Source organism: Fundulus heteroclitus, unplaced genomic scaffold (assembly GCF_011125445.2).
Source record: "Fundulus heteroclitus isolate FHET01 unplaced genomic scaffold, MU-UCD_Fhet_4.1 scaffold_590, whole genome shotgun sequence".
Lineage (NCBI taxonomy): Eukaryota > Metazoa > Chordata > Actinopteri > Cyprinodontiformes > Fundulidae > Fundulus > Fundulus heteroclitus.
The window spans coordinates 2,214-74,302 of NW_023397023.1; the positions used below are offsets into that span (position 1 = coordinate 2,214).

Consider the following 72,089-nt stretch of genomic DNA (forward strand, 5'->3'; position numbering starts at 1 on the left):
TAATTTTTTCTGCATTTATTTTGTAACGGGTAGGGGAAGAAGACAGGCTATCGGATTTTGCTAGAAATATTTTAATAAAGGCACAAAAATTATGATATAAAGGGGAGTTTTAATGGAAATGCAAAAATCCTCTAAAAAAGGGTCCCAAACAAATCGCTCTAGCTGAAAAAGTGTAAGAGATATCGAAATAATTCTTTCACCATGAATATCAGAAGGCCTTTGAGGACTATGGTACTTATTTTCATGTTTGTACAAAAATCGGTGTAGGCACAGCGACGATGTAAAAAAGTGGATCATGTGGAAGTATGCAGGTCCAAAGCGTTTTCAGGATTTTCCAAATTCGCTACTCTCGAACAAATTGTTTCTGCGGCAAAACCGTAACAGTTATCCACAAAATTCCTTTTTTGTGAGTGCCAGAAGGTTTGGGACATTCATGTGTGAAAGTATCATGCCTGTGCATGAAAAGGTTTAGGAGTAGAGATGATGTGAAAACATGTGTTGTACGGGATTTTCAGATGTAATTTTTCGCAACGGCTCCATAGGAAATGAATGAGGGGGGTTTTGAGTTTGTGGTGGTCTGAAGGGATTTGTGAAAGATCTATAAATCCTACACCAATGAGGGTTACATTTCCTGAATCCAGACAAAAATACCTACGTTTTGATTTATAATTAGTCAACGTAGAGTGAAAATTGGGCGAGAAGGCTGAAGTTGTGCGGAGTTGTCAAATCCATGAAAATGCCAGAGTGGGCCACTCTGGCAGTTGAAGAATTCCGTCATTGACTTTCATTATAAACAATTATTCCGCTGATTTTTGGACATGAGCTTTGAGGAGTAACTGTAAGAAAACCATAAAAGATATCCACATCCCGTTTTCACTTCTGAGATATTTCTACAAACTGGAAGTTAAACGGTGTTCGTAGGTGAAAGCATGACGATACAGTACAGCATTGAAAATGGTAATTTGAGGCTTTTTTGAGGCTTTCTCTGTACCTGACGCCATACATTTCCTATGGAAGTGGGTTTTTTTTCGCTAATTGCGTTGCCTTGGTAACTCGAAACCCCAATAAAAGTAATAGCACACCATTCCCGACCAAGCCGGACGTTTTGATACCTATATTGTTTGGGTGGACGCTACGGTTTGGCCTGGAGTGGTCGTGTCTGGGCATCCTGGCAGGTCCTTTTGGAGTCAGAGGCCCAATAGGAAAGCATGTGAAATCCAAAAAGGAACAGAAAAGTGACACATGCCTGATAATCACTGAAAATTTTAAAATGTTAAGAGGAAGTGACTGTGCGAATTTCAGATTCCTACATTCATCACAGCCACTGCAGTGGGCGTCGAAATTTGCCATGCAATGTCAATGATTAATTTCCGAAAACGTTTTGAGGTGCATAGTAATAGGTTCCTCCATGCAAATGCATGGGAGGCAGTGCACTTTCTCCCATGCATTTGCATGGAGGCAGTGCAGCAAAGCACTGCCTCCATGCAAATGCATTGGAGGCAGTGCATTTGCATGGAGGCAGTGCTTTGCTGCACTGCCTCCCCCTGCATTTGCTATGGCAGGCGCCTAATTATCTTATTTTAGGGATCAAAAATACTCATTCCATTGGCAGATAATCTGATTTAGCTGTTCAAATCAAGGACAAATACATTAATTTCAAGAAAGTTTTACTTCCTTTTAGTTCTCTTTTGCAGCTTGTAACTCTTCTTTTGGACCACCCTGCAGGTCATTCTCCAGAAGAACAGCAGAGGTGGATTTATCTGATTGAAGATTTTACCATGATGAGCTCAATCAGAACCAAGATGTTCCTCTGAAAAAGATTTTATTTAGGAAGAACATCTTGGTGTTTCAGCTCCTTTATGACCAAAGTTATATTCAGGTGACCTGAAGGTTTTCTCTATTTATTTATTTGGCTGTAGAATCCAAACTGTGCAGGAAGTGTCCTTCTGCCGTTTTGTCCAAGACTTCTTCAACTTTCAGTATCTGACAGTTATTCAGTGTTTCTGACTGAGCAATAATTGTTTAAAGGGCAAAGCAACAAACTTCAGGCAAGTCCTGTCTGCTGAATAAACGGCAATGAGAGGGTTAAAAGTGACGCTGTTACAAACTAGTCTGCATGAACTGCTGAACAACATTTCTGGGTCGTTTTTATTTCATAGAAACTTTGATATTTGTCAATTAGGGCAGCAATTTAAAAAATATTAATAAACTATATGAAGCCTAGGCGGAAATTCAACTGAAAAAACTGAATTACTTACATTCATCCAATCAGAGGCTCATCCGCCTCCAACGTAAGCCAATCAGCTTTGAACCAGACCTCCACGAAGCCTAATCAGCATCCAGAGTTCATCTTAAAGGTCTTCAAATCACGTCTCAGTCTGCGACCCAGCCAAAGCTCAAGCAGTGGTTGCCTAATGTCTGATTTGGACTCAGATGACCCTGATTCAACCCACCTCCATTCCTTCTCCACCATGGTAGCCAAGCTCCATCTGGGTTTCCCATGGTGCTCCTTCAACCTCTTCCCTATCAGAGTGTAATTCCTCCTAGACTCTTACTGCATTCCCTGTCACATCTCAATGGGTCCGGCAGAAGACCGCTACTCCATTCTGTTAGAACGCCTGGAGAACTGGGTCGGCCTCTCTGGTACAGCTCTCCACTGGTTTAAATCCTACTTAAAGGACAGGGAATTTTTTGTATCAGTAGGTAACTTTACATCAGAGATGACAAAAATCCCATTTGGGGTTCCCCAAGGGTCCATTCTGGGTCCCCTCCTTTTCAATATCTACATGCTCCCTCTAGCTCAGATCATAAAAAACAACAACATCAGCTACCATAACTATGCAGACGACACACAGCTCTACATCACTATGTCACCAGGTGACTATGAACCAGTTCAGGCACTGAGTAAATGCCTAGAAGAAATCAATACGTGGATGTGCCAAAATTTTCTTCAATTGAATAAAAACAAAACAGAAGTAATAATATTTGGACCAATAGAGGAGAGATCAAAAGTTAACACACAGCTTCAGTCGCTTCAGCTAAAAACCACTAATCAGGCCCGAAATCTGGGAGTAGTGATGGACTCAGACCTGAACCTCCAAAAGCATCTAAAGACAGTTACAAGGTCGGCTTTCTATCACCTGAAGAACATTTCTAGGATTAAAGGACTGATGTCTCAGCAGGATCTAGAAAAACTAATCCATGCGTTTATTTTTAGTCGAATTGATTACTGCAACGGTGTCTTCACAGGTCTGCCTAAAAAGTGGATCAGACAGCTGCAGCTGATCCAGAACGCTGCTGCCCGCGTCCTCACTAATACTAAGAAAGTAGAGCACATCACACCAGTTCTAAAGTCCTTACACTGGCTCCCTGTATCTCAGAGAATAGACTTTAAAATACTTCTATTAGTCTATAAATCCTTAAATGGCTTAGCTCCTAAATACATCACAGACTTGTTATCAGTGTATCAACCCTCCAGACCACTAAGGTCTTCTGGCTCCAGCCTACTCTGCATACCTAGAACCAGAACCAAACATGGAGAAGCAGCATTTAGTTCCTATGCTCCAATTATCTGGAACAAACTTCCAGAAAACTGTAAAGATGTGGAAAACCTTAGTTCCTTTAAATCAAGATTAAAAACACATTTGTTTAAAATTGCTTTCAACTGTCCTAGTTAACTGAATCACCACTTTTTTGTTCTATTTTCTATCTATATTTTATTCCTACTTGCTTTTATTCTGTTTCATTTTGCTATATTTTAATCATGTAAAGCACTTTGCATTGTCTTTGTACTGAATTGTGCTATATAAATAAATTTGCCTTGCCTTGCCTTGCCATGTTGAGCCTGGTTCTGCCAGGGGTTTCTTCCCAAAGGGGAGTTTTTCCTCTCCACTGTCGCTTTGTGCTTGCTCATCATGGACAGGTTCATGCAAACCTGTGTTTATCCAAGCTGGACATCTATCTTTCTGGGTCCCTGAGTGAAGCACTAGTATCAGCTCTCCCAGTCTACTGGATCTCACCAATATAGCTCAACCAGATCGTCTCACCAACCAGCGTCTATGGACTGAACCGACTTCGTCTATCTCCACTCCACCACCAGTTTCAGGCCTGGGAAAACCACTCTGTTCCCTCAACAAGCCCCGAGTACTGGGTCAGCTGAGGCACCAAAGCCCCAGAAAGTGAATTTAGTCGGTAAATGTGAATGGAAAAGCTACCAGGGATCTGAAAGCTCCAGGCTTTTCAGTGGCAATAGAAAAGAGGCTATACATGTATACAAACATACACATGCACATACACAGCAAAACAAGCAGCGCTCTCATTTATTTCAATCTGAAAAACTCACACAGAAAGAAAAGGCAATTAAATTTTTTTATTGATACAATATTTTGAGAGTTTGGCGCTCAGACCTCGGCAGGAAAAATTTACGCTGAGTTATACTTCAATATGCATAAGCAGGCATATGAGTATAGGAATGTTTCCCCCCAGGCCTGAAACTGGTGGTGGAGTGGAGATAAACCAAGTTTGTTCAGTCCATATGATGATCTGTTTGAACTAGATGTCCAACTTGATAAACACAGGTTTGCCTGAACTCTCCATGATGAGCAAGCATGAAGCAACTGTGGAGAGGAAAAACTCCCCTTTGGGAAGAAACCTCTGGCAGAACCAGGCTCAACATGAATTACACTCCGATAGGGACGAGGTTGAAGCAGCACCACAGGAAAGCCAGGTGGAGCTTGCTACGATGGTGGAGAAGGGGATGGAGGTGGGTTGAATCCAGTCATCAGAGTCCAAACCAGACACGGCGCAGACACTGCTTGCTCGCTGAGCAGAAGGCCGAGACGAGGATGTGGAGTTCTTTTAAGATGAACCCAGGAAGCTGATTGGCTTCGAGAAAGAGCAGTTCAAAACTGATTGGCTTGCGTCGGAGGCGGATGAGTCTCTGATTGATGGAGGTAGGCAATAGAGTTTCTTCGGTTTGAATTTTCGCTTAATGTCCATTATATACAACAGACTGAAACACATGAGCCATAAATTAGTCAGGGCCTCCTTAATTAAACACAGTTTTAGCTAAATATAGAAATACTGGACATTAATACACTGAGTCTCATCCACAGTTTCACTCCACAGATGGAAACAAAAAGTTTCCAGAGTTCTTCTAACACTAAGAATCTTTGAATTTTCATATGAGATCAGAGTCTCCATCTCTATCTAAAAACCTCTTTATATCAGTTCCTCCACATTTTCTGCTGACAACCCTTTGCTTAAAATTTTATTTACCAGACAAGGTCCAACTCTGACAAAAACAGAAATGACCCAGTTCAATCCCCAGCGCCTGCACTCTGGGTCCCTGAGCAAGACCCTTAACCCCAGATTGCTACCCTGGCGCCGCACATGGAAGCCCACTGATCCCCAAGGGTGATGGGTTAAAAGCAGAGAACAAATTTCGTTGTAATGTATGTTTCGATGACAATAAAGATGATATTAATATTACTATCTGTGTTGTCCTATAGTCAGTTCTGCACATATGCAGTCCTACCCACAGAGACAGTCAGAGTTTTTCCTAAACAGAAACCATGTGTGGACGATGCAGGCTGAAGGCAGGAAGCGCGGTTCCTGTATCCACAGAGCATGACCTGCAGTGTGGATGCAGATCAGGAGACAGACTGGCCTACAGCAGGGCTAGAAGTGAACTGAAGAAATGCACCTTAAGAGTCAAAGGAGGGAGAAATTTTCTTTTTCTTTTGGTATAAGACATAAACCATATTAGTATAATAGCTCAGCGCTCAGGAAGCATCACTAAAAAGTCTGTTCCTGTTCTCTGGAACTCTGATAAACAGTTTTATGGTTGGCTGCTGGAACCAGATTTAGGACAGAAATCAGCACAAGAACCTTTGTTTCTGCAGAGATCTGAGTGTCCTTGTTCCTCCACAGCCAGAAAACATCACTCTAAACACATTTATAGCTGCTGACACCAAACACTGAACACAGCTGCTGACCAGTGTTGTATAGTAACGAAGTAAAAATACTTCACTACTGTACTTAGGTATATTTTGGAGTACTTTATACTTTCCTCAAGTAAATTTTTTTGATAGATTTATCTTTTACTTCACTATATTTCCAAACTTAATGTGAGTGAGTGAGTGAGTGAGTGAGTGAGTGAGTGAGTGAGTGAGTGAGTGAGTGAGTGAGTGAGTGAGATTGACTGACCCCACCTACTGATAACGTTATAGGTGTATCTGTTAGTAGGTTTACCACTTCCTGTAGGTTAACTAAGCCTGGTTTATTACTTAACCATGTTCTTGGTAAACACTCCCTAGTCTAAATCTTACCTGCACTTGGTTGTGTACAGTTTTACACAAAGGCTGTATTTTCTGTCTAAACTTGGTCTAAATTTCTCCTGCACTTGGTTGTTTATATTATTTTAAGTGAATTTGACCTTCAAAGTTTACCAAAATCTAAAAAATGTCACTCAAACTGCATCTACCTTGTTTTACTTCTTACTTATACTTTTCATCACATTACATGAGTACATCTATTTTACAGTAATTTTCATAATTAAGTACAAGACATTTCATACACTTTAAGACTTTAACTCAAGTAACATTTCAGTCAGTGACTTGGACTTTTACCAAAGTCACATTTTGGAGAGGTACTTATACTTTTACTCGACTCTGAGATTTCAGTACTTTATACAACAGAGCTGCTGACACAGGTAGAAAGTACTCTCTGTAACAAAGACCTGGGTGTCAACAGAGGAGCAAACTGAACTCTGACTTCCCAAAGAAAAACTCAGTGAGCAGAAGAAAAGTTAGAATAAAATGATTTTACCTTTAATTCTGACACCGACGTGTTTCTTCTGTTTGTTCTTCAGAGACAAAATGGAGCCTGAGCTTCTGACCTTTGATCTCTACCTACTGCAGGTAAACATGAGAACCAGGAAGGGCTCAGCCTGCCCTCCTGGACTCATTTACAGGAAATCAGGTGTCTGCAGTCAGACATGATGTGTTTAAAGACATCCAGTAATATTCATGACATTTAGAAGTCAAGTTTAGCTTCAGGGAGACATGAAGCCTTTTAAGAAGACAAGGGGATAATATCCCAGTTAGTTTAAATCATATCTGTTTTATTTGACACAAAGGCATAGTGCACTACGATCACCGTCTGTACCTGGCTTTATAACTAGTGAGGTGAATCATTTCATTTTGTCCTTTAATTAAAGTCTGCTCCATTCTTCTAATAAGTCTTGATATTTCTAGTTAAAGTATTTGTTCATTTTAACAGAGAAAACCTCTTTCTTTTACATTATTGTAAATATGAACAATTCAGTCTTAAATTATGGCTGTAATGACACCCGGTTTGTTATCAGATAAATAGACACATGCACCTGAAACGCTGGAACATGCACATAGCACTTTGACATTATTACTAATTAGCTCATCATCGAGGCTCCAGCCTGTAGAAATAAGAATTATACATGTGATTTTAGTTTTATCTTTTAAGTGTTAGTGTGTAGTGTATGTGGTATGTTTCAGAGGGTTTTAGCATGGTGTGATGTGTTGATTGTTTTTACTAACCTTCTTCTTGAGTCCAGGTAAGAATGATGACAAGAGGAAAGCCAGATAAAGGAACCGTGGCTTCATCTCAACACCATGGGGCAGCGTCGACCCAGTTCTCCCAAAGACAAGATGGAGGAGCTGACGGAGCTGGTAAAGTTGATGCAGCGTCAGCAAGAGGCCCGCCATAAGAAGATGGAAAAGGTCGGGTCGATTCAAGAGCAGCGATGGAGAATGATGCCAGCAACGTGTTACTTAGTAGGGCGTTACTCTATTGTGTTTACTTTTTTAATGAAGATCAAACACACACTTTACTTTTTACAAACTAGTAATCAGATTAAAACTCCTTATCCAATTCACTAACGTTACTTTTTTGTGATTTTACTTTGGGGGAAAAAAACTGGTTTGCTTCTCTGAGAGAGACGTTCCGTCACCTACACACACAAGGAAAGACACAACCGGTGAGTATTAATTAAACTTCACAGTAACACTATAACAAGATAGATTTGGTCAGCTGGCATGAACCTGAGTCTCTGTGTTTATGTCACACGTGACTCTACTAGCTCCAAAATCCTTTTACACAAACCACTAGGAAAAAATTATATTATTATACTATTTAAACGTTATTGAACAGTTCTCCACATCCATAATGTAGCAGTGTGATGTTATTACACTAGATTGTCCAGCAGGGGCGATTCTAGGATCTGACCTTTAGGGGTGCTCAGCCCTCAGTGTTGACTGATTCCTGGCATGAACAACAGGCTTTCTATTTTTAGTCCAGATGTAAGATTCTTAGAGTTGACTCATTTTTGAGCTAAAGCTCGTAAACAAGCTACATCCAAAATCAGTGACAAACAGATTGAAATGTTATCACGCAATAAAACCTTGTATATTTGTAAAACCTGCATTATGGCAATAGTTAAACTAGCTATGTTGATAAAAGTGAGGAATAATTTCCCTAAAGACAAAAAAATAACTTAGCTTTCTTGAAATTTAATTTTCTCTGGCTTAACAAAACAAAACATGGTAGCCCACAAAAACCTTTTGCTGCACAGTGTTTGTCAGCTGGCTGAAAAAAGGGCTACTATTACTACACTTTCCTTATTGTCGTATTGCTTTGCTTACAAATGAGACAAATCTATCAGTATGGATACATACCCAGTTGTGGAGAAGCATATATATGTGCCATTAGATATACAGTCTCATATAAGACATAAGCCTATGGGCATATATTATAAATGGTAAATGGACTGAACTTATATAGCGCTTTTCCAGTCATGCTGACCACCCAAAGCGCTGTACGGTCTCATGACTAGTCCATGTCTTCTTTCAAGCAAATTGTAAATTAGGTTTCTTGGAAAATTAGGTTTCGCCTACAAAATGGCGGCGGTGATCCTACATTTTTGATTTTCTATTTTATTTAATTTTTTGGCATCAATCCTAGTTTATTGTACCTGCTATTGGTTTACTCCCGCTCCCGTCTGCTCCCGTTGATATTTCATCCTGTACCGTCCCAATCACGTGATATTTACCAATGTTGACTCCCACCCCACGGGATTCCCACGGGAATCACGTGACCCGCGGGACTCCCGAAAAAATGTCAGCCTCTAGTTTGAACCTGACAATTGGCCCAGTAAACTCTTCTGACCTGCGGCCCATAGAACGTCTCTGGGTTGTTGTCAGGAGGAAGATGAGAGACACCAGAACCAACAAGACAGATGACCTGAAGGCAGCAGTTAAAGCCATCTGGGGTTCCAGAAACGCTCAGCAGAACCACAGAGAGATGGCCTCTAAGTGACGATGCACTGATGCAGGAATTCATGCAAGAGAAGTCCAACCATGGATTGAGTGCAGAGAAAAAAATCATCCTTTTTAATGTCTATTATTCTGAGACATTGAATTTTGGGTTTTCTTTACCTGTCAGCCATAATCACCAACAGTAAAATAAATAGTAACTTGAAAATTTCACTCTGTGTAATGAAGCTCTATAAAATAACTGTTTGACTTTCTGAAATCCCTTACCAAAAAGTAGTGTGGTAGAAGTAAATTTTATTAAGTATACTTAGCTTAAGTCTTAGTATTCATGTACTAATGTATAATTCTGTTTATACTTTGTCATGTTTTTGAGATGCTTAGCCCACATGCAGATAAGAACGGATGACCAGAACACAGTTAAAAGGCGTTTATTAAGGAAAATGCAGCAAACAACACACGACTACTAGTCGCCTGGACGAGGCCTGAACGTCAGGGTGGGATTGACTGTAAAGAGAGGGGAGAAAAATGAATCGGAGGCAAGAACCAGGAACGTGCCGAATCGTATGCTGCTTACTAGTGATGGGTCTGGCAACACCGATGCGTCGGCGCATGTGTCGAGCTCACAGAGCGAAACCTGTGTCGATGTGTGTCGAAGCGCGTATCGCAATGGAAAAGTCACGTGACCGATACAGGAACTGTTTCGAACTGACTAACGCGCCAAAGTGTGTTTATAAGCAGTGGTCCCTCTAAGCTGCGCACCTCTGCATTCGCGCACAGCATCTGGATTCAGCGTGTACAACAAAGCTATGCTGCGCAGTAAATAAAATCCAAGCTGAACTGTAAACAAAATAATAATAAACCAAGTTATTTTTTTTTTACCATTTTGCAACTCTGGTGAGATTGTATACCACGGCCCGGCTCTGTGAGCGCCAGGTTCTGATCGGAGCGCATCACTGATTGATGGGTTGGGCAGACGCCTTTATGGGTGCGCAGGTTGCGCTGTGCGTCTTTGTTCTGGCCCTCGTTTTATAAAAAACGGCTGATCTACCCTGAGTAGAAAGCTGCTACTCTGAGTAGTTCTACACCACTCTGTCATACTCACCGTTTCTGGTTTCAGAACAGATGCATGAGCATGAAAAAAGTCTGATCAATGGAACGCTAATAACATGATTCACCATGGCAACGGCAGGAAATAAGCTTGGAAGTGTGCATGTCCTGCGAGTAGAATTAGAAATCTTTAAAGAAGGCATATGGACAATATTAAACCATAAGAAACAACACTGTTGCTGCTGAAAAACGCAAGAGAGAATTGTTGAAAAAGTCAATGCATGCGCAATATGAAAGTTATGTGATGGAGAATTAAAGGTGTTTTCTCACACTTCACTCGTTCAACACAAAAGGGGGAGTGTGTGTGTGTGTGTGGGGGGGGGGGGGGGGGGGGCATTGATTACTAAAAGCATTGAAAGGACATGGCAGCAAATCATGATGAAGTGCATAACCAGGTAAAGTTAAGTTAAAAATGTTATGTTTAACAGTACTCAACTAAAGTATTAATTGGCTATACTGTATTCAACACATGCAATTAATGATGGGATGGTGTGTGTTGTTGAAATAACTGATATGTTCATCTTTTTGCCATTATTCACCAATCCTTCTAAAAAATTAGCTGACACTGATTGTCTTGTAGGTGTTTAATTTGTGCCAACCTCACTTTATATTAACCACTTAGGCTATATAGAATGGAAAATTAGAGCTGGATGTGCCAAAATTTGATACAGGATAAATTATTGCTTTCATTCTGGAACACCTTTAAACTATAACTGAGTAACATTTCTGACAGCACAACATACAGTTGCCTCTGAAAGATTTTCTGCGTCTCCTACGTTATTAAAAAGCTGCCGTGTGCATAAAAATGAAGAGCAGCACAAAAAAATTGTTTAGAACTGAGAGCGTTTCTTCGTTGTCTTAGAAAAGCGATGGGCAGCTGAGGATACTGAAATAAATCATTTGACGAACAAATTCTATCTTTGAATAAAAATTTGTATAAACAAAAAAAAAAAAATGCCTGTCCACAATCATCCTCATTCACAACAGGTTTACTTAGAGGTTATTGCGTTATGATACAAGTTCACATTATTTATTGGCTGTATTTTGAAAAAAACAAAACAAAAATTCAAGTGAAAATATAAAATACATGCAACATACAATGACTTAAATTGTATTATTGTGTATAGTGGGTCATCAAATCAGTGTCAGCGAAGTCTGTCAACTAGGTTGCCTGTAGTGATTTTTAAGGTCCAGCAGGTGTCAGTATTTAGTGACACAGTATTGGCACAGTATCAATACAGTTAGGCAACGTGTCGCAACGCTTCATGACGCCTCATCACTACTGCTTACGATGTAGCAGGGGAGACCTAACCGGGGAAGAGTAGCGCCGAGGGAACTGTGTCTACTCTAGATGGTGGGTAGTGGCTGGAGGGCGGCAGATGGAGCTGGCGAGAGACCCAAAGCAAACATCAGCAGGCGGGAGCGACAGACGGATTGACCAGAGTTCAGGAGTCTTGGAAGTGCCTGTGGAATCCGGGAAGGGAACCTCAAGCCCGTCTTGGTAACACAAAGGAAGTATGAGGGGGAGCGCCAGAGCAGAATCTGAGCAGATGATTCCACAGGTTCAAAACTTCTTCGGAACTTCGAGACAGGTGAGTGCATCCATGCACACAAAAACTGTGACAATAAACAGGAGATCCAAATTAGTCCAAAGCAGATAGACGAAAAACTTACTAGCAGGTTTCTAAGGCTTGGTCAGGGCCACGTCGTACCACGACTGGTTTAGGGCTCTGGCATCTTCCGTCTGTCTGCGCTCTGCTTAAGAAGTCAGAGGAAGCTGCCTCTGATGAGCTGCAGGTGTAAGGCACGCCCCCTCAGCCACTACCTGTGGAGGCAATCAGAGCAGGAACACATACAGAACCTGACAGTTCTATGGTATAGAATGTTTTTAGGTCCACATTAAACCCAGATTTAGTTCGATTGAGTATTAAACAAGTGGCAAAATAAGTTTGAGATCCAACTCCACACAGTCTAATTTGATCCAAATTAAAATGTAATACATGTATTTGACCAGCCAATTGACCAGCCAATGGCGTTTTTAAGGTTTTATCCCTTAGGAATCCGGATTGTTGTGATTCATTCTCTCTGCAGCAATCCCTCCTTCTGAGGAGGATTAGGGCTTTAGACAAAAACAATGAATCCAGGAAGAGAGCTCCAGCAGAACCTAAGCAACCACCTGGCCAGGGGTTAAGAGATGGCAGTGGCAAAAAACAAACAAACACTGAAGCATCGATTAAGGAGCACAAAATTCATTGGATTTGTCCAGCAAGGGGAGATAGAAAAATGTAAAGGCACTGAAATAAGATGAGGAATATTACTTTGGGAAAGGACAATGAAGAGTACACAGATTCATTGGCATCAGTGGGTCCTTCCACACATCTAACCACAAAATAAATGATGTATAGCCTATATTTGTGCCCTTATACTAACCATAATCACAGTTTGATATGAATTAAGATACCATGAAACATTAAAACTGACTTTATTTTGAAAAACCATCACTGCCTGCTCCTTCCTGTCTGCTCTCAGGAGGGAAGGAAAACTAGAGATGACTGTCCAGTGTTGCCAATTTAGCGTCCTTGTTGCTGTACTTGACGACTTTTCAGACCCATCTAGCGACAGTCTTTCAAAAAGCAACTAGAAACAACGCTATCATTGACAAAGAATCACTTTTTCTGTGCTAATGGCAACTTCACTAACAGCACCAGTTGTTGTGGAGTTGCTGTATTGAGGCAGCAGTGGAAAGTGCTGAGCTCGTTATTACTTCCCTCAGCGCTGTCTCACAGGCACCACAGCTGCTGCTGCCTTGTCCTGAAAGGCCCGCATGCCGTCAGGGCGCAGACGGCAGATAGGAGACACACGGCAAAATGAATCATGCATGCACAAATGTGCTGTTGATGCCGCCCTGGATTACAAAGCGGGAAATAAATATGACATAAATATAGTTTTTAAAGTCTCCGAAAGTGTTGCACTAAAATAATTCCCTGAATCACCCAGCTTCAATCACTTTCTCACCTGGTTCACTTTGCGTGCCTCTGATAACTGTCTTTCTTGGACAGTTTGTTTTATGTGTTATAAGTCATTTCATAAAGGTCATTTGTAGTTCCAAACACATTTAATCAGTTTACAATCACTTTTTGTCTTTGAAAAAGCTTCTCATTCCTACAGCCTGGGTCACAAATATGAACAAAAAGGCAAATGAGGAGATGACGTCTTTGGCCGGTTGCCGTTACGAGAACCAACGGGTGTAACGGAGGGTTACTTTGGAGGGCAATTTATTATAATTTTTTAAACACTTCTTATATTTGCTAAGTATTGAAAACGGTTTGGGGTGTCAGCGGGAGATCGACAGGCGGATTGGTGCAGCGTCTGCTGTGAAGCGGGCGCTGTACCGATCCGTTGTGGTGAAGAGAGAGCTGAGCCAAAAGGCGAAGCTCTCGATTTACCGGTCGATCTACGTTCCTACCCTCATCTATGGTCACGAGCTTTGGGTCGTGACCGAAAGAACAAGATCCCGGATACAAGCGGCTGAAATGGGTTTTCTCCGTAGTGTGTCTGGGCTGTCCCTTAGAGATAGGGTGAGGAGCTCAGTCATCCGGGGAGGACTCAGAGTAGAGCCGCTGCTCCTCCACGTCGAGAGGAGCCAGTTGAGGTGGCTCGGGCATCTGGTCAGGATGCCTCCTGGACGCCTCCCTGGTGAGGTGTTCCGGGCACGTCCCACCGGGAGGAGGCCCAGGGGAAGACCCAGGACACGCTGGAGGGACTATGTCTCTCTGCTGGCCTGGGAACGCCTTGGGGTTCCTCCTGAGGAGCTGGCCCAAGTGGCTGGGGAGAGGGACGTCTGGGCCTCCCTACTGAAGCTGCTGCCCCCGCGACTCGACCCCAGATAAGCGGCAAAAGATGGATAGAAGATGTGACACAGAAGTCCGCTACTCTTAGCCTCTTGTCAAAATGGGAAAGACAAGCTAATACTTTATGGCATTAAGGTAAAAAAATACATGTTTTTTTTTATTATAGGTGAGAAAATGGTTACCTCAAAATATCCCCTGGAATGGCCTTGGAGAAGCTTTCTGCATTGACAGCTGCATGGGTAAATGTGTTGAGTTTGCTAAATGCTGCCTGGGACTTCAACTGGAATCATTCGCTTTGGTCAGAGACAAAAAGATTTTTGCTCCCCAGCTGGGAAATCTTCAGGTGTGGCTGGCAGGAAACAAAGCATAAACAAGTGGAAAATAACTTCATGCCCACTATTTGGTGAAGTATCTGTGTAGCTGTGGGCCTTTTTGTTATCTATAAAAATCCCTGGAAGCCTGTTAAGGTGAATGACATTTGCTTTGACAGCAGATTCCTTTTAGTCACAGACCTTTAACAAAAATCTAATTTGTCGTTTTTTATTTTTCCCATCTGCAGCCATTTTAGGGTATTAAAATATTAAGTCACAGAGGAAAGCATTTTTGGGGGTCTCTTAAAATCTTTAGGGAAAAGCATTTGACCAGCAACCTTGTTTTTTTTTCTCTCTATATATGAAAGCTTCTGACGTCGGTCTGAGGAACGTTTGTCCTCCTCCTAATGTCCAGCTGTGAGATAATTGAGGCGTTTATTCCTGTCCCCCTCAACGTCTCAAAAAGATAAGGGCTTTGATTCAGCTCATTACTTTTTGTTTCTTTATTCTCAGCCAGTCCTCGGTGGATTTACTGGCATGTATCGGGTTCCTGTCAGTACAGTCGGTCCCGTTCTGCTTCAGCTTAGTTTTCCTAGATGGTCTCACATTTCTCTCAGCTGCCCTCCAACACACAGAAGAATTCATGGCGGAGGTCCTTTTGCAGCAACTGATCCCCAAACCATGACGTTTCCACCTCCGTGCTTCACAGCTGGTTTAAGGCCCTTTCCTGGTTAATGCAAAACATGAACTCAGTTCTGGTGTCCAAAAATGACAGAATCTGTCAAAAGAACATTGTTCCAGATATCCAGGGCTTTGTCTAGATTTTTTTTTTCTGACAGGCTTCAGTCTGGCCTTAATGTTTTCTCTAAAAAGTGCAGCGTATGTATTAAATCTCTTTACTCTGCTACCCTAAAACAAGAGGCCGTGCAACCAGACGATGTTAGAAGGCCAACAGAGTTGGATCCACTGTGTTGTCAGGAAAAATGCTAGCTGTACCTCGCTCAAATCTCTTTATGAAAAATCAGGAAGAAAAAAATAATTTTAAAACGACAAACAATGAAAAAGGTGGTTGGAAAAGAAGAAAATGACACTTTTTGGGTGCATGCAAATAGGTATGAAGAGAAAACTGCACAGCACCCTGGGCACACCCAGCCCACAGTGAAAGTGGTCACTCCAGCATCAGGCTGTGGGGGGGCTTTTCTTCAGCAGGGACAGAGATGCTGGGCACACTGGATAGGAAGGTGGACTTTAGAAAGACTTGCAGCTGTAATTGCAGTGAAACTGTGTTTTACAAAGCGTGAAGTCACGACATGCGGACTAGAAATGCTCACCACACTGTTCAGATTTTCTTTTCGTTGCACGTTTAAGCTTTCCTTTGTGTTGGACTATCACACCACACCCTGACAAAAACACATTTAAGTTTGTGAGTTGAATACAATGGAATGCATATCATTGGCTTTGAGGGGTTTTGTCAAGGCAAGTTTAAATCTATCACAAGCAACAAAGCAATGGGTCTGCAGCAAAAATAGCAAAGGATAAATTAGAAATTCTAAGCTGATGTCATTTAACATTTGAGTGACTAATGGAAACAGGAGCGCAAAACTTAATACACCAGTTCATCCTGAGTGCCTCTTGGCCTTTCTTCAGTGAATCACAGGGACTGTTACAGATGGTTAAAGTGTGACTTTTCTTCTTCTCAAAAAGATTAAAGTGGTGCTGAGTCAAAATCCCATTTAAGGGCCCATCTGGATTGAAAGCATTTCAATAATAAAAGTAATTAGATTTTTTTTAGAACAGGTTATTCAAAGAGAACTCTCCCATCACGACAGAAATGCTTGATAAAATTTTATCATCTTCATTTCTGCAATCTTTCCTTAAAGTTGCCTAATGCATAGAAGAAAGCTACATATTCCTGAAACCATCAATGGCGCCACTGGATAAATATGTTGTTGTAAAGGTTTCAGGTTTCCTCTTTGGGATCTGCCACCCATCTGCACAATAAACAACAATTTCTTCTTCAAAAAACAACAGAAAAACAACTAAGCAACTTATAAACTGTACCATAAATAATACTTTTATTGAGAACCAACCTAGTCTCTCTAGAAATAATATCAATCTGAGCAACAAAAGCATGTGTTACCAGTCGTCTTTCTCGTTATTACTCAGAAATTAGACTTGCTAAATATCAGTAGACTGTCAGATGAGTATTAAGTCATCTATCGTATGTTAAAGAAAGGTCAGAAATCTAGATGCAAGTTCTCAAAAAGAAAAAGCCCTGATTATTATGCAGTCTTTAAAAGAACCTGAAATAGGCCCAAGCGGCTGTTGTTCTTCCTGACACGGTCGATAAATTGGATTATCATAAAGTGATTAAATAAAAACACTGAACTAATGCAGATTCAATACACACAGAGCGATATACCTCGCATGTTTGATGAACACGGCTTGCTGCTAATAAAAAGCCAAAACATTAAACAGGCCCAAAGAATTAAATGAGACGTATGTAAAGAAAGTTCGATATAGAAGAAGTTCTGGTCATGTTATTGCCTACACTATCAGTGAGAGCCGTCCAGCTGACACTCATTGATGCCCCCAACAAAGCGAACAAGACAGATAAAGTCACTGCTAAAGAAGCATGCTGCTTCCACTGCTATCCAATCATAATAATATAAAGTTTGGTGGAAGGAAAAACTGGCAGAAAAAGTGTCCAGACTCTGTCTACGGGGAAACGGTAAAGCCCTTCAGCCTTCTCTCTGCTGACAGGCTTTATCGGGATGCTCATTTCATTTTGCAGCAAGGCGTGGCCCGTTGTCCACACACCCAGAACCACCAACATCTGGTTGAAGGACCATGTCAACGCTGTGCTTGACTGACCTGGCCAGAAGCCCATAGATGATCTATAGAATGCTGTCTAGAAGAAGATGAGACACCAGACTCTACCAAGCAGACGAGCTGAAGGTAACTGGGGTTCCTTAACATCTCAGCCACAGGTAGATCGCCTCTATTTCACACAACATTGATTTGGTCATTTGTACAAAAGAAAGCATGACCAAGTTTTGAATACATTAACTGTACAGTACATGGATATGCTTTTAAGTGTTTGTTTTTTTAAATAGGTGTAATATTCACATTTTCTGAGAAACTGATTTTTATTATCTGGAAGTCATAATCATCAAAATTAATCTGTGTGTAAATAATCTATTTCTACTTTTGGAGTGATTTACTGAACTAAATTTACCTTCTGATTGTAACTTGGCAACGCAAGGCCTCAGTGAATCGTTCCCCCCAAAATGTTTGTTTGTTAAGTGTATGTGATGGACGGTTGTACTGGAACTGACTTTTCGATTGCAATGCAAATAGTAATTGACAAATAAAATTTGATTGATTGATTGATATTCTAGTTGGCTGAGATGAACCTGCAATCACGTACACTTAAAAAACAGCCTTTTAAAGCCCAGAAAAGAAAATAATATCTCATCTGTAGGTTGCTTCTGCTGCCCATTAAAGTTTGAGAAAAAAAAAACACTTTGGTACATACAGTAACTGCATGGGTTATTCACTGAGTTAGGCCTAAAAAAATGTTGAGTTGCAGTCCTGTGTAGCAGTTTATGTGCGCCTGGCTTAAATGGGTATTTTCAGTCCAAATGTAAACACTAATACATTTCAGCCACAGTATTATCAGCTCTATGCAGTATTTTCATGCTAGCAATAAAGTGCAGAGTCAGCATGAAGTGAAATGAGTCTATGCAGGTTGAACAGAAGCAAATTAACGCTTGAAGCAAATGAGAGCTCACTCTTTGGTGCTTTGCAGAGTCTTTCTTTGTTACCATCTCTAAATAGCTGCTGCTGCAGCAGAAAACCACAGAAGTTACTGCAGCTGGGGCTCGTTCAGGATGAAACGGCATCTCGCTCAGGGACCATTTCTGGACTTTTAGATTCCAGATGAAGCACAAATTCATTCTCAGTTTCTATGGCCAGCTGTTGTTTCAGTGTCTCAGCACTCCTCCTGCTGCTCCGTCTATTTACAGTGAAATTCCTTCCCAGTCTTTAATAAACCCTGACATTCTTGCTGCTCTGCTGCCTGCCACTGCATGCCATGCAGAGGTCTTCCCGGCCAGTGTTTGGACTTCCCCCACTCCCAAAGCTGCTGTCATCCCGTAGCAGCAGGTGATGGCAAACGGCAGATTTCCAAAGTGAAAGCACCCGGACGTCTTACTTGACTTGAGAAGAGCTGTTTTCTCTCCGATAATCCCCAGCCGGCTCTCTCTGTGCGATGAGCACGAGGCGCCCTTCTCTGCAGAGCGCTGCTCTGAGCTGTCGCCCTCGTCTGCGTCCACCAAGGCCTCTCTGCTCTGGGCTTTGATGAACTGCACGCTCAGTCTCAGCCACCCTGGTGGTTTGGTTTGTGGCGGCAGTGGGAGAGGGTGGAGACGCAGCTCTTCTTGAAGTTCTCGTTCATGAAGCCATAAACGATGGGATTGTTGAAGCTGTTGAAGAACCCAATGGCCTGCACAATGGCGACAATCATGTTCAGGGTGATGCCGTCGTACTTCTCCAGGTCATCTAGACTATTACAGATAAACAAGTTAGTGCAGATCAGACTTTGGATGCTGAAGGGATACTTTTCATTTTAATTTGAGGTTCTGTGGTGTAGATTTCAGCAATCAGTATCTTAGCTGAGCTTCCACAGCAAAGACTCATTTTGCAAAAACACTTGAAGGAAGTTGATGCTGCCAAGGATGACACAATCAGTTATTAGGCTCAGTGGCTAGTTGCCTTTTTCAAAAAGAACGAGGTTTTGTAAAATATATTTTCCCCTTAATAAATATCATTGCACTTGAGAACTGCTTTTTGTGTTTACTGAGGTTAAATTTGCTCGTAATTAAAACCTTAAAACATTTAAGTGCCACAGAGGAGAGAAACAAACGAAGGAAGGTGCGACATCAGACGCTTTTATCACTGGACAGTCGTCTGCAGGCTGACGTCACTTCCTGTTTGCGGTAAGGCGTATTGTATCACTTCCTGTTTTCACTGCGTGAGCAACGGTTTGTTGCTCCAGATTCTCTCACTTTTATCTTTAATCTCTTTGCTGTAACATCTGTTTCTAACACATAAGCACTTTTAAAACATTTTCTGTTACTGCACATCACGCTTGGGAACTCCTCGTGTTTCACAGTTTGCTCTCTTGGCGTGGTAGAAGGGCGCTAGCCTAGCTTTAGCTCCACAATGGCTTCCTCTCCTACTATTTCTTCAGCTTCTCCGTCTCTGACTAAGTCTCCCCTTATCTCCTGCTCTCTGTGTCAGATGTTTAGCTTTTCCTCTGCCTCCTTTAGTGATAATGGTACTTGTAATAAATGTAGTGTTTTTGTAGCTTTGGAGGCGAGGGTGTCAGAATTAGAGTCCCGGCTCCGTGCTATGGAAAGACCAGCTGATAGCCGCCCCTCTGCTAGCGCGGAGCCACATAGACCTAGCGTTAGTTCACTTAGTGGTCCTCCAGAAGCACCCGAGCAGCCGGGTAAGCAGGCCAGCTGGGTGACAGTTCGTAGGAAGCATAGCTCTAGATTTCAGCCCCCAGTTCACCACCAACCCGTCTGCGTTTCTAACAAATTTTCCCCACTCAGCGACACACCCGCTGAGAAGCCGACCCTGATTATTGGCAGCTCCATAGTCAGAAACGTGGCACTAGAGACACCAGGGACCATAGTTAAATGCCTGCCAGGGGCCAGAACGGGCGACATAGAATCTTACCTAAAACTGCTGGCTAAGGATAAGCGTAAATACAGTAAGATTGGTATTCACGCTGGCGGTAATGACACCCGGTCACACCGATCGGAGGTCACTAAAGTTGGTGTTGCTTCGGTGTGTGAGTTTGCTAAAACAATGTCGGACTCCGTCATTTTCTCTGGTCCCCTGCCTGATCTGACCAGTGATGACATGTTTAGCCGCATGTCATCATTCAACCGCTGGTTGTCTAGGTGGTGTCCTGAAAACGACGTGGGCTACATTGATAACTGGAGAACTTTCTGGGGAAAACCTGGTCTGATCCGGAGAGACGGCATCCATCCTACTTTGGATGGTGCTGCTCTTCTTTCTAGAAATCTGGCCGGATTTATTAGTTCTCCTAAATGCTGACAACCCAGGGTCCAGACCAGGAAGCAGAGCCGTAGTTTAACACACCTCTCTGCAGCTTCTGTACTGTTACCCACCCATCATCCAATTGAGACGGTGTCTTTCCCACGGCCAAAACTTAACAGATCAAAAACTTATCTAAAAGGAACAAATCATAAAAACCTAATAAAAATCAATACGGTTCACCTTGAACCTAAAAATAAAACAATTAAATGTGGTCTATTAAATATAAGGTCTCTCCCTCCAAAGACTTTGTTAGTTAACGGATTGATTTCTGATAAACAGATTGATTTGTTTTGTCTCACAGAAACCTGGCTACAAGAGGACTACGTTAGTATAAATGAGTCAACTCCCTCCAATTATTCAAATTTCCACATTCCCAGATCTGTGGGAAGAGGAGGGGGAGTGGCAACCATCTTTCAGTCTGATTTATTAATTAGTCCCAGGCCAATTAATAACTACAGTTCTTTTGAACATTTAACCCTCAGTTTCCCTCATCCAAACTGCAAAGCGATAAAACCTCTTCTGTTTGTTGTTTTGTATCGTCCACCAGGCCCTTATACTCAGTTTTTGGATGAGTTGTCAGATTTCTTATCTGATTTGGTGTTAAATACTGATAAGGTTATTATAGTGGGTGATTTTAACATCCATGTTGACACAGAATGTAATAACCTTAGTGTAGCCTTTAAAACTATCCTAGATTCAATTGGTTTTGCTCAAAATGTGCATAAACCGACGCACTCTTGGCTCCATACTTTAGACCTTGTGCTGACATATGGCATTGATTGTGAAGAATTAACAGTATTTCCTCACAACCCTGTCCTATCTGATCATTTTTTAATAACATTTGAGTTTAATCTAACGGAGTTCTCCACCCCCAAAAGAGGGTTCCATTATAGTAGATCTTTATCGGATAATGCTGTATCAAAACTTAAAGAGTCTGTCCCCTTTTTAATATCCTCCGTGTTGCAGAAATGCCCTGTAGATGGCAGCAATGTTGTTTCTTCCAATTCACAAATAGATGTCTTTGTAAACGGTATGACTTCGTCATTGCGTTCTGCATTAGACAATGTAGCTCCCTTGAAAAAGAAGGTGATTATTCACAGGAAGCTGGCTCCTTGGTTTAGGCAAGGCAAGGCAAATTTATTTATATAGCACAATTCAGTACAAAGACAATGCAAAGTGCTTTACATGATTAAAATATAGCAAATAAAACAGAATAAAAGCAAGTAGGAATAAAATATAGATAGAAAATAGAACAAAAAAGTGATGATTCAGTTAACTAGGACAGTTGAAGGCAATTTTAAACAAATGTGTAATTCAGAGCTGCATTCCTTGAAGCACAATGTTAGGAAATTGGAGAGAAAATGGCGCTCTACACACCAAGAGGAATCCTACCTAATCTGGAGGGACAGTCTATTGTTGTATAACAAGACCCTTCGCAGAGTTAGAGCAGCATATTTTTCATCATTAATTGAGGAGAATAAGAATAATCCTAGATTTCTCTTCAGTACAGTTGCCAAACTTACCCAGAGCCACAGCTCTGTTGATCCATCCATTCCCTTAGCTCTTAGCAGTAATGACTTTATGGGATTCGTCATAAATAAAATTGATTCCATTAAAAATAATTGGCATCCTCCCAAACATGATTATCTCGTCCTCAGTAAGTGAGGCAACATTGGAGGAATCCTTAGAACCTGCACAGTGTCTGAACTGTTTAAAAGCAGTAGAGCTTTCTGAGCTATCTAAAATTTTAGCTTCATCTAAACCTTCTACCTGTATGTTAGACCCAATCCCAACCAAGTTGTTTAAGGAGGTATTCCCTCTGATCAGTGGTCCTATTTTAGACATGATTAATCTATCCTTGGTAAATGGATATGTACCACAGGCTTTTAAAGTAGCTGTTATTAAACCTTTACTTGAGAAACCATCTCTTGATCAAGATGAGTTAGTAAATTACAGACCTATATCTAATCTTCTTTTCTTATCTAAAATTCTTGAGAAAGTAGTTGCTAATCAACTATGTGAACATTTACAAAGTAATGACCTACTTGAGGAGTTTCAGTCAGGCTTTAGAGCTCATCATAGCACTGAAACAGCTCTGGTGAAGGTCACCAATGATATTCTCATGGCCTCAGATAATGGACTTGTGTCTATACTTGTCCTGTTAGATCTCAGTGCTGCATTTGATACAGTTGATCACAATATTCTCCTACAAAGACTTGAGCATACTGTAGGTGTTGTGGCCATTTATGATATATTTTTTGGATTGTATTTTCTAACAATTTAGTTTTCTTCTTTTGGGTAGTTGGAATATATTTAAGTTAGTTTAGAACCAAAATTTGTAATTAATTTTTTGGATTTGAAATGTTTAGATTACGTTGTTAATTGTTAGACCCTCCCATTAATTTAAGTAATTAAGAACACACCGGGTGCTTGGTGGAGATGTATCGTTTGGTAAATGTCTGGTGTGGACGGGAGGTTTTGTAAATGATTTTTTGACCACTTTTAGAACTTCTAACGGCAAATTTAGATTATTTTTCGTTTTCAACAAGTTGTAAGACATTTTTTAGTCTTTATTTTGTTTATATTTTTTCAAGAAATAAATCCCATATTTTTGCAAACCAATGAAGTAAGAAGTGCGTACAAATCAAACCACCTGTTACCACCCACGGCCTATATTGGAATTTTGGTTTTTTGGAACATGGAAGGCCGCGACATTTAAGTCAAAAAATCATTTTTTGGACAAGCTTGGAAGATTGGATGATCGCACTTATGAGGCTGAAACTTCACGGAATGGACTTGGAGAAGACGCACAAAGTTCGTGAGTAAATGCGATACTTTGATGGAAAGAGCAGAGACGCTAAACTGTAAAGAAAAAAGTTTGTTTTGGACAATTTTCTTTTGGATTTGGAGTAACGAAATTTGTGTTGAAAATGGATGAACAAGATGAAGGATTTCAAAAGGAAAGAGAACTCTTTAATTTAATTAAAAGGCGCAGAGCCAAACTCGGCGTGCTGACAAGAAAAAGAAATGACATTCATGCTTTAATTGATGCTGGAGAATCAAAATCCTCCATAGACGAGCATATGAAAACTTTTAATAATTATTTAGCGGAGTTTATGGACTTGCAATCTTCAGTTCAAAGACTGCTGAGCGATGAGGAAAAAGAAACCGATCATGGTGATTGGTACGAACCAAAGCTGATCAGTTTTAAAGAGTTCTTGGATGACATTGAAACTTGGATGGATGGAGATCCTGATGCACAGAAGAGCCAAGTGTGTTCAGCGTTTGATGTTGAAACCAAGGCGGCATCTCATGACCATAACGTTGATCCAGATGACAGCGTCTCACAGATTTCGCAACAAATCGACAAAGATTCTGAAAGGCTATCTGGGTCCGCAGCTAAACCAGTCAGCAAAGCGCCCAGTATAGTGAGTAAAGCTTCAAGTGCGCGCAGTAAGAGTTCCCATGCAGCGTCAATGGCGCTGATGGAAGCCGAGGTGGAAAGAGCCGCTCTGAAAGCGGAGGTGGATGCGCTGCAAGAAAAACATGCGCTCGAGTTGGAAGAACTTCAGTTAAAAGCAAGAAAAGAAGCATTGGCTTTGAGAACCAAACTGGCGAAGGCGGATGCAAAGAGGAAAATCTACAACTCTACGCAAGATCAGAAAAGTCATGTTTCCAGCGCTGGTGTCGCAAACCAGGATGCATCAGTTTCTGCCACATCTACTGAGTTCATACCCGCTGCTACAGCTCAAAAGGCTCCAAGAACACAGAAACGATTGTCTACTCTTGCACCTTTGCCAATGCCCCAAGAGACACCTAATAATAAAACATTAAAAGTGAAATCAGAAAGGGGAAGCCTAAGACAAATATCTTCTCAGGTTGATGTTCATAGTAGTGCTTTAACAGAGATTATGAAGAAGCAGAATGAAATCACTGAGATGCTTGTGAAACAGCAAAGAATGTCACTCCTGCCATCTGTAGAAATCCCTGTTTTTAGTGGAGATCCTTTGCATTTTAGGTCCTTTCTTAAGGCATTTGAGCAAGGAATAGAAGCTAAGACGGATAACATGCAGGACAGGCTTTATTACTTAGAACAGTTTACCACTGGTCAGCCTAAAGCTTTAGTGAGAAGTTGTATGCATATGAGTCCACAAACTGCTTATTTGGAAGCAAAAGGACAGCTTGAGTGGAACTTTGGTAACAGAGCAAAAATAACATCTGCATTTATAGACAAAGCTGTAAGTTGGTCAGTTTTAAAGTCTGATGATGCTGCAGCTTTAAGAGCTTATACATTCTTTTTAAGAAGTTGTTTCAACACCATGGATGAAGCTGGGTTTATCGATGAGCTTGAAAACTCAACCAACATGAGAATTCTTGTTTCAAAGTTGCCTTTTAGACTTCGTGACAATTGGCGACTGATTGTGGTTGACGTAGCAGAAAAGTATAACCGTAGAGCAAAGTTTAAAGATCTTCTTGATTTTCTGGAAAAACAAACAAAAGCTGCATTAGATCCTGTTTTTGGAGAAGGTCAAACTGCAAAAGAAAAGATGGCTTTAAAACCATCAAAGGTTTCTTTTAAAACTAAAAGTAGCAGTTTTGCCACTTCTGTTGCTGTAGTTTCTAAACAGAACAATGACAAACAGGTCCAGTGTAACCATGAGGTTACAAAGGTAGTTCAAGCTCAATGCTTATTTTGTGATAGAAATCATTGCATAGAAAAATGTGACTCATTTAAGCAGAAAGCCAACAAAGAAAAGGTGACATTCCTTAAAAGTAGAGGTTTATGCTTTGGTTGCTTACAGAAGGGGCATATGAGTAAGAACTGTCCACAACGTCTAACATGCCTCACCTGTAATAAAAGTCACCCTACTGTTCTGCATATTGAAATAACAAAGCAGCAGTACCAAGCAGTTAAGGCTGTGGATAAAGAGTCACTAGTCTCAAATGCTCTTGTATCTTTAAATGATGGTAGTTACACTGGGGCCGGGTCTAATGAGTGTGTTCTGTCAGTCGTCCCAGTAAAAGTAAAGTTGGAAAAGGGAACAAAGATTGTGGAGACTTATGCCTTTCTAGATCCAGGCAGCTCTGCAACATTTTGTACAGAGGCTTTGATGATGCAGTTAAATGCATCTGGAAAAAAAGTGGAAATCATGCTAAAAACCATGGGTCAGGAAAAGCCTGTAAGTAGCTATAGAATATCTGGTTTGGAAGTAGCTGCTTTAAAAGAAAATGAATACTTGAAGTTGCCTGATGTTTATACTCAACAATCCATTCCGGTCACTAAAGAAAACATCCCTAAAGAGGAAGACTTAAGAAAATGGTCTTACCTAAAAGTTGTTGAGTTGACACCAATAGATGCTGGTATTGGGCTGCTCATTGGTGTAAATTCTCCCAAAGCATTGGAACCTTGGAAAATAGTTAACAGTGAAGGTAGTGGGCCTTATGCTGTGCTAACACGCCTTGGTTGGGTTGTTAATGGTCCACTCAGTCAGGGTAGTGAAGAAAATGGACATGTTGTTGGTTCTATTCAGGTGAACCGTATCTCTATAAGAAGTTTGGAAGAAATGCTGGTCAGTCAATATAACCAGGATTTTGTAGAGCACAAGTGCAATGAGCATACTGAAATGTCTGTAGAAGACAAACAGTTCATGGACATCATGTCAAAGTCAGCGGTGCTTAAAGATGGTCATTATTACCTAAAGTTACCCTTTCGTAATCCTGAAGTAAAAATGCCCAACAACAAACAGGTTGCCCAGCAGAGGGCGCAATATCTGTTAAAACGATTTCAGAAAGATAAGCTATTCTTTGAAGAGTACAAAGAATTTATGCATAATGTTGATGTGGAAGGGCATTCAGAAATCATACCACAAGATCAAATGGAACATGAAGAAGGAAAGGTGTGGTACATACCTCATCATGGGGTCTACCACCCCCGTAAGAAAACACTGCGTGTTGTCTATGATTGTGCTGCAATGTATGCTGGAATATCATTGAACAAAGAGCTGTTACAGGGACCAGACTTGACTAGCACCTTATTAGGAGTGCTCCTTCGTTTTCGGCAAGGTCCAATTGCCCTTATGACAGACATTAAAGGCATGTTCCACCAAGTCAGAGTTGCTCAGGAACATGTAAATTACCTACGTTTTCTCTGGTGGCCCCATGGTGACATCACAAAAGAGCTTGTTGAGCATAGAATGTTGGTCCATATTTTTGGTGCAGTCTCTTCCCCTAGTTGTGCCACATATGCACTTTTAAAGACTGCTGATGACAACCAACATCTGTACCCAGAAGAGGTTATTAATACAATCAGACACAGCTTCTATGTAGATGACTGTCTCAGGTCTGTCCAGACTGTTGATCAGGCCATTTCTCTTTATCAACAACTCACTGAGGTGTGTGCCAAGGGGGGATTTAGGCTCAATAAATGGGTGTGTAGTGAGCGCTCTGTCCTCTCTCAGATCCCTGAGGAAAACAGAGCAACAGGTGTAAGGATGCTAGATCTTAGCCGGGAACAGCTTCCCACTGAAAGAGCCCTGGGGGTGCAATGGGACGTTGAACAGGATGTTTTCACCTTTAGCATTGTAAACAAGCACAAACCACTAACAAGACGTGGTATTTTGTCCATCGTCAGCTCTATTTACGACCCTTTGGGTTTCTTAGCTCCAGTTATTCTCACTGCTAAACAGATTCTTCAACATTTATGTAAACTGAAGTTTGGCTGGGATGAGACAATTCCACTAGAAATAGCACAAGTTTGGGACAAGTGGGTCAAAGATTTAGTTCTTCTTGACAACTTAAGTATCAGAAGATGCATCACACCCAAAGGATTTGGGGAAATAAGAAGTGCACAACTGCATCACTTTAGTGATGCCAGTGAAACTGGGTTTGGTGCTGTGTCTTATCTTAGGCTATCTAATAGTAAACAGGAAGTGTGTGTTTCCTTTGTTATTGGTAAAGCAAGGGTAGCACCAGTAAAACAAATTACTATACCACGACTTGAACTTGCTGCTGCAGTTTTAGCTGTGCGACTGGACAAGATGCTGTCAGTTCAACTTGGACTCAATATGAGTGAATCAGTATTTTGGTCTGACAGTACAACCGTCCTGCAGTACATTGCAAACACAACGACACGGTTCAAAACATATGTAGCTAATAGAGTGTCCATTATTCGTGATCTTACAAAGGTCACTCAGTGGAGATACATCAGCTCAAAGTTGAATCCAGCTGACCCAGCCTCTCGAGGCATGAAGATTGGTTCTTTTTTAAAGTCTTCCACCTGGATCAGTGGGCCGGAATTTCTCACAAAACCTGAGATCCAATGGCCAGCAGTGGTTAAACAAATACCTGTTCATTTGGAAGCTGATCCAGAGGTTAAAGAGCAGGTCTTGACATGTGCAGCTGTGCTGGAAGAAGTGTGTCCCACCACCAAGCTGCTAATGTACTTTTCCAGTTGGACAAAGCTAAAAAGATGTGTAGCATGGATCCTGAAACTAAAAGAAATGCTACGAACAAAGAAATTGCTAACTGCACACTGTGGAAATCAAATGTGTGACAAACAGGACAATAAAACAGATGCTCAGCTCACAACTGATGATCTGTTCAAGGCTGAGGAAGCCATAGTGAGCTTTGTGCAGAGAAAACATTTTGGTACTGAAATGGCTGCCCTGAGCTCTGGTGCAGTGAAGAAGTCAAGTCATCTGTACAAGCTTGATCCTGTTGTTACTGATGGTGTGTTGAGAGTGGGCGGCAGACTGAGCAAAGCAGCATTACCTGAAAAAACAAAACATCCTGCAATATTGCCCAAAGAAAGCCATGTTTCAAAGCTCATTCTTCAACACATCCATGAAAAAGTTGGACACAGAGGAAGAAATCACATGCTTTCTACCCTTCGGCGACAGTACTGGATCCCTCAAGCTAATTCAGCAGCCAGAAAGATCATCAGAAACTGTATGGTGTGTCAAAAACAACGACAAAAGCCAGGTGAGCAAAAAATGTCAGATCTTCCTATTGACAGAATCTCAACTGATCTTCCACCATTTACGTATGTTGGTGCTGATTACTTTGGACCAATAGAAGTGAAGAGAGGGAGAACTATTGTTAAAAGATATGGAGTTCTCTTCACATGCCTAACCTGTCGTGCAGTTCACCTTGAGGTGGCACATTCTCTCGACACAGATTCCTGCATAAACGCCATCAGGAGATTCATCTGCCGCAGAGGACAAGTCAAGGAAATCCGGTCGGACAACGGAACCAACTTTGTCAGCTCAAATCGTGAGTTGAAGCAAGCCATGTTGGAGCTAAAGCAAAGCAACATCCAAAAATGCTTAGCACAAGATGGCATAAAGTGGACTTTCAACCCTCCTTATGGAGCCCATCATGGTGGTGTATGGGAGCGCCTGGTGCTGGAAATAAAGAGAGTACTGTGCTCCATCACAAACCAGCAAGTACTAGACGATGAAGGCTTGCACACAGTTTTATGTGAGGTGGAGGCTATATTAAACGATCGCCCGATTACACCTTCTTCTGAAGATCCCAATGATTTAGAGGCTCTTACTCCAAATCATTTGCTCCAGTTAAAAGGTAAGCCTGTGCTGCCGCCAGGTTTGTTCAAAAAGGAGGACCTGTACATACGGAGACGTTGGAAACAAGCCCAATACATTGTGGATCTGTTCTGGAAACGGTGGGTGAAAGAATATCTCCCCATGTTGCAAGAACGACGGAAATGGAACAAGACTCGCAGGAACTTTGCCATTGATGATGTGGTGCTAATTGTTGACGAGGCTGCTCCAAGAAATTCTTGGCCTATTGGACGCATCACAGAAACCATGGCAGATGCATGTGGATTGGTACGACGTGTTCGGGTCAAGACGAGAACAAATGAGCTGGAAAAGCCGATTAACAAGATATGTCTCCTGCTGGAGGCTGTGTAGAGACAACAGCAAACGTTTGTCTCCAACTGAGCTAAGTTCTAGAACCTCTGGCTCTACATTTACACTGATACTCATTTACTGACATGCTGAACATCTCATTCTGCTACATACACTTTTTTTATACACACACAGACCATACACATGGACAAGAGAAGAACATGGAAGTCATGGAACACTGACTGTTTTTGCTTTATTTATTTTTTCACTAAGAAGACATATGGACTGCAAAAATTGCTTTATTTTTTATTAAGAAGACATATGGACTGCAAAAAAAAAAAAAAAAATGTGTGTCATGGACTGTTGCATAAGTTTGTTTAAATAATTTTTGTAAATAGAAAGATATTGAAGAGCTAATTCTGCTAATGTTGATATAAATTTTGCATTGGTTATTGGCCACTTATGTAGATATTAGACATAATTCTTGTACATGAATTAGGGGCCGGGATGTTGTGGCCATTTATGATATATTTTTTGGATTGTATTTTCTAACAATTTAGTTTTCTTCTTTTGGGTAGTTGGAATATATTTAAGTTAGTTTAGAACCAAAATTTGTAATTAATTTTTTGGATTTGAAATGTTTAGATTACGTTGTTAATTGTTAGACCCTCCCATTAATTTAAGTAATTAAGAACACACCGGGTGCTTGGTGGAGATGTATCGTTTGGTAAATGTCTGGTGTGGACGGGAGGTTTTGTAAATGATTTTTTGACCACTTTTAGAACTTCTAACGGCAAATTTAGATTATTTTTCGTTTTCAACAAGTTGTAAGACATTTTTTAGTCTTTATTTTGTTTATATTTTTTCAAGAAATAAATCCCATATTTTTGCAAACCAATGAAGTAAGAAGTGCGTACAAATCAAACCACCTGTTACCACCCACGGCCTATATTGGAATTTTGGTTTTTTGGAACATGGAAGGCCGCGACAGTAGGGATTAAGGGAAAAGCATTAGGCTGGTTTAAATCTTATCTGTCGGACAGATTCCAGTTTGTTCATGTTAACAATAAATCTTCTTCAAACTCTAGGGTCACCTGTGGAGTACCACAGGGTTCAGTCCTTGGACCAATTCTATTTACTATATATATGCTTCCGATTGGCAAAATTATCAGAAAGCATGGGATTAATTTCCACTGTTATGCTGATGAAACTCAGCTATATTTATCCATAAATCCTGATGAATCCAATCAGTTACTTCAACTGCAGTCATGTCTTGATGACATCAAAAGCTGGATGACTTTAAATTTCCTGCATTTAAATTCTGACAAAACAGAAGTTGTAATCTTTGGGCCAGAGTCTTCAAAAAATAAAGTTCTTAATCAATCACTTAATCTGGATGGCATTAACTTGGCCTCTGGTAATAAAGTAAAAAATCTTGGTGTTGTTTTCGACCAAGACATGTCATTTAAATCCCATATTAAACAGGTTTCCAGAGTTTCCTTTTTTCACCTCAGGAATATCACCAAAATTAGAAACATTCTGTCCAGGGGTGATGCTGAAAAACTAGTCCATGCATTCGTTACTTCAAGGCTGGACTATTGTAATTCTTTACTATCAGGAAGTCCACAAAATGCAGTTTGAAGTCTTCAGCTGATCCAAAATGCTGCGGCAAGAGTTCTGATGAAAATCAACAAGAGGGATCATATTTCTCCAATTTTAGCTTCCCTTCATTGGCTTCCTGTTAAATCAAGAATAGAATTTAAAATTCTCCTTCTAACGTATAAAGCCCTTAATAATCAAGCTCCATCATATATCAGAGCTCTGATTACCCCGTATGTTCCTAACAGAGCACTTCGCTCTCAGACTGCAGGTCTGCTGGTGGTTCCTAGAGTCTCTAAAAGTAGAATGGGAGGCAGATCCTTTAGCTATCAGGCTCCTCTCCTGTGGAACCAACTCCCAGTTTTGGTCCGTGAGGCAGACACCCTATCTATTTTTAAGACTAATCTTAAAACTTTCCTTTTTGACAAAGCTTATAGTCAGAGTGGCTCATGTTACCCTGAGCTATCTCTATAGTTGTGCTGTGATAGGCCTAGGCTGCTGGAGGACATCAGGGTCTAATTTTCTCACTCTACTGATTTCTACTGTTCTTCATTCTACGGTTCTCCAGTTTTGCATTGTATTACATTGAAATGACTGTCGTAATTTCAGCTTTTAACTTTTTGCTCTCTCTCTTTTTCTTCATAGTAGGTACAGCTACAGACTGTGGCGTTCTGTTAACTGTGACATCATCCAGAGAAGACGGCTCACCCGCTATTACCATCTAATGTAGAACAGATTACTAGATCAATGTGTGCTTCTGTGTTTTTTTGTCTCTCTTGTTGTGTCTCTGCTCTGTCTTCTGTAACCCCAGTCGGTCGAGGCAGATGACCGTTCATACTGAGCCCGGTTCTGCCGGAGGTTTTTCTTTCCCGTTAATGGGTGGTTTTTCTTCCCACTGTCGCTTCATGCTTGCTCAGTATGAGGGATTGCAGCAAAGCCATGTACAATGCAGACGACTCTCTCTGTGGCTCTACGGTTCCCCAGGAGTGAATACTGCTTGTCGGGACTTTGATGCAATCAACTGGTTTCCTTATATAGGACATTTTGACCAATCTGTATAATCTGACCCAATCTGTATAATATGATTGAACTTGATTTTGTAAAGTGCCTTGAGATGACATGTTTCATGATTTGGCGCTATATAAATAAAATTGAATTGAATTGAAATTGAATTGTTAGAAGCGCATTAAGCTACACTTACTGAACTCAAACATCATGTGGACTGTGTGGAATGGCGCCCAGCAAATGGTGAATAGCAGGACCATTGTGTCTATCATTTTAACAGCTCTTTTCTTTTTCCTGGAAAAGGACACATTATCTGCCTTATCACTCTGTTTACTCTCATATGATAAAGGACATCTCAAACATTGCTATTCTTGCTTTTGAATAAAAGTGGCCAACAGCCACAGGCACACTGTATGTAACCCCAGCTCTGGCAAAAGAAGAACTCATAGACCTCGTGATTTAGAGGTCCCAAGTGTTTGTCAAGCGTACTGATCACTTTCAAACTCATGTCGATAAAGTGTTCAACAATACAATATTATGGCAGTGTGTTCCTCGTGAGTGGTGGAAGGCTAGTGAAGGTTTGTTCACAGAGAAAATGGAGGACACCTGTTGTTCATTAAAAAGAAGCAAAGGAGGTCAAAGTCTGAGGATTATTTTGTTGAAGAAAACTATTAGCAGTCCAAACGCCTAGCTGCACCTTTAACCCATCAGGCTGCTGAAACTAATTAACCAGCCTCCAGTGGAGGAGCTAGGCTTTTTGGATTGGGGGCAACAGAACATCTTGGATGGGGGGGGGGGGGGTGTCTTTTTTCTTGTCTCTCAAAAACGTCCCATTACCACCACGCTATAAGGGTGAGGACCCTATAAAATGTTTCCAGAGAACAAAACTACTGAATGCAATAAAATGTTGACTGGAAATGAGCTGAAGACTGAGAAGAAACCTGAAAAACAGTCAAGTTACAACCTGACCTCAGAGTTTTACAGCTCAGTTCACTGCTGATAAAAAGAGAAGAACTGAAAGAAATGCAGGCATGTAAAGGCATGAAAGGAAAGGTGTTTAAACTCAGGTAAACTCACCTCGACAGGGGGCGGAGCCTCAGGTGAGTCAGTTACAGTCAGGTATCAGATCAGGACAAACAGGTTCTGACTCCATTTAGCAGCAGAACAGAACAAAGAGAAGACTCTGGATCAGGGTGAGTGTGAACTTGTTCTGGTTTTCTCTCTGTGGAGTGTGAACAGAACCAGGAACAGAACTCAGTCTGGTTCTCCCTCAGAACCAAGCTGCTGCTTCATGTAACCGTGTTGCTGGTCAGGCTCTGATTTCCTGCTTATCAGCACCAACAAACGCTCTGTTTCCTTCGTTTGTCTCTTTTCTTCAGACAAAAACTGAATGTGAGGAAATGGGAGATTATGTAAAAGCGCTTTTAGCATTGTTTGCTTTCTGAGTGGAAAGTCTAGTCAGACTCATATTTGTGGGAAAACCATCCCACAGGTTGGTTCCTTTGACAGAAAAAAACATTTTTACCAAAAGATGTTTTACTAAATGGAACTTTCCATTCTCCACATGTAGCAGCTCCAGTTGTTCAGTAGAACCGGTACCGGTTCTTTGCTGCTTCTTCCTCATGATCTTAGCTAATGCTGACGTCAGAGACTCAGATCCTGTTCTAGATGAATATTTGAGCTGAATCAGGAAAACTACTTTGAAAACTCTGAAGTCTGCAGATTGTGATTTAGCTGCTGAATAAAAGCTGAAAATCAAACTTTGTTCTCAGTTGATCTCTGATTCTTTGCAGCAGCAGCCGCACCTTTCTGTAAAATCTCTCTAGAGACAGTTTGTCTCCTGCAGAACAACATGTCATGGTTGCTATTTAGTTCTTTTACAACCAGTCTCTGATGACATCACAGCAGGCCACCAATCAGAGTCCTTTAGAATACGGCCATTTGTAGTTTTTCTCTCCTTTTTCTCCTGGTTTTGGATCCAGTGGCTCCTTCAGAGGCGTTTCCTTGTATTTCCTGGTTTCTTGGTTTTCTCTACGGCTGCACCATGTTTGATCCAGATGTGTTCAGTTGTCTAGCATCTGGTTTATTATCGCCTGTTGTCTTAGTTTACATAAATTCTATTTTAATTCAATCTGATAAACTCAAACAGAGAGAAAAAGACAATTAGAAGAATTTTATTGCTACAATTATTCCAAGACTTTGGTGCTCAGACCTCAGCAGGAAACATTAGCGCTGAATTTTACTTTAATATGCATAAGCAGGTGTATGAGAACAGGGATGTTTCCCCCCAGGCCTGAAACTGGTGGTGGAGTGGAGATAGACGAAGTTGGTTCAGTCCATAGACGCTGGTTGGTGAGACGATCTGCTTGAGCTGTATTGGTGAGATCCAGTAGACTGGAAGAGCTGATACTAGTGCTTCACTCAGGGACCCAGAAAGATAGATGTCCAGCTTGGATAAACACAGGTTTGCATGAACCTGTCCATGATGAGCAAGCATGAAGCGACAGTGGAGAGGAAAAACTCAACTTTGTAAAGAAACCTCTGACAGACCCAGGCTCAACATGGTGGTCTTCTGCCGGACCCATTGAGATGTGACAGGGAATGCAGTCAGAGTCCAGGAGGAATTACACTCTGATAGGGACGAGGTTGAAGGAGCACCATGGGAAAGCCAGATGGAGCTTGGCTACCATGGTGGAAAAGGGATGGAGGTGGGTTGAATCAGGGTCATCTGAGTCCTAATCAGACATTGGGCAACCACTGCTTGAGCTTTGGCTGGGTAGCAGGCTGAGACGTGATTTGAAGACCTTTAAGATGAACTCTGGATGCTGATTGGGCTTCGTGGGGGTCTGGTTGAAAGCTGATTGGCTTACGTCGGAGGAGATGAGCCTCTGATTGGATGAATGTAAGTAATTCAGTTGAATTCTTAAGTTGAATTTCTGCCTAGGCTTCATATAGTTTATTAATACTTTTAAATCGCTGCCCTGATTGACAAATATCAAAGTTTCTATGGAATGAAAACGAGCCAGAAATGTTGTTCAGCAGTTCATGCAGACTAGTTCGTAACAGCGTCACTTTTAACCCTCTCATTGCCATTTATTCAGCAGACTGAACTTGCCTGAAGCTTGTTGCTTTGCCCTTTAAACAGTTATTGATCAGTCAGAAACACAATTAATACTGAATAACTGTCAGATAGTGAAAGTTGAAGAAGTCTTGGACAAAACGGCAGAAGGACACTCCCTGCACAGTTTGGATTCTACAGCCAAAGAAATAAATAGAGAAAACCTTCAGGTCACCTGAATATAACTTTGGTCATAAAGGAGCTGAAACACCAAGATGTTCCTCCTAAATAAAATCTTTTTCAGAGGAACATCTTGGTTCTGATTGAGCTCATCATGGTAAAATCTTCAATCAGATAAATCCATCTCTGCTGTTCTTCTGGAGAATGACCTGCAGGATGGTCCAAGAGAAGAGTTACAAGCTGCAGAAGAGAACTAAAAGGAAGTAATTTGTCCTTGATTTGAGCAGCTAAATCAGATTATCTGCCAATGGAATGAGTATTTTGATCCCTAAAATAAGATAATTAGATATACTGACCTTGAAATAAGATGATGGAGATGAGTTGATACTATATTAAGAGCTAAATCGTATTCAGTTGGCAGATAATCCTATTTAGCTGCTCAGACCAAGGGCAAAAACACTCATTTCAATCCAGTTTTACTTCCTTTTAGTTTCTTTTAGCAGTGAAGCTGCAGCATCTTTGTTCATCTTTGCGGGCCACTGTGTTCAGAACCAACACATCAGAGCTTCAGAGGAAATGTTCCCTCCTTCATTCACTCTGGATGTTTTTACAGACCTGGAACAGGATTCCAGTTCAGACATGAAAAGGTTTCACCCTCAGTTTTAGCTTCATTCTCTGAAGAAACCAGAACTTCTTCAGATGGTTCTGAGGAGATCACCCAGCAGACATCAGGAGGTGCATGAAGTAGTGAAGGAGAGGACAATCCAGACCCAGATGGTACCTGCTGAACTCAGGTTCCTCTGGTCCTCTACACACATGATGGGAACCAGCTTTCTGCTCTACAGAACACTGACTGGACCTGAACCACTGGGAACTGACTGGTTCTGGTTTCTTTCTCAGGCTGCCTGAAGTCCAGGAGATGGAGAACAGAGCAGAACCTCCAGGATCCAGCATTCCGTCCATAGAAAAACCTCCAGACTTCAGTGAAGAACCTGGACCCTCAGACTCAGAGTAAGAACCCAGTTTCTAACTGATCCTTGTGATTCCACAGAGATATAAAACATAATATTGACTCAGTCTTCAGTTTATAAAGTGAAAGTGAATTAGTTTAGAACTTTAACTTAACTTAAAGCTCCATAATCATCAGCTGTTAGTCAATAAACCAGTAGTATTCACTGCAGAAACATTGGGCCTGGTTATACACACAGGTACAATGGTCTTAGTCACATTGGCTGTAGGGAGAATTGTTGGCATGTAAATGTGTAAATATATGTTTAGAAGCATATTCATTAATTTGTTTAAAAATGGACCTTAAAGTTTTATAAACTCGTTAGTAAAGCATGAATTAGGAAGAGCATTTATGTTAAGATCTAAAGGAAGGAGAAGGGGTGTGATTACTTTTGTTTTACTTCTTCAGACCAGGACCTGGACTGCTGGCAGCCAATCAGAGCAGCTGTGCTCCAGGTGAGACTGAACATCTCCAATCAGAACTTCCTTCTATCGTCTCTGTTGGACTAATTCCTCGTCTTTAGTTGGCATTTGGAAATCTAAGTGTTTAAAGTCTTTCTGGGATCGATTATTTCCCCTGAATCTCTGGATTTCCAGCTGCTGTAAATGTAACGTCTGTGTTCAACCCAACAACCTATTGGGTTTGCTTTGAAGTTGTTCTGTTTTCAGCCCTTTGTGCTAAATGCATTAAAACTGAACATCTCCTTAAAGCTGCAGCTCATTTTTATGGAAACAAAAAGGTGGAGAAAACAACCTGCTGCACTGCTGCTTTACAGAAAGAGGGAAGGAAAGTCTGAGAGACAGAAACCTTTATTTCCTCTGACAATAGATCCCAGATTACAGCAGATATATTTGTAGAAACATGGAATATTTCTATCTGCTGTTTACTTCTAAAGGACCAAATCAGTCCCATGTCATTTCTAATCTGTAATTATTCTCTAAAAACATCCAATCCAGTCTCTGAGGGAGAAAAGCATCTGAAATGTGAACACTACCTGATCCAAGGAGCTGTTTCTCTGGCAGATTAGAGCATTTCCTCCAGATTTCCTTCATTAAGGCTGAAAATGCTGCCAGGAAACATTTTCTGTCTCTCTGCCTCCTCTGTAGCTGCTGTGTTTGTGGGAGAAGGTCAGCTAGAAGCAGAGAAATGAGGACAATGGTGACCTGATGCTAAAGAGTTCATGTTGCTGAAAGCTGCTGCATGTTTCTGTCAGCATTTCTTCATCTGATCTGCTTTGTGAATCAGATCCTGACAGTGAACAGATACTGGCCACAAAGCAGAGGCACAACTCTGCTGTCTGACCATCTAACAAGGTTCTGCTTCTAAGGATGGATCCCATTGGTCAGCATCACATCATGTGACCTAAGAGACCTTCTAATGATGACACCTCCTGATGTTCCAGATGTTTCTGCTCCAACTTCATCACTAAATCAGGTTTTTCCTTCAGTTGTCTCTTCTTCTCTGTTCCAGCAGATGCTGATCTGCAGGAGGTTCTAGAGGAACATAAGATCAGTCTGAGGAGGAGATGTGAACGTGTGACTGAAGGAAGTGATGAACCAGGAAGTAGAACCCTCCTCAACAGGATCTACACTGATCTCTACATCACAGAGGGACAGAGTGAAGAGGTTAATACCCAACATGAGGTGCAGCTGCTGGAGAGAGCTTCCAGGATCCAGAACCTCCATGACTCTCCAATCAGGTGCCACGACATCTTTAAAGCCTCGCCTGACCAACATGGAACCATTAGAGTGGTTCTGACCAATGGCGTCGCTGGTGTTGGAAAAACCTTCTCAGTGCAGAAGTTCACTCTGGACTGGGCCGAGGGCTTGAAGAACCAAGATGTCCGTGTGGTGGTTCTGCTGTCGTTCAGGGAGCTGAACCTGATCAGAGGTGAGCAGCACAGTCTTCTCACGCTGCTCCATGTTTTCCATCCAACCCTCCAGAAGCTCCCAGCAGAGCAGCTGGCTCGCCACAAACTTCTCTTCATCTTTGACGGCCTGGATGAAAGCAGACTTCCTCTGGACTTCAAGCACAGTCGGCTGGTTTCTGACGTCACACAAAAGTCATCAGTCGACGTTCTGCTGACAAACCTCATCAAGGGGAACCTGCTTCCCTCGGCTCTGGTCTGGATCACCTCCAGACCTGCAGCGGCCAATCAGATCCCTCCTTCATGTGTTGCCAGGGTAACAGAGGTACGAGGCTTCACCGACGGCCAGAAGGAGGAGTACTTCAGGAGGAGGTTCAGTGATGAAGAGCTGTCCAGCAGAATCATCTCCCACATCAAGACCTCCAGGAGCTTCCACATCATGTGTGGAATCCCAGTCTTCTGCTGGATCACTGCTATGGTTCTGGAGAACATGTTGACCACAGAGCAGAGAGGAGAGCTGCCCAAGACCATGACTGACATGTACTCTCACTTCCTGCTGGTCCAGACCAGGAGGAAGAAGAACAAGTACCATGGAGGACATGGGAGGAGTCCACAGGAGCTGATGGAGGCTGACAGGGAAGTTCTCCTGAAGCTGGGGAGGCTGGCGTTGGATCATCTGGAGAAAGGAAACATCATGTTCTACCAAGAAGACCTGCAGCAGTGTGGTCTGGATGTCACAGAGGCCTCGGTGTACTCAGGAGTTTGTACAGAGATCTTCAAGAGAGAGAGCGTGATCTTCCAGAAAGCAGTCTACTGCTTTGTTCATCTGAGCATTCAGGAGTTTCTGGCTGCAGTCTACATGTTCCACTGCTTCACCAGCAGGAACACACAGGTGGTGGAGAACTTCCTGAGGGAAGAATACAGTGAAACATCTCTGGATGACTTCCTGTGGAGAATCATGTATAAACCCCTCAGCAGTGAAAATGGCCACCTGGACCTGTTTGCTTGCTTCCTTCATGGCCTCTCTGTGGAGTCCAACCAGAGACTCTTAGGAGGCCTGCTGGGTCAGACAGAGAACAGTCCAGGAACCATCCGGAGAGTCATCACCAACCTGAAGGAGAGGAACACTGATGGAATCTCTCCTGACAGAAGCATCAACATCTTCCACTGTCTGATGGAGATGAAGGACCTCTCAGTTTATCAGGAGATCCAACAGTTCCTGAAATCAGAGAACAGATCAGAGAAGCTCTCAGAAATCCAGTGCTCAGCTCTGGCCTACATGCTGCAGATGTCAGAGGAGGTTCTGGATGAGTTGGACCTGGAGAAGTACAACACATCAGAATCAGGACGACGGAGACTGATTCCAGCTGTGAGGAACTGCAGAAAGGCTCGGTGAGTCCAGATGTCTTCATTGACTGATGCTGATTCAGCATTATTGCCGTCCGGTTTGTTCTTCATTATTCAGTCGGTTCTGGACGTTTTTGGACTTTAAACTACTTCCTTCATACTTTGGACCATTTCAACCATCAGATTTCTAAATCTTCAACTCATTCAGGTCAGCTCTGCTGCAGCTTTTGGTATTTAGAGATTTTGATCTTTTAGGAAGATACAATCATCCAGAGACACATTTTAAACTTCAAACAGCTCTTCACTCATTGGGCTGTTACCCATAATTCACCTTTTTAGAAAATCACTCTTTAGGTTAGGGCTATTGAACTAATGCTCTGTGGGCCACTTCTGGTCCGCTGATGATGGTAATCTGGCCCCTAAAGGACTTCTTTGTAAAAACTAAATAAATCAGAGAAGATCAGAAACATTGTGTGAAAAACAGCCCAGATGAGCGGCATGGTTGAACAGCCTTGGTTTGTCTGCTGCTCAGTTCCTAACCTCTAAGTAATAGGTTAGCTTTCATTGTTCTCTGGCACAGTCCACAACTATGTTTGTCTCCCAGTGTCTACGACTGTCACTGACATCTTCAACCCTTGGAGTAAGCCCCCCACTGTGTAAAGCCACATAGGTGAGCCCACAAGAAGAGACATCTGGCTTTATTTGCACTTCAACCATTGGTTAACAAACAGTTGTCTGAAGGCAGGCAGGTTTCTAAAGCTGACTGCAGAACAGAGGATGTCACTAAACAGAACAGACACAGAACTCATGGTGCAGAACTGTCTCTGTCTAAATCCGCCTCTCCAGCACCCCTACACCAAGAAACAGGAAAGGAACAAATGTAATGAATTGTATATGGAGAACCCAAATGTTAGCCGGACACAGAGCTGAAGCTTAAAAAAGGGGTTTATTAACAAAAAGATCCAGGAGACAAAAGAACTGGCTTCAGGCAAAACAACAAAGCAAACTCCAAAAACAGACGAGCCGAAAGCAAAACGGGCAAACGGGCAGGCAGGCTAAACTAAAACAGTCAAGGGAAAAGTACTCTTACCGGGGAACTTGCACATGAGGATAACACGAGACGTCCTGGCAACAAACAGAAAACTAAAGTGGGCTTAAATAGGCAAACAGAACAGGAGAGCAGGGCGGGACTAATTAACCAAACAGGTGGAAATGATAAAAGGAGCACACAGACTAATAAACCTAAGGTACAAAGCAAGACAGACACTAGCTGAAATAAAAACTAATAAAGACTAAAACCGACTAAGGACAAATCCAATACAAAACAAGAAAACAGAAATAAAACCTAAGACAGAAAAGTGGCTAAACTGAAAGAAAATAACCTGAACCACAACAGAACGTTACAACAACAGCTTCATTTTTTGTTTTATTTAACCAGGAAAAAGACCATTGAGATCAAGAACAATAGAGAACAAATGAACAGTGTCTTGCCTTTTGTTAACAGACAGCAATAAATTCATGGTGTGAATAAATGACATAAATAAGATAATAAACTAGTTAATAGTTTAAAATTAGTCCAAGTAAATCTATGCAAACAACAGTTAAAAAGGTTTGTGTCTGATATTTAATCAGAGTGAGACCTCCCATCTTGGTCAGATCTCTGAATAAAGAAAAATATAATCATGTCAAGATTGTAACATTCAGTTTAATCGGCAGCTGTTGTTTACAAAATTGTAAAATAAAAATAAATAAACGCTGTCTTCAGGCAGCTGAAATGTCCATTCTCTCCTCTTCACTCATCGCGCAGTGAAGCGGAGAAATCTCGCCGTCATCACAGCAGCCTTATGTGAAGCGACATGCTCTCCATACTACCTCTCAGCACGGCGCTTCTACCCCGCAGAACCCTGAGGCGTGGTGGGGACAGACCCACAGCCCTTTTGGTTCGGAACCCTCATGCCCCCCCCCCCCCCCACACACACACACACAGAATATCAGCGCCACGGCGCAACAGATACATGCGCGTCCGCTCTCTTACCTGAATCGAAACAGATGCTAGCGCTGTCTTTCGCGTTAAAATCATCACTTTGTGAATCGCCATCTGAACTTCTCGTGGTGTAGTTCATTGAACTCTCTGTAGCATAGCCTGGGCAACGCCCGCACATTACGTCATCGACTCAAAGTGGGGATTTTCAGCCTAGCGTTCGCTAGGTACTTTAACTTTCTGTTCTCTCTCTTTTATCTTCATAGTAGGTACACCTGGTCTGGCGTTCTGTTAACTGTGACATCATCCAGAGAAGATGGCTCACCCGCTACTACCATCTAATGCATGGACCGCGGAACGCATTTCAAATTGGTCGGGCCCATCAGTCCGGCGCGCATGCGCGAAAAACCCAGATAAAAGTGAATTACCCATTTATTTAACTTTTTTTCTGACGTTCCAGCACACACGCCCCGGATTTATTTCCACTCACAATCATTATATTACAGCTAACACAATATTTACAGAATAAAAATACTTTAAAAAGAAAAGTCAAACTCACCCCTGCTCTAAATATTCCCGAAAAAGTGTCTCCGTCTGCCATTGTGCCAGATGAAGTCCTCAAAGCATCCACTGTGGTCAAAACATCCCCGTGTGTGTGGGCGCACATCAAGCTATTTAGTCTTTTCTGGGTCATTGTTGATCTCAGATAGGTCTTGATACGACGGAGGGACGAGAAACACCTCTCAGCACTTGCAGTGGACACAGCCTTAAAGCTAGCTAAGCTAATGAAGCAAACGAAGTAGTGGTCATTTTGTTTACATCACATGACACAATCAGCCAATAGGGTAGTTCACGCGTGACGTCAGCGCTACGTCCGGTCCAGGTCCGGCGTGTAGGCACAAACAGTACTGTTCTCGTCTACTACATGACAAAACGGGTGATTTAGAGCGTACTTTTAGTTAGTTTATTTTTCGAATCTAAACAATGCCTACGACTTGTTGTGCTCCCGGTTGCACACAGAGGCATTCCAAATCGTTGGATGTACGTTTCTGTCGTTTACCGAAGGAGGAAGGACGAAGAAAGAAATGGATATTTTCAATGAAAAGAGCGCAGGCAGACACTCCCAATGGACTGGGGGAGCCAACATACTACGACAGAATTTGCAGTCCACACTTCATCTCCGGTAAATATAACTTAATTCTGCTCTAGTCATTGTTCTACTTAAATAGCGGCGGAGGGGAGGTGGCAATCGCTACATGGACCGGAGAAGTGGCTGCTACAGCAGCAGCAGCCGCTTCTGCGGCTGTCTGGAGCAGTTTCTCTGTTTGCGTCCGCCATTGTGTTCGCCTTTTGCCTGCTAGTCGCGCATGCGCGAAAAACCCGGATGAAAACAATAGCAGTGAACTACCCTATACATTTTTAGATGGGATGATTTATCGCTTTCTCATTGGAGAATGATGGTGCTGCCATAGACTATTGTGCATTTGAAAAAATAGCTATTGAATAATTTAATTTTATTTATATATATTATTTTACATGTTTGGCCCTACCGGCCCTACAGGTTCCGCGGTCCTTGATCTAATGTAGAACAGATTACTGGATCAATGTGTGCTTCTGTGCATTTTTGTCTCTCTTGTTGTGTCTCTGCTCTGTCTTCTGTAACCCCCAGTCGGTCGAGGCAGATGACCGTTCATACTGAGCCCGGTTCTGCCGGAGGTTTTTCCTTCCCGCTAATGGGTGGTTTTTCTTCCCACTGTCGCTTCATGCTTGCTCAGTATGAGGGATTGCAGCAAAGCCATGTACAATGCAGATGACTCTTCCTGTGGCTCTATGCTTCCCCAGGAAGTGAATGCTGCTTGTTGGGACTTTGATGCAATCAACTGGTTTTCTTATATAGGACATTTTTGACCAATCTGTATAATCTGACCCAATCTGTATAATATGATTGAACTTGATTTTGTAAAGTGCCTTGAGATGACATGTTTCATGATTTGGCGCTATATAAATAAAATTGAATTGAATTGAATTGAAAGTGGTGGGGGTGGAGGGTGGTTAGAAGGGGCTTTCCAGTTTTGTGGGGCCCAAAGAGCTCTGCTGCCCCCTAAGGGGAGAGTGGCATGAGGGGAAAAACTAGAAAAGTAAAAAACATTTAGCCTATGCCTGTAAATTCCCCCACCTCTTCAAAAAAGTGCAAAAAACACTTTTTCTGTTCAAATCTACATTCCTATGAGAAACAGGTTTTACTTCATTAACATTAAAAACTAGTAACGGTCAAGCCTGCAAGTAAAGGATGATATAAGTTTCTTACTGTCAACTGAGCGCATCAGGGGCCTGTGCATCTCAGAGAAGCAGATTAATTATGCAGAGCATTTGGGGATAAATAATATAGCATGCTGTAAAACTGGAATTAAATCTAAAATGATCAGAAATTAATAAAACTGGCTCATTTTTGGCTGAAATGACATGAACTTCAGGCATTTTCCTTTTTAATTAATTCATTTTAAACATAAGATGTACAAAAAGCTGATACATATTTTCTCACATTACTTTTTCAGTTTCACATCAAGATGAAAGCATTTTAAAAACTCAGTCTTTCTTTGAATTAAACCTTTGAGTTCTGCTGATTACATTTATCATTTGATGCAGTAAAATGAATTCAAGCAGTACAAGGTCATTGTAATACTTTCTCCTTTTTATACATGACAAACTGGAAGGACCAATTTACCTTTAAACACTCCCAGAGCTGTGGGACACATACGCTGCTGTCTAGGTTGTTTTTCCACCTTTTTGCCTCTTTTTATGTCAGTGGTTTCACCAAATCCAGCAGCTTTGAACAAGAAGCCAATGTCAGTAATATGCTGACAGGTGAGTGAGCATTAATATCAGATAAAGTATTAAAATGACTGGAGAGGAAACAGAAGCAAATCTAAATATTGATGAGGATGAAATAAGGTGCCTTCAAACATTTTGATGCTGTGTGACAATTAATTTCTCTTTGAGTTTCATCATGAAACAGATTTCTTCATCCAATCTAATTGGTTAATTTCTCTCCTTTGATCACTAGGAGCACATTTGTGGTTTTTGTACTATCAACCAATCAGAGCTCTTAAAGACAGCGTCACACCTAGCAACGGGGTGAAGCACACCTCTTCACTAAGATCAACTTTCTGTCATTTCCTTCCTCAGAGCGGCTCTCAGCAGCATCTGAATCCCTCTGAAGCTCAGACTCCTACGTAGAAACCTTTAGGCTAAGAAAGGAGCTCTGAGAGACTCTGAGGATCTTTGTGAATACAGACGCTGGTTCTTAGAAATTGATGCATTTTGCTCCGTCATCCGTCACAAAAAGACTGCTTCTTTTAAAGGTTTTTGTGGCATTCGTGGCCTTTATTCATTAGTAGCTGGACATCAGGAAAGGCAGACAGAGAAGTAGAAGATGTGCAGTATATGTCTGGGGAATTGAACCCACAACCTCTGCTCCACCTCTGAGACACTCGGCACCCTTTACTGCAGGGGTCGGGAACCTTTTTGACTCAGAGAGCCATGAAAGCAAAAAATCTGGAAATTCATTTCAGTGAGAGCCAATAGGGTAGTTCACGCGTGACGTCACATGTGACGTCACGCGTCACGACGTCCGTGCTACTTCCGGGTCCCGCTTGTAGGCAAACACAGGACTGTTCTCGCATTCTATCATTACAAAACGGGTGAATTAGAGCTTTTAGTTAGTTTATTTTCGAAATGTAAACAGTGCCTACGACTTGTTGTGCTCCCGGTTGCACACAGAGGCATTCCAAATCGTTGGATGTACGTTTCTTCCGTTTACCGAAGGACGAAGAAAGACAAAAGAAATGGATATTTTCAATGAAGAAGGACCCAGGCACACAATCCCAGTCGACTGGAGGAGCCATCACACCCCGACAGAATGTGCAGTCTACACTTCATCTCCGGTAAATACAACTTAATTTTGCACTAGTCATTGTTCTACTGAAATAGCGGCGGAGGGGAGTTGGCGATCGCTAGACGGGGCCAGGAGAAGCAGAGCCGCAGACTGCAGCAGCCTGCTGCAGTCTGCGGCTCTGCTTCTCCCGGCGGCTGCATTACGCCCTGGTTTACACGCGCTAGTACTTCTGTGTTTCCGCTGCAATGTTGCCGACACCTTCACCCATTTTAATAAGACAAAAACACCTAAATAATCATTTGTGAACAATTTTTTTTAACCTACCGGGCGGGTCTTCCTCTCTGCTGAGGAGCGGTCTGTGAACATCCATTCATCCATCCATCCATTTTCTGACCCGCTTAATCCCTTATGGGGTTGCGGGGGTTTCTGGTGCCTATGTCGCGATATCAACCATCAATTTACTCTTAAAACGATCTTGTGATACGTTATCTTGTGATACGTAATTAAGAAAAATACGTCGAGAACTTGTCGTTTCCTTTGTTTGCGCCCGCCTTCTGTCTTCCAGTCCGGCGCGCATGCGCGAAAAACCCGGATGAAAACAATTGCGGTGATATTTTGTTTTATCTTCGAGCCAGATTAAATTATCAAAAGAGCCATAACTGGCTCGCGAGCCATACGTTCCCGACCCCTGCTTTACTGAATGTTCTTTAGTACTTTGCTCTGGATTATTCCTCCAGAATCGTCCTCTGATTGTTGTGTTCCTCTTGATTTAGTTAATTTAACCATTTTCACCATCAGGCTGATTGACTGAAGGGTGATTGATAGAAGAACTTTACACGTTATACATGTTCTGCATATGGACATGTTATGAGTTCTGAAATAAAGTATTTCATCCCAAAATGTTCTGATTGATTAAATGTAAATGTGGCAGTAATGTAGAAAGCAGTGGAGTTAACGGAGCTGAGAAAGCATTCCATTTAGAGCGTATTTGATCCTGTCTAAAGACACAAGGTAGATAAAGGAGCTATTCACTTACTTTATGGGATCTAACATGTCAAAGCATTAGGATGACTTTCCTGTCAGTGGAACTTTAAAAAGAATTCAGAGTTCAAGGGTCACATATAAAATACATAATAATAAATAAATAATGAATGGAGCATAAATCTGAAAACATTGTCCACTAATCTACCATTTTAGTGTGTGGTGGCACAAGTAAGTCTAGAGTCAAGACATCTATCAATGTTAATATAATTATGATGATTATTATTATACTCAATGTTCATAATAGAACAATAAATAAACCAAATGTTTTTAACTTGATAATTATTGCACATTAACAAGCTGAAACAAGCTATAAATGGTTGTAACAAAATCTTCTCTTGCAGCAATATATCAAGCTAAAACAGACTTTGTAGTAAATGAAATAGGGGTCCCTCCACTGCAGACAGTAGCAGGTAGAATGTACTTCAGCTATTATACCACTGAAGAAGTAAAGTGCTAAACTAAGTCAGCCACTGGTCAACTCCTGCAGTGAAGAGCATGCTGTGAAGAAAAGCTGCTTTATTGATGTAGTTGTAGTAACACACTGTGTTCTATTGGAAGTAACGTAACGCTGTTATCTGTTACATTAAGTCATGACTCTCTTTACTAAATGAAAACTGGAGCCTCCTGTTTTCTTTTTGATACATTACCAGTAATTTTACCCAGTTTGGTCACTTCCAGTAAAAGGAAAAGGTTCACTTGTATGTATAGTTAGAGATGATTTGTTAGTGAGATGAAGCCAAAACAACCATAGTGTATTATCACTAGACTCACATATGTCTAGAGATAATCTGGTGATCATTTACATAGAGGAGACGGCCAAATACTAACATGGACATCCAGATAGATTTAGTCAGTCCTGTTGTTTTACTCTAGATGATCTTTCTTCATCTTTGTGGTTAAATGAAGCTTTTAACCAAAGCAGAGACACAGCAGCTCTGCAGTAGAACCAAGACCTGAAGAGACTGAAGAGATTCTCTGTGTGGGTCAAACAGGACATTGATGTGAAGAGCAGATGTTCATCTGATGATGACATCACTGTTTAGTCATCATCTTTTAGTCTTTTTATTAGTGTTTATAGGTCTGATTTAACTACAACTGATCTCATTCTTTCTCTCATCACAGACTAGTGGGCTGTAGTCTCTACATGACTGAGTGTGAAGTTGTGGCCTCAGCTCTGAAGTCCAACCCCTCCCTGACTGACCTGGAAATAGATCAGATCTATGATCTACAAAGAACATTTGGAGACTCTGAGATGAAGCGTCTCTGTGAGATCCTGGAGACTCGTTTCTGTAAAGTAAAGAAGCTGATGTAGGTTTTATCTTCACTGCTACTTTAAAACTTATTTTAATTAATAATTTTGTTCTGAAATTTTTTCTTTACAGACAACCTGCTGTCCAAATGTTTTGCCTTGTCAATTATTTATTTTCTTCTTTGATATTTTCAGTCTTGAACATTTAACACTTAAAGACACTAAAGGACTGAAGAACAAAAATTAGGAAAATGAGTCAAATGATGTGAATTATTGATGGAGATGTTTTGATTTGGGGAAGATTTAGATAACAAGATCAGATAATTTAGCTTTATTTTTCATTTCTTTGTCACATCTTTACATGAAACATTAATCTTTGTTCCTCCAGAGTAGTGCCAGGATCACATTCATACACATAAACAGTAAAATAAAAATAATAAAACAGCATTATCTAAAAAATGAATGTCTGAGAAGAACAAAGAGAGAAAATGTACACTAAATCAAAGTGATGGCTCCAGCAGGTTGCATGTTCTCCCTGTGCATGCGTGGGTTCTCTCTGGGTACTCCGGCTTCCTCCCACAGTCATAAAACATGACTGTTAGCTTAACTGGCATCTCTAAGTTCTCCTTAGGTGTGAGTGTATGTGTGAATTGTAATGAACTGGGTTCTGTTCTGGTTATTCTAGTTATTTTAGTCCCCTGTATTAGGTTTTCTGGCTGCTTTGAGTTTTGTCTTGTCCTGTTAGCTTCTTAGTTTAGGTTTGGTTTCTGATTTATTTCTTGTTTTGAGCCTCTGCACTGATGTCTGGTCTAATTACTTACTCTGCACACCTGCCTTACTCCACCCCTGCTGCAATCATCTCTGACCGGTTTCACCTGCTTCATCCTCCATATAAACTGTTGAGACCAGACATCAGTGCCAGGTCGTCTGTTTGAGTATGGGTGAGTCTCCTGCTGCAAGTTTGTTTATTGGTTTGCTTTTGGATTTTTGACCTCTTGTTCCCCAGAGATCTGAGCCACCCTGTTTCTGTCTGTTCCTGCCTTGCCTGCCCAACTGGACTGTTTGCTTCTCTGCCCTTTTTGGTTTTTGGATTTTGTTAATAAATATTGTTTTACCGAACCTCTGCTGGTTTAGTTGAATTCTGGGTCCTCTGCTCTGATTCTTGACATGAATGGTTGGTTGTCCTGTCTGTCTCTGTGTTGTCCTGTGATAGACTGCTTACCTGTCCAGGTGAAGCCCGCCTCTCAGCCACTGACAGCTGCAGATAGACACCAGCAGCCCTCAGGACCCCAGCAGGGATAAGCCTGGTGGAAAATGGTTGGATGGACGGCACCAGCAGGTTCCAGCAGCTCAGCTTTGTCCTGAAGCTGCTGTTCTGTTGGTGCGGCTCAGAGAGGAACCGTCCTCTTCAGTCTGACAGCTCAATCAGACAGAACCAGAACCAGGACCCAGCAGTATGGCTATTAAAACTACAGCACAATATTGAAAAGTAAAAAGCTCTACTGCAGCAGACGCTCTCTGGACTCAGCGGTACCGTTCAGCAACAAGTCAACAAGTTTGAGCACCAAGAAGGAAACCAAAGAAAAACTGAAGAATCATCATTTCTATTAGTCTGCAGACCATTTCTGCCTGGCAGACCATGATCCAGAGGAACATCTGGTTTCAGCTGTTCTCCTCCATCCTCCTCCTCCCAGGATGTGAGAAAGGAGGTGCTGGGAGCCCCATCAGCCCGGATGCTCTGTTGGCTCCTCACTTTAAATCGGCGCTGGAGAAGATCCAGAAGAACGCCGAGGAGTCAGAGATGCTTCAGGACCTGGTGAGGCCTCGCTCCCTCGCTGGTCTGCCGGCTGCTTGGACCACCGTGGCCAGCGTCAGGAGTTCAGGCGCTCCGCGCCTCCTGGAGACTCCCTCTGCTCCTCCATCAGCCTCTTCCATCACCCGCCTCCTCCATCAGCCTCCTCCTCCATCAGCCTCCTCCTCTCCCCCTTCTCTCCTCCTTCTGTCCTCCTTCTCTCCTGCTCTCCTCCTTCTCCTTCTCTTCTCCTCCTTCTCTCCTCCCTCTCTCCTCCTCCTCTCCTCCCTCTCCTCCCTCTCTCCTCCTCCTCTCCTCCTCCTCACAGACTGATCAGCAGAGGCTCCACGCTGCACCTCCTCTCTCCTCCTCCACGGTTCAGAGGAGTCATGGAGACGGTTCTAGCGTCTCCAGAGCAGAGCGCTGCACTTCCTCTCTCCTCCACGGTTCAGAGGAGTCATGGAGACGGTTCTAGCGTCTCCAGAGCAGAGCACTGCACCTCCTCTCTCCCCCACGGTTCAGAGGAGTCATGGAGACAGTTCTAGCATCTCCAGAGCAGAGCGCTGCTCTCCTGTCAGAACTGCAGGAACTCCTGAATAAAGACGTCATTTCCAGGGTTCTCCACGGGGTTCTATTCCCTTTATTTACTGGTTCTGATCACAGAGAGACGGTTCCACATGCTGACAATCAGACAGCTGCTGGAGAACGTTCTCCTCCATAGATCTGAAGGACTACTTCCATCATCCCCAAACACAGGAAGTATCTGCGTTTCTCCTTCCAGGGGATTCCCTGTCACTACAACCTGCCGTTGGGTTCCTCTCTGGTTCCACGCACGTTCTCCAGATGCCGCTGTGCTTTGCAGGGATGAGAATCCTCTTTTATGTGGACCACCTGCTCTTGCTGGCTCGGTCCAGAGAGGAAGCGACGGTGCAGACCAGAGCTCTGGCTCCACAGCTGACAGAACTGGGTTCTCCATAAAGTGGTAAAAGGTTCTGTTCTCCGTCCCAGCTGCTAGTTTCTCTGGGCTGGAGCTAAACTGGGCCACCATGAGAGCCCAGAGCAGATGTTGTCAGTGCTGCTCCGCCGCGTCACACCTCCACACAGTGACAGCTCTGTCCGTCATGCGGCTGCTGGGGATGACGTCAGCGGCCCACCTGCTGCTTCCGCTGGCTCTGCTTCATAGGAGGCGCCTGCCTGCAGAGATGCTTCACCCGCCTGCGCAGAGACCCTGTGGCCAGAAGAGGCAGAGGATGACTGCAGTCCCTCCGTCAGTGGGAGCCCACCTGGCCCACTGGGGAAACCCCCCCCCCCCCACTGTGTCAGAGGGAGTTCCCCTCAGCAGACCTATGTCACACATCCCGGTGTTCACAGACGCTGTCAGGCTGGGAGGAACGTGTCTGTCCCAGGTAGTGGCAGAGAAGTGTCCAGACCACATGTCTCTCCACATAAAGGTGCTGAAGCTGACTCAGCATTTTGCTCCTCTGCTGCGGGACCAGCAGCTTCTGATCCACACCAACAACAGGGTCACAGCAGCGGCATAAAGGGGGCATGGCTCAGCTCAGCTGCTGAAGGTGGCCAGACGGCTGCTGTGCTGGAAACGCATCAATCTGCTCTCCATCAGAGCAGTTTACATCCCAGCTGTCCTGAACAGAGGAGCGCACATCATGTCCAGAGGGAGACTGGACCCTCCATCACCACCTGATCTCTCAGATCTGGAGCAGGTTCTGCAGGCCAGCAGTGGACCTGTTCTCCTCACCAGAGAATGCTCAGTTTCCGCTGTGGATCTCTCTGAGCCTGAAGGAGGATCCTCCTCTAGGAGTGGACGCCTTTGCTCATCCAGGGCAAAGACACACAAGCTCTAGTTAGTTAAACAGACGCCATGTTTCCTTAGAGAAAAGCCTCCATGCAGGCTGCTGCTTTAGCTTGAAGATGAATCCAGAACAATGTGAGCTGAAACTCTGTTAAATGATCCATGTTTAGAACATTCTGGCTCTGAGAACCACTGTTCTAGCAGAACCCTGAGCCAGACTAGAAGACAGCAGCATTTTAAACAGACGCCAGAGCAATCAGACTTAAATATCCAGCAGCAGCAAGTGATCATGGATGGATTTATTTTCAAGTAGAGTTTATTGTTGGCTGGTAATCTCCAAGCTCTAGTGACCCCCCAACCCTAACCCCAGAACATCTTCATCACCAGCCGCCACTGCTGAGAACCACACCTTGATCTGGACCTTCACACGTCATGATAACATGTTCTGGTTCTGCTGGCTTTAACTCTTTAAATCAGTTCTACAGGATCACATATCAGACATCAGTTCATCATGTTTCTGGGACTTTTACATTCAGGGACATTCATTTTCTACATTTTATCATTTATTTGTTCATGTTTCAGTTTTAGCCTGCATCCTGGTGGCTTCAGCTCACATCTTTTATTCTTTATTCAGATTGCAGGACTGCAGTTTGTCAGAGATCAGCTGTGATCATCTGGTATCGGCGCTAAAGTCCAACCCGTCCCATCTGACAGAACTGGACCTGAGTGGAAACGACCTGAAAGATTGTGGAGTGAAGGAGCTATGTGGTTTCCTCCAGACTCCCCTCTGCAAACTACAGACACTGAGGTCAGACTCCATGTTTTAGTTCTGATATCTGTGATGTGAAAGTTGTGTTGACACTAAACTGCAGACATCTGGCTGATATTCTACTGATCCACACTGAGGATCTTCATGGTAAAGTCTGCTTTCTTCTTCACTGCTTTGCTACAGTTAAAGTTTCTTTCTTTTTCTAACTTCCTGTCAGGATTTATTCAATAATCAGCAGAAAACATGAAGCAATGAGCTGAATTTCAGGTTAGAGTTGCAGCTTTTATCCAGAACTGAGGAAGAGGAAGAGAGAAGAAATAAATTAGTGATGTTTCATTTATTTGAAGGTTGTTAATCTCTTTAAACCTTCATCAGGTCAGTTTTTCTCCATTTTCTACAGGATGATTTTAAAATAATTGAATAAGTGGATGTGATTCAGCTGAAAAGCAAAGTTCAGATCTTCTATTGGAATAAATCTTTGCTGAGTTTGTTCCTGGACTTGGAGCCAGTTTTAATGTTGTCTCTCTGTGTAACTGAGTCTGAGCCCTGATCTCAGGTCAGAAGCGGACAGCATTGGGACCCCCAGTGTGTAGAAATGCCCCTCATGTGAAGCGGCTCAGAGGGGATTCAAGCCAGTTTAGAAAAGTGAATTTCAGCTCCTGGAATCTGTCTGACAGGAACAAATCTATAATCCCTGATTGATGCTTCAGCACTTTTAGAAGCTCTGCAAGGATTTTACTGACTAAAACACTCAGACACAACATGTCACAGTAGCAGGTTCTGCTTCTGGGAGCTTCAGCTCCTAAAGTCAGTTTACATGAAATATTCTCCATGACATCATGTTTTTATGGCTGTGGAATCATTAAAATAGTTCATTTATCTGCATTAATCTCCATTTGTTCATATTTGCTCCGCAGTTGCTGCTGACTTGTTTGTTTTCTGTGAAACTTGAATAATTTGGCTGCAGAAGCTGAGTTTGTATTGATGTAGCTGCTGATGGAGCTGACAGAGGTGAAGAGCTGAAGTCAGCAGGGCTGTCATTTAGAAAGCTTGCTGACACGAAATGGAGCTGAAATGCGCGTACGCCACTTTCCACCAGAAGTTAGGATCTCTAAAAATGAACTTGAGGGGAAAATGTGTGGTCCTCATGCCAGTTCTGACCCAGGCGTACGCTCATTTTGGAGACGGGGAAACTGGAGACGCGGATGGTGAAGTGGTTAATTACAGCCAACCTGCATGAGGATTCCTCTCAGACGTTCACTTTCACTCCATATCAGACTTTAATCAGAGATCATCTTGATCAGAAGCATTAAAACCTCAGTATTATTCATTCTGCTGCTGGTGACTCTTAAATCCATCTGGGACATTTCAGATAAATCCAAATGCCCATAAGCCATCTTAAATGTTAAATCAAAGTCTGCTAAAATCTTCTCTAAGTTTTCTACCTTCACATTCCTCTCTCCAATGATCACCAGGGTGACGTGTTCCACAGATTATTGTGACGAGGTGAGCAGAAATCACTTTAATTGCTGCAAACAGTCAAACACACTCGTGTGTAATGCTGCTGGCTGAATGCATTGGCACTGCTGGAAGACCATGCAGATGGAGAATTGAGGAAACGCACTTTCAGGGATCAAAGATTTCCAACCAATAATGAGGACTGGCCAATATCCTGCTTCTGACTCCCAGCATGCATTGTGCTGTTCCCCACAGGGGAAAGTTGCTCCACCTCCCTGTGAGAAGCTGAAAGCCAGCTCTCCACCCCCAGAAAGCAGAGAATGAGGCTTTCTGCTCACACCCAGGCAGTGATCACCCTTTTGGGGGGGGGGGGGGGGGGGGGGGGGTTAATAATGGTTGGGGAACCTCTCTCCTCTGAATGTGGATCTGAAACCACAGCCACTGGGGAATTTCACCACGGAGCACAGCGTGGTTTACTTTTTAACAACTTCTTTTAACACCTTATTAACAACTTGTTTTAATGTGGACAACATCTGAGCTTTTACCTATGATTTCCACATTTAATAAACGTCTCTCTGGGAAATTTTCCCAACATTTCTTTGCTTTTTCTCTGTGGCTGCCACGTCACCATGATGAAAAAATGGTCAGCTGACACGTTTTCTACACATTAACATTCATGAGGTGCTTTGCATCGAGCGTTTCTGCTTGAATCTGGGCGTGTAGAGGGCAGAACCTGAGCCAGAACCTGGTACTAAATGTATCGCTACAGCTGGGATCTAGAAAGGAAAATGGCTGCTGCTGTGCCTGAGCATGGTTTGATTCATCTGAATATTTTTACCATACTCCATTTTCTTTTTGTTGGCGTTCACTTTTAGTACGGATTCCACTCAAAGTTTCTAAATGGGAGCCAGGACTGTAAAAACCGCTAAAGACGTATTAACTATTAAAAGTTCTAATATTGTTGATTGTTGAAGAGCTGAAGTCAGCAGGTCTTTATTGAAGCAGCAGCTTGTTGTCATTAATATTAATGAGAGTTCTTTAACTGGTTCTGTTGGACTGTTAGAACCTGCATCCTGGTGGCTTCAGCTCACATCTTTCATTCTTTATTCAGATTGTGTGAATGCAGGTTGTCGAAGATCAGCTGTAAATATCTGGTATCGGCGCTGAAGTCCAACCCGTCCCATCTGACAGAACTGGACCTGAGGTACAACAACCTGAAGGAGTCAGATGTTCAGCAGCTGCAGGATCTTGTAGAGAGTCCAGACTACAAACTGAAAACTCTGTAAGTAGATGGTTGGAGTGAGTCCAGCTGCTGTCAGCAGAACTGTTCTGAACCCAGTTGGTACCAAAGCAAAGATCCAGTGTTTCCAGTAAAGCTGCAGCTTCTCAGTGGGAGGAGAATGGTGACAGACTTCCTGATTGGACACAAAGACAACAATGAGCCAATCAGAGGAGCCAGCAGCTTGTTGTGTTCCTGTCTTTGTGTCCATCGGTCCGTTCTTCGTACGTCGCTAACTCAGCAGGATTTCATTGTTGACGATTTGGCATGATCTTGGATCGTTTGGTTCTTCGAAAGACATCCTGCACTTGTTGTCATAGCAACATGTGCGCCAGCTTAAGCCTGCTCGAGAGCAGGCTTATTTCATGTAAACAGGATTAGATCGCAGCTGTATAAGCGTTGGAGATAGGGAAGTCTGCCGTAGCCATGTCCATTTTTACGACAGCAACCTGTTGCGGAAGGTGCAAGAATAATTTGCAGAGTTTTTCGAATTAATCACGTATTGCGCAATAGACAGGATCCTTTAGCGCAGCGTGACAGTGTAATTGTAGAGAGATTTTTCTTGGTGGCTGTTATACACAGACAAACACATCATTTAACAGTGGCTTTTAAAGAGGAAAAAGTGATGTTGGAGCCATAAATCTAAAATATTTAAGTTATTTGTATGATAGTTTGCTTTTTATTTTTATCATATTCAGTAAGATTTGTTCGGGCCATTTTATTGTGAAGTTTAGTTTACTTTAAAAGGCTTGCTTCCTGTCGCACCGTATATTGTATTAGAAAAAACTATGGATGGATTTTCTAGACACGGAGCAATACAGTTTTACCGTGTAAACTGTGGATGACTTGGAAAAGGAAGATTTTCATTTTTTATGGATAAAGATTTTTTTGTTAAAATTCCCAGTTTGCACATGTCTTTTACTTCCCATCTCTAAGGAATGACACTGAAATTTGGATCTCTTGACATAACAAGTGTCTTTTTAAAATAAAGTGTAATAATTAAAGGTTACCATTTTGTAGAATATTCTTGTATTTCACTTTTACTTGTCCCCATGTTCTAGTGGGTCCCGTGGAGGCTCTGATATAAAAGAACAAAGTAAATATGAGATTATTAAAATGCAAAAATTAATACTGTAGTAAATGATAGAAACATCTACCATGGACAGTGTTTACGCATTAATTTGTCTGCTGCTTTTTGCCAGCTCTCTCTCCTGGCTTTAACAGATTTTGAGGTGTTTTAATTAATGACTCAAATTCAGCATAACTTTCCAAGCTCTTGTTCTGCTTGGGAGATAAACTGTGGGCGTTCTTTGGCCATGCTGATCAGCCAATAGCAGCGTTGCTGATCAATGTTTCTACTATCGATGCATTTCCCCTTTTAAACAAACGCATGAACGCGCAGTTGTCTCAGATAACTCAATCCAGCCATACTAATCGTAAACAACAGGTGTGTTCAAAGAACCCAGTTAGCCGGATCATGATTAGCCGGATGATATCATCTTGGATGTCTCATTTGATCTCGGATGTTTTAAGCAACGTACGAAGAACGGACCCATGTGAAGATGACTGTTGTTGTGTTCATGTCTCCAGGAAATGCAGCTGGATTCCAGCTGACAGCCTTCCACCATGTCTAGAGACAGTGGTCCTCATTCATCAAGCTGTGGAGCATCAGATCTGATCTCGGACTCTTTGTTCTCTCATTTCAACAGCAAACAGCTGATCAGTTTCATCTTAGTCACAGCTCTGAGATCAGTCTGACTGCAGCCTGCAAATCACTGATTTCACAGCTCATCATTACATTTAGTCACCATGTGGTCTTTCTTCAGAGCAGAAGCTCTGCTGAAGTCCACTCAGCACATCTGGACATGTGTCCTTCTCTCACTAGTTTCATCCAGATGTGTTCAGGGACAGCCTCCATGTTTCTTAGTCAGCTGATGTTTCAGGAACAGATGAGATGTTCATGTTCAGCTTCCAGAGGCTGAAACACTCACTAATCTCCTCTGTTGCTCTTTCTTCTCTCTGCAGGAGGTGGAGGACACCATCTTGGATGAGGAGAGAAGCTGAGCTGTCCTGATGATCCAGAGGTTGAAGCTGCAGCAGTTTGAGTTTAAAGAGACTCTGACTGGATCCTGATGATGAACTCTGACCTTAGAGATGTTGATCCTGTTTATCTGATCATGTCTGTCATTTAGTGTCTGATATTGTTTGTCTCTGTGGACCAATGAGGATCAAATGAAAACTAAGCTGCATTTAGTGGCTCCATGTAGTTTTGATCTGAATCTGATGAAACTGCAAAGTTTATCATTTTTCTTTCTGCTTCATTTTCAGCCTGTAACCAAGAAATCTGAAATAAAGCTCAACTCTAAAGTTTTCAGGCTGCATCTTTGCTTCATTGTGATGCAGTTTCTGCAGGTTTTTCAGCATATTTTAGATGTTTTCTGCAAATGTTTGGGCAGCTCTGCTCCTTTTATCTGTTGCTGCAAACAGCTCAGTGAGTAAATGATGGTTTCTTCAATCAGAGGATGAAGCTTTTCTTCAGGATTTCACATCAAATATTTTTATTTCCTTCTTTCTGAAGGTAAAGTCTAAAAGTGAGTAAAGATAAAGTTTGATCTGCTCCAGCTTCTCCTTTGCTGAGCATGGAAACACTTTCTGCAGCAGCTCAGAGACTTTCAGATCTTATTTGGAGGATTTTCTCTGTTCTTCCCGCAGAACGGTTCTGGTTCTGTTGGATCTGAGGCTCATCATGCAGCTCTGCTCTGCTGAGGTCAGAACATAGATTTTAATCCTGTTTAGGGACTGTGGGTGTAAAACCTTCACCTGCAGCTCCTCATGAAGTCCACTGTTGACGTTGGAGAAGGAAAAGAGATTTTCTCTTTTCATCAGAAATTCAAACATGAATCAATGGTAAATGGACTGAACTTATATAGCGCTTTTCCAGTCATGCTGACCACCCAAAGCGCTGTACACTATAGCCACATTCACCCAGTCGCTCTCACTAACGCGCACACATTTATACACCGAGACGCAGCTCGGTAGGCAATTTGGGGTTAAGTGCCTTGCCCAAGGGCACATCGACATGTGGCAAGGGGAAGCTGGAATCGAACCCACAACCTTCTGGTTGCCAGACGACTACTCAACCTATCAAGCCACAGTCGCCCCTGTCAATAGACCCCTTGCAACCACATGACTCCGTTACCTAGAACCCCTTGCATGGCGGCCATATTGGTTGGCACGCCATTTGACGAAATGACGAGTTCTCCACGTATTTTTCTTCTTTAGATAACGTATCACAAGATCGTTTTAAGAGTAAGTTGATGGTTGATGGTATCAGATTGCCAGATCCACACAGCAAAAGCCTGAAGGGACGGAGCGAGTCTGTGAAATGCTGGCCAAGGGTTTCATACCGCGAAACAGCTGCTTTATAAACATGGCAGGCCAGTACGGACAAGAGAGCACGAAAGCCCCTGAAACCACTGGACGGCTGCAATTATTTTATATCAGGAAAAAGGCTCCAGCAAACGCCCGCGATGCCATGAGGGATTAAGCAGGTCAGAAAATGGATGGATGTTCAGACATGTTTGTGTAACAGCACAAAGCAGAGAGGAAGACCCGCCCGGTAGGTTAAAAAAACATCACTCACTACGGATTATTTAGGTGTTTTTGTCTTGTTAAAATGGGTGGGGGTGTCGGCGACATTGCAGCGTAAACACAGAAGGCGCGTGAACGGGCGGAGGGGAGGTGGCGATCGCTACACGGGCCGGAGAGCCGCCGCTGTCTGCTGCTTCAGACAGCGGCGGCTGCTGTAGCGATCGCTACACGGGCCGCTTCTCCGGCCCGTGTAGCGATCGCCACCTCCCCTCCGCGCTATTTAAGTAGCACAATGACTAGAGCAGAATTAAGTTGTATTTACCGGAGATGAAGTGTAGACTGCAAATTCTGTCGTAGTATGATAGCTCCCCCAGTCCATTGGGAGTGTCTGCCTGCGCTCTTTTCATTGAAAATATCCATTTCTTTCTTCTTTTCTCATCCTTTGGTAAACGACAGAAACGTACATCCAACGATTTGGAATGCCTCTGTGTGCAACCAGGAGCACAACAAGTCGTAGGCATTGCTTAGATTCCAAAAATAAACTAACTAAAAGTACGCTCTAAATCACCCGTTTTGTCATGTAGTAGACGGGCTGTCAGGCTAGCGTGCCCACCGAGATGGAGGCGCGCAACCCCGATCACGTGACTGTGACGTCAGATGCCCGTCCGTCCGTTGTCTTCCGCTTATCCGGGGTCGGGTCGCGGGGGTAGCAGCTTCAGTAGGGAGGCCCAGACGTCCCTCTCCCCAGCCACTTGGGCCAGCTCCTCAGGAGGAACCCCAAGGCGTTCCCAGGCCAGCCGGGAGACATAGTCCCTCCAGCGTGTCCTGGGTCTTCCCCTGGGCCTCCTCCCGGTGGGACGTGCCCGGAACACCTCTCCAGGGAGGCGTCCAGGAGGCATCCTGACCAGATGCCCGAGCCACCTCAACTGGCTCCTCTCGACGTGGAGGAGCAGACGTCAGATGCAAGGGGTCTATTCCTTTTTTTCTCATTTCCTGGACATTTCAGACGGACCAGAACCAGAAGCTACTCTACAGAACCTGGATCCTCAGATCGTCTCCCTGTTACATAAATAACTTTAGAACATGAGAAAGACGACATCTGGCATCCCAGCAGACGGGCAGAAAGATGGAATATAATTTTTAGATGTGTTGAATTTTAAAGTTAAAGTTGGGTTAAAATAAAGAATTGATATAATTATTTATGCATCAAACAGGGATTACTAGATTTAGTCAGAGCTGAGTTTAAAAGCAGAAGTTTAACAAGTTATCTGGATCCGTTGTTTCAGTTTCTAGCTTTAAAACATCCATTAGAACCAAAGATCAGCAGGTGGTGTCTCACTTGATTCCCACTAAAAATCCCTGAGTGGAAATGAAAAGCTGGACTGTCAGTGTGGTTCAGTCAGAGCAACTTTAGAGACCATTCATCTGATGGAAGCGTGGGAACCTTACAGGAACATTTCTCTGTTCATTTGTTCTGAAACATTTGTTCTCTGGATGTTTCCTCTGGTTTCCAGCCTTCATTCTGTCTCCATCAGGATAGGAGACCAGCAGGTGGCGCTGCTGAGCAGCTTCAGCTTTCTATGGAGCCACATTAGCGGAACCTTAAATGGATCCAAACTGTTAGGCCAGATCCAGGCGGCCTTCGTGTTCTCTACATGATCTGGGATGAAGAGAAAAGCTTGGAGCACATTGTTGGAAACTGCGGCACAAAGAATGGAGTGAATCATTTCTTCATGTGCAGGTATGTACCTAGAATGAAACATCTGCTACAATTTGGCTAAATAGTTTTAGTCCCAGCAAATAAAAAATAAGCTGAGCCAGCAGTTTATGTCCGTAAACATGAAATGCAGCTACAGCCATGAAGAAACCTTTAGGAAGAGCTTCTCTGGTTTTCTAACCAACACAATACAGTGAGTTATTAATATGAACAGAAATATTGAGTCAAACATTCAGGAAGATGCTCACATGCATCTGTGAGAAAGGTTCCCACGCAGCGTCGTCTATGAAATGCAGATGAATGTTTTTGTCCTGACATCTTTTTAGCAGTTCACCGATGACACATTCTGGATCTGCAAGCCTGTTTCAAGAAGAAAAAACTGATAAATACATGAGAAAATATGAAAAATAACAGAGAATTCAGCATTTCTGGACAGCATCTGAGGGTTTTCCATCTTTAACCACAGGTAATGACTTCTGCTCAGATTAATGAACGCACCTTTCTCCACCAGTTCAACAACATTAATGGTATTTCATGGCGGCAGCAGCTCCAGATCCACCAGTTACGTCACGTTTGCTTTGCTGGTTCTGGATCAGAGTAAATCTGCAGCTTTGAAGTTGCTACAGTCCTGATCAATGGAGAAAACAGAGGTCGTCAGTCAAGCTATTATAACTGGAACAAAATCCAGATTATGTCAAAGAAACTCAGGATCCCAACACTGAACGTCTTTGAATGCAGAAATCAGTTTGTTCTCTATCAGAAACATCATTCAGAGACAATGAGGACAAATGACAGCAATGTCAGCAGAAATATGACAATATTTTCTCCCTTCAGTTGGTTTGGAGCCATCAGCATGTGACAGCAGATCTTCTTCTCCATCTTCATCATCCTCACAAACATGCTGCTACCATCAAGGCCTCTGTCCCACTTCTTCAAGTCTGCAACTATGTGGCCTATGAACTGATGTGGGAAGTGACTATGAAGCTGTGAACTATTACCAAGTCCACATCTGCTCAGAATCTTCCTATTCTTTCCTTCTGAGGCAAAGCAGCAGCTGCGGTGATCTTTGTTCAGCTCCAGGCTGTCAGGCAGGAGTTTGTGGATGAAGAGCTGATGAAGACGCTGGTTGGACTTTGGAGACCAGAGAAGCTCTTTAGTCCATGGAGATCTTTGCTGTATTTTGTTGCTTCCAGGTTAGGGATGAGTCTCTGCCTCCAGCCAAGGAGTTCACATGATCTTTGGTGTCTTGTTCCTGTGTGATGGCAGCATGGAGCAGGATGAAGGGCAGACAGCTGGAGGCTTCATCCGCACTAATCAGAATAATCTGCTTTACTGCCAACCTTTGAGCAACATACCAGCAATATGACTTTGCTTCCACTTTTCTTTCATTCTTCAGACGTTTTCAACAGAAATCTAAAGAATTTGTTGGATTTCTTCTAGTTTTTGTCACATGGAAACTTTTCAGATCATCAAATGAATTTTAATGTCAGACAAACAGAACCTGAGTAGATCCAGAAAGTAGTTTTAAAGTCATTCTTGTATTTCTTCTGCTTCCAGCCTTGGCGGCAGCAGCTGCCATCAAGTGGTTCTGACAACTGCTAATCAGTCTTTTCCATCAGCTGGACCAGTTTGGACCCGCTCTGCTTTGCAGAACTTTTTCATTCAGACACATTGGAGGCTTTTCCAGCATGAACAGCCTGTTTAAGGTCAGGCCACAGCATCTCAGTCAGCTTTAGCTACAGACTTTGACTAGGCCACTCCACAACCTTCATCCCTGGCTTTGCTGCTGAGCTTTGGATCATTGTCCTGCTGCAAAACCTCAGTCAGCTTGAGTCTAAGGTCCAGAACTGCTTGCAGGACTTTCTTCTCCAGGATTTTCTGTCAAAGAGCAGAATTCATGCTTCCTTCAGTTCTAGCAAGTCCTCCAGGTCCAGAAGAAGCAGAAGCACCCAGACCATCACACTGCCACCACCGTGTTTGACTGTAGGCCTGATGTTGTGCTTCTGAAACGCTGTCCTAGTTCTTCAGCAGATGGAACGGACCCACACCTTCCAGAAAGGTCCAGTTTGTCTCATCAGTCCCAGAATATTTCCCCAAAAGTCTTGATGATCATCCAGATGTTTTTGGCTCTTTGGCTTCTTGTGGCTCAGCAGTGGTTCTGGTCTTGGACCTCTCCCATGGAGGCCATTTTTCCACTTTCTCTCAAATTGTTGAATGCTGACCTCTGACCTTAACTGAGGCAGTGAGTCCTGCAGAGCTTCACATGTTGTTCTGCTTCCTCTGGGACCTCCTGGATGAGTCCTTGTTAAATCTCTCAGTCATTTAGATGTGACTCAGATTTTTATGCTAGATGTGCTTCGTTCCACCGCCTCCTTTTTTACCTCGGCTTTTTTCACCTCATTCCACTATTCAGTTTACAGCATTTTAGGATTCTACATTTCAGACTAAAGACAGCTGACCACATGGACAATTGGCATTTTCTGCTTCAGTTTCATGTGGCAAACCTTTCCAAATGTGCTAAAATTGAAGCTTTTGGCCTCTTTTAATGTTTGGTGTTAAAATGACTGCTATGCTGGTTAAGGCTAGTGTCTGGTGTTCTGGATTAAACCATTGCCTTTCTCCTTGATCTGACTTTCTAACTTTATTCATGTGGATCTGTCTGCTGATTTCTCCATGGATGTCTAGTTTTTACAGGAACCAACAATCTACTAGTCTGCTCAGCTGCTCAGTGCAACTGGAACTGACTCCTTTTTTCTCTTCTCTCTGACTTTAGAGGCAAAAGTGCAGATGAGTGTCTGCTGCAGGACAAACAGGATCACAGTGGAGCAGAAAAGCATTGGTGGTGGCCTTAAATCTTCCTCTCTCTCATCACATCCCAGCTCAAGTCATCCAGACTCCCCTGTGTCCACACCAACTCCACCTTTCCCTGAAAACACTAAGAACACCATGTGGAAGTCTTTGGACCAACAGACGGCATCTAGTCAGGCAAAGAGAAAAGAGCTGAGCTGCTGGCATTCTCTGAAAGATCACTTCATGCAAGTGTGATGTAAAACCTCAGCACCTTCCTCTAACATCTGCAACATCTGCAGAGAACCTTCTGATTGTCTGTCTGCAGCGCAGCTGGACACTGCAAAAAGGCAATTAAAAGGAAGTCACGTTTTCTAGAAATTAGTGGATTTGTCCTTGATCTGATCAGGTATGTTACACCCTGGCTCGGTGGGTGCAACATAGTGGAAGACAACAAAACATTTAGCATATCAAAAATATGATTTATTACAAAACTAGGGGTTAAAACATACAAAAAGGGGACAAGGAAGTGGTAGAGAGCAGCAGCTGCTCTGGCTCCCAGGCTGGAGAGAGAGCGAGAGGGTGGAGCCAAGGTGAACCTTTAAAGACTCCAATGAGGGTTCAGGGCAAGCTGGAAAACCTGGAACTGGAAGACAGGCTTAGTACAGCTCCATACATAACACCCCCTCCCATAAGCACATTGATCACATCAATCAACATGCAACATAAGCAATGGGCAGCTCACAACCTCGAAAGGGTGTCTGCAAGGACATTATCACGTCCTCGGATGTGGCGGATGTCCAGGGTGAAGCCAGGCTCCATCTCATAAGGCGCTTATTAAGACTTATTAAAAATGAAGACCCAGGAGAAACAATGAGGGCGCAGTTCTTCTCCTTGCCAACAGGAGGACTAATTTATTAGTCGAGGCAACTTCTAGTTTTTCTCGACAGAACCTTATAAAAGAAGATTCAATGCAAGTTCTTTGAATTTTTTGAGGCTAGTCATGGAAAAGCAGCAGATGGTGCTGGGGGAGCCTTAAAAAGAGCAGCTGACAAGATGGTGGCAAAAAGCCGTGACATCCCAGATGCAGAAGAGTTATTCAAAACCTTGTCTGAAGCAAACACAAGAGTTAAACTCTTCTTTGTGAAAAGATGTTGAAGAAGCAATAGAGAAATGCCCAAGATACCGGCTGTTCCTGGAACCATGAGAATCCAGCAGCTCATTACTCTGGCTCCAGGAGAACTGATGGTTCTGGATGCAAGTTGCATGAGTTCAATACGTCAGCAGTTTATCTGCAAGTGCTTCAACAGCCAGTGTTTCAGTTTCAGACAGAAGATGGAAATGGCTGCATCACAGCCAGCTGGTGAGGGAAATACAGGAAAACAAAGCAGTGGGAAAGTTCACAGCTGATTGGTAAATGGTGTATTCTCAGATATGATGATGATTTGTATCCAGGTGTCATTCTAAACATACAAGAGACACGCGTCCATGTCAAATGTATGCATGGTATTGGGTCAAAGCGGTTCTTCTGGCCATATCAGGATGATCTTCACTGGTACCTGTTTGATGAAGTCCTTGAACTTATTCCACCCCCACAAACGTTACAAAGCGCCATGTGGAAGTCTTTAAAGAGGTGTGGAACCCACTCACAATATGAACTTATTGAAACAAAAGGAACATTCATGCATATATACAGACACACACACTGATACAGGAACACATGCAAAATCACTTTAACATGGACACAAACACTGATACAGACACATTAAAATCCTTCACTGTCTGATCATTGTTGTTATTAATATTAATATATCAAATTACAAGTGTAACTGTATGTTAGGAATTAGGAAGAGGTTACTTTTAGCACATCTCCCATGAGGCTTTGTTATACCTACACACACACACAGTTCACATTATGTTGCATTTAATCATTTCACTTAATGTTTTACTGTTGGTAATATGCTGTTTTTTTTACTTTAGATTAATAAAGCTCAATTCAACAGCAATTTATATCTGGTGTCCTTGCTATAGTTCCAAATTAAATACAGCATAATGCCAACAGAAAGTGCTGTACATTGAAGTAAATATGTAAAATTGTATTTGTCCCTTTAACCCCGTTACCATCTTTAACCCTGTTATGCTAGTCTCAACCCCCTCACACCTACAGTTTCATTAAAAAATGTAAATGCTGAAAAAATAATTTAATGCCTGTTGACTTTCATCTAAAATATTAAGAGCTATCATGTGAAATTAATTTTGATTACAATTCTTAGGTTAAAAAACAATTTTGATGAAAAATGACAATAGTGCTTTCCCTGATTAGTCACATTTCAGGAAATAAGAGGACACAAATGTGTGATTTTATGTCATCTTTCAGTTTAAAATGATTTAATTAGTATGGGGGACATTTTATCTATGTGAAAATGTTTATTTCTATCCCGATTTATTTTATGATAATTATCAGAGAGCCTTCAAAGTTTCCATAAGAGGGTTGAGGAATTAGAGCGACAACATCTAGAAATGATGATCAAAACTAAAAGAAAACCAAAGCCTGAGATGAAAGAGTTGTTTTTTCTAAAAGTTAAATATATCCCTAATGTAATAAGATATACATAGAAACAATACTTTTGGATACAAAACGTGAAAATGTGTCCAATTTTACCCATTCTCATAGAATGACTCAAAAACACTACAAAAACAAGCTAAATTATTTATTTTATCAGATTTTTATAAACAACATTTAAATTAAAGCAAACGGACACCCTTGATATAATTATCTTTCGTTTTACATACAAGTTGATGAGAATTCCTGAGAATATGCCTCTGGCATCCTGGTGCTGTTTGCAGGATGACCGCACCAAGATGGCGGCCGTTTTTTATGTGCCTCTTCCTCAACAGCGCAGCCACGTTGATCACTTCCGGGTTCTTTGTCCTTATGTCTATGCTTGTGTTGCTGCGAGGCCAGAAGCGGGAGTGTTGGTGAAGCTGAAAGAGAGCAGCAGCTGCTGCAGGTGATGAAGTCTGGAAAGAAGTCCAGCAGCTGGAGGCACAGCGGAGAAACTGGAGGGAAGCAGGAGCTCAAAGAGCGGCAGGACGCAGCAGAGGAGACACCAATGATGGGGGATGTTTTCCAGCCCAGAGTTCTGCTGCACCCATCAGGTTTGGAGATTTCCTTCTTCATGCTAACTGTGTGGATGGAGCTAAAGTTTAGGAGCCGTTTTCAGCAGCTGATGGATTCCTCCTCTTCATCAGAACTCGTTGCAGAGTTTCCCCCAAAAAACTGGTTAAGCCTGCAGCTCTGCTTGGGAGGTGCTAATGCTAGTTTAGCATGTAGCATAGAGGGCGCTAATGCTAGTTTAGCATGTGGAACATGGGATGCTAATGCTAGTTTAGCATGTAGCAACATTCAACATCAAGTTCTTTTTGTTTGTCTGGCTGGTAAAGTTCCCACAAACAGCATTTTTTGGTTTATCCTGTCTAGAAAAATGGTTGTCTATGGAGGACCAATCCTGCCATAATTTGTGACAAACACACTGACTGTTACACACTATATCAGTGAGGTGAAAATAGAGCAAACTAGTCAAATCTAAAGTTTGTTCTAAAGAAATACCAAGAGTAGAAGATACTGGTAAAATATCAGAGTAAATATTGACCAAGGAAAGAAAAAAATACTTTGATAGTGGAAGTATAAACTCCAGCCATTTACATAACACACGATGACAGAAAGTGCAATATTTGATAATATTCATAATTTTATTTAACAGTGCCTTTCTTGACACTCAATGTCACTTTACAGACAATAAAAAATACAGCTACAGGGAACAGAAAAATGTAAACTAACGGTTATGAAGAGGGACAAGAACAGTGTATTTACAGATAAGCCAGCTGGAACCAGGCCCGTTGCTAGAAGGCAAGCAAACCAAGCAATAGGGGGTTTTTCACTGACGTCACTGGCCAACTTCCGGTCCGCCATATTGGGTGGCACACTACTTATCTCTAGTTGTCGTACACGTATTATTGTATTGCGAATGGATAAGTACGCCAGCACGCTAGAGCGACCAGATAAGGACGTATGTCTGAGGAAATAATCCGTGATCGACCATATGGACCCCTATGCCCTCCACGGTGCCTTGTTTAGCACTAATCCAGATGATTGGCCAAATGTAGAGCACGGCGACATAGTGCATTACCTGGTGTTCGGTGAAAACCCTCTGCACACTCTTGAGGAAATGAGAGCTTACAAGGGTCTAGAGGCTCACAACCAGTTCACATCTGGTTATGTACATCAAGGAAATCGCCATCATACGTGGACGGGTGAGTTTTAATAAGATGGTAAAAATGTAAACAATCCGACGCAAATGTGTCGCATGCTTCTGCGGTGGCTGACGGCCGGCGGTGCGCGAAGGCGCTTGGCTGCAGGGCCGATCGACGCCGCTCGCGGCTTTAATTATTTAAGCAGAACAATGACCAGTGCAAAATTAAGTTGTATTTACCGTATTGGCGCCGGTAGGAGCTGCAGATCATAAAGCCAGCAAACAGTGGGAACACAGTAACTCGTTCAAAGGTAAGCTGTGCTCAGACGGGCTCTGGCACATGCTAACCGTTAGTGCTAACAACCACTCACGCATGTAATGTACTTTTAACTAGCTGCTATGTGTTTCAAAGGTTTAGAACACACTCTCATTGACATTGGGATACTGTGGAAAGTTATGTTCGGTCGTCTTACAGCCGCGATCCAAGCGAGCCGACGACTCTTTGTTATCGCTAACAGTTGTTCTCCGTGGTTGTGCCTCCAGGCAGGAAAGCGGTGGAAAATTAATCTGTTTCTATGTTTTTCCCATGGCGATCATGTGTTGCGCTGTTACAGCCCACAATACAGCAACGGTTTACCATGGTTGAAATCAAGTTAAGGTGAAATTAATCAAATTAAAACACGGCTGAGAGAGGGAGTACAGTACGCAGTAGTCATAGGCAGTAGTCTGAGTAGCGGCGGCGGAGGCAGTCAACATGACGGCCACACAAAGTAATACGTCATGACGCCCAAGCCCTATTATTAATATATTCTTCTTACATGTTTTAAATACTTAACAGTTAATTACCTGTGACAAAGTGAGCACCGCAGACTCTGGCGTATTCCAGCTTAACACCGTCCAAATCGGACCTGAATATCCGTGTCAGCCATAGGTGACGGCGTTGTTCAGAGAGCTGTTTTGTTTTTTCACACTGATTCACTATTACGGCTGGTAGGCGATAGAAAGAGCATTGTTGTCCACCTCCACCTCCCCATTGTTCACTTCCAATACTGCCTAAGGCGTCATACAATGCAGGTCAACGGTGCAAAACGACTGACACCCAATATGGCGGACGCGCTGAGTAGTCACGTGAGCGTGACGTCACCTAAAAACCCCCTATTGCTTGGGGCCCCGAGCTGGCCAGGGGCCACAAGACAACGACTGGTTAAGAATAAAATGCAACGACAAACTGTGAGCGCCGCTTTGATAGTCAATGCAGTAAAGTGCAACGACACTGTTACCGGCAATACCGGAATCCCCCTCAAGGGGACCCCTCATTAGTCGCTGACAGCAGCCAGCCAGCCAGATTTGTGATCTCTGCTGCGGGAAAATATAAACGCTCTCCAGTCATAATGAAGTGGAGTTTTGCATCCGGAAGCCAAAAAAGAAAGAAGAGAAAGGAAAAGGATGACAGGAAGAAACAAGATAGTGGTAAGTGATAAATTACACTGGATAAAATGGCTCTACTTGTCTTGTACAAATGGTTTTTGTAATGTCGCAGCAGGAAGGCTAGCTTAGCAAAAAATTTTTATTATGTTAACTACCTGCCTGATGGCCCATGCTGCTTTGTAACAAGTTAGCGCAACTTTTTTTTCGAACGGATGAAATATGGTTACATTACTGTAATATGTTTATTATTATCAGAAGCCTCAGTGACAGGTTTTCAAGATTGAACGGTTCTGTTTATGACCTTTATGACTTAATGTTCTCAAAGGACAACATTGAAGCAGACAAAGAATGGAAAGCTTCATGAACGCTGCAAAAAATTGGAACAACCCTCCATGACATTGATGCTGATGACTTGGCAATTGAGATCAATTCATCTCCCCACACCTTTTCAGACCATGTAGCTACTTCCCCATTTGACATGCTTAATTACCATATACAGTGAGAAGCTACTGGATTTGTACAGTAATTTAAGCACTTGCTTTGCATCTGCTCCTGACTCTCCCTGTGTCAGTGGCCTCTGGTGAGAGGAGCTTTTCAGCTTTGAAGCTGATTTAAAAAATTTACATGAGGTCCACTATGGACCAAGAAAGGCTCACAGGACTGGCACTTATGTCAATTGAGCGTGATGTTCGCCGGTCTTTGGACATGGAGGACATTGTGGTTACCTTTGCTGAAGCCAAGGCTCGCAAACAGCAGTTTTAGATAATTTGCACATGATGGCCTGAAAGGTTCAATCTCGTGTGTGTGTGTGTGTGTGTGTGTGTGTACTTGTATTTATGTTGGATTTTGTAAATTACTATTAAACCTGCACTTTTTATAGTTTGAACAATGCATCCTTTTTCTGCATAAGATGGCAGTGTTTTTTTTCTCACTTTGTGAGAACTAAACATTTTAATGTGAGTGTGTGTGGTGTGTGTGGTTAAGTATGTTGGGTTTAGTTATTGTGCACTTTTTTAAAATTTATATTGGATTTTATGGTGTTCAAATGTCAAACTGTTCAATAATGCCACAGTATATATATGTAACAGCCCTATTTGCACTGTCAACATTTTTTATTTATATAAAGTGTGGGTGAACCTAAACTGTATGGTTATGCTGTGGTTCCTGTAGGCTTTGCGTGCTGGGGGGGGGCCTCCATGTCCATTTTGCTTGGGGCCCCCAAATTCCTTGAAACGGCCCTGGCTGGAACAGGTGTGTCTGAGGTGTGTTGAGTGGTGGTGAACACAGGGTGAGAGTCAATTCAGCGGAGGTCAGGTGGGAGTGAGTTCCAGAGCTGGGGAGCAGAGAACGCTGAGAGGTGGTGCGAAGGCTCTGGTCCTCATGGTGACGAGTCGAGCTGGGGGTAAAGTGAGGTGGATGGGGGAGGTGGGGGGGTGTGAAGGAGGCTGATAGATATGGAGGAGCAAGGTTATGGATGGCTTTGAAAGTATGCAGAAGGACTTTAAATTGTATTCTGAATTGAACTGGGAGCCAATGGAGCTGCTGAAGGACAGGGTGAAATATGTTGGAAAGAGGGGCTTCTGGTGATCACCACCTTATTTTGGAACGCGGAAGTAACTAAGGGTCCAACTTCCGTTTGTGTGTGCCGCACTTCCGTTTCAGCGCTTACCTCGGCCAAATAACATTAGCTTGACTGAAATGATCAACTGTCGCGGCAACACCGTCAAAAAATGCGATCGAAGTGGTAGGTCAGTGCCACAGCCTCAAAAATATTCATGACATGAGGAGGATGATACAAGAGAGAGGATGATACAAAGAAGTGGCCAATATAACGTACGAGGACATTTTAACATGTTTTGGTCACTTGGTGCGGACGACTCTGCAGTGCGACTTTACCGAAGCGAACCTCCACAGTGGAAAAGTTGGATCGGTGTTAATAAATATCAACAAGGATAACCTGGTATTCATGGAGGCGGATGCCCGTTCAAGCCAAAACTAGTCCGACGTTCACTCTGGTGGATTCTGACTGCATCAACCGGCTCTACCAAGACGACCGGAGCGCTCTGGTGCTGCGGCTCCAGGGGAAGTTCTTCAGTCATGCAGCGGCGACTTATGGAAGGTAGGCTATGAATCGTCTGATTCAAAACATCCTAGCTGTTGCCTCGTTGTGATTAGATTGCTGGTCAGTTAATTTTGTAATGTTTGGGATTAAACTGATGTTATAAGTGGACATCTAAACATTCTGCCCACTTCATGTTTTGGCTTGAAATTTAAATGGATAGTTTAAGTTATCACTATAAACTATAATTCATATTTTTATAAAACTATTACACCAAGGACTGCAATATAAAAAGTAACGGTTTCTTTAATTTTGTTTAAAGGTGCAGTTTGCTGTGGCCAAAGGTCTGACTGGATTGTCCTGCACAGATGAGCAGCGCCGTCCCCAAAAGGCTGAATGATGGATGTTTCCTGCACCACAAAGAATTAAATGGCCTACAAATATGCTACAAGTGAAATGTACATAAGATATACTTTATTTCTTTACATGTGCTCCATCAACATCCACTTGATCAAAAATATGAATAAATGCAAATTACATAAGAAAGTGAAATGGATTGCTAAATTTAATAAGACACATTTTAGTTGGACACAGTTTTGTTTAAGTAAACATTTAAATAGTCAGGAATTAAGGATATACAATACTTAAAGTTATAAAAATGAAAAAAGTAATTCCAAAATGTAAAATCTCAAGTTTTAAAATCTTTATTTAGCACCTAAAGAGCAGAAATCCAAAACAATTCTTGTGTCTAATAATTCCTCTGGTTTACAGTAGAATATAACTAATCAGGATCTTGTTGACGTAAACTTCTCTGCTTCCTCACGTATGATTTTCCTGCATGCTCACAGGAGCTGCACAGATTCTAAACATTGTTTCTATTTTATAAACCAACTTCATGGTTACAGTCTGGGAGATTACTGTGAAAACTCTGAGCCTCCTGATAACTCTTTCCACATGTATGTGGACATTTGCAATCCTCCTTGTGGCAGTTACATCCTCATCAGAGGACTGTTCTCCTTTATAAGTGAATGCTGGTAGAACAAGGTTAAATCTGCTCTGAAACAGCAGATCTCCGATGGTAAAGCCTCTGCCTGCCGTCACTTCATCGCCAGGACGAAGATACTCCAGGAACCCAGCCACATACATTCTTCTTCTTTTCTCCTTGGTGTGATCATCAGAGCCTGTAGTGTCAGCATCTCTATTCATAGGTGACTCTGATTATGGAACGGTCTGGTCTGCTTCTGCATCACAGCGGCTGTCATCTGTCAAACACAAGACCGCAATCAGTTAGCAAACCGCATAAAATATATCAAGACTACTTAAAACTATGTTA

General features: G+C 42.5%; 1 protein-coding gene and 1 long non-coding RNA gene across 3 annotated transcripts; both read left to right on the plus strand.

Annotated features, from left to right (window-relative positions):
- The first annotated feature begins 33,318 nt into the window (after positions 1-33,318).
- Positions 33,319-37,760, plus strand: LOC118561274. Of its 2 annotated transcripts, XR_004929913.1 has the most exons (4): positions 33,319-33,376; positions 36,322-36,432; positions 36,839-36,885; positions 37,676-37,760. It is a non-coding gene; the product is annotated as an uncharacterized LOC118561274 (long non-coding RNA). The 2 variants fall into 2 exon arrangements; XR_004929912.1 differs by lacking the exon at positions 37,676-37,760 and having other exon boundaries at positions 36,839-37,018.
- Positions 37,761-37,914: 154 nt separating this feature from the next.
- On the plus strand, positions 37,915-54,880 carry LOC118561275 (NACHT, LRR and PYD domains-containing protein 12-like; the record flags this gene model as incomplete). Its single annotated transcript, XM_036133241.1, has 4 exons — positions 37,915-39,689; positions 47,687-47,872; positions 52,050-52,223; positions 54,754-54,880. Coding segments are annotated over 4 exons (2,262 nt in total), but the record flags the coding sequence as incomplete, so codon positions are not given.
- Positions 54,881-72,089: the final 17,209 nt, after the last annotated feature.